General features: G+C 38.3%; 2 protein-coding genes and 1 long non-coding RNA gene across 3 annotated transcripts; all 3 read left to right on the top strand.

Annotated features, from left to right (window-relative positions):
• The first annotated feature begins 9760 nt into the window (after positions 1–9760).
• FABP7 (fatty acid binding protein 7) lies at positions 9761–14020 on the top strand. Its single transcript, XM_046676206.1, has 4 exons — positions 9761–10026; positions 10469–10641; positions 11295–11396; positions 13362–14020. Exons 1-4 carry the CDS (start codon positions 9954–9956, stop codon positions 13410–13412), a joined length of 399 nt encoding a protein of 132 aa, XP_046532162.1. The 5' UTR covers positions 9761–9953; the 3' UTR covers positions 13413–14020.
• Positions 14021–17004: 2984 nt separating this feature from the next.
• On the top strand, positions 17005–32799 carry SMPDL3A (sphingomyelin phosphodiesterase acid like 3A). The gene is made up of 8 exons (XM_046677059.1): positions 17005–17371; positions 22253–22466; positions 23397–23541; positions 27099–27195; positions 27978–28147; positions 28595–28775; positions 30367–30491; positions 32164–32799. The coding sequence occupies exons 1-8, from the start codon at positions 17020–17022 to the stop codon at positions 32479–32481; spliced, it is 1602 nt and encodes a 533-aa protein (XP_046533015.1). The 5' UTR covers positions 17005–17019; the 3' UTR covers positions 32482–32799.
• A 13723-nt stretch (positions 32800–46522) lies between these two features.
• Positions 46523–55055, top strand: LOC124247722 (uncharacterized). Its single transcript, XR_006890800.1, has 3 exons — positions 46523–46714; positions 50258–50366; positions 54630–55055. It is a non-coding gene; the product is annotated as an uncharacterized LOC124247722 (long non-coding RNA).
• The last annotated feature ends 17034 nt before the right edge of the window (positions 55056–72089 follow it).

Below are 72089 nucleotides of genomic sequence, written 5' to 3'. Positions count from 1 at the left end.
GTGGGTTTTGAGTATTTGTTCAAGATGATACCACCTTGTTTGTAGGAACCACACTTCCTATGGTGCAATACGCTACTTCTGTTCCTTCTTTAATTTCAAGAGGTTAGAGGGAGAAGACAGAAAGTGCAGGAAAGAGGAAGCAGAACTATAATAATCTAAAATGTAATGTTCCTGTTCACAATATCCAAGGAAAAACTTCTTGCTAGGTTTCTGGTTGACACAGACATAGCATCTCATAGCCGGGTGGCAGAGGGTGGGGTAGATCAAAGACTTTCTTGCTTTGTTTTAGGCCTTATTAAAGACCATACTGCATTAGATGGCAAAAGGCATATGGCCCACCAGCAGACTCATTCATAATAGAAATAATTAGAGAACTAGGAATTTAAGGGAAAGTGTTTACCCTGAAAAAAGATTAACTACAAAACGCTTGGAAATGACTTAATAAATAGGTGATCATTAGAAACTTTCCTTTGAAAATCAGGAATGTGACAACAATGTCCTATGTGACAGCTTATATTTGACTTTGAATTGAAGTTTTTAGACATTACAATAATATCGTAAGAAAAATTAAATCAGAAAAGAGTAAACTAAAATATCATTAGTTGCATAGGTTATTATTTACATAGAAAAATAACCTATGGATTATTAAAAATAATAGAATAATGTAGAAAGCAGGCTAGAAATAAGATGTATACAAAACTCAGTCATATTTCTATATAACAGCAACAAAGTACTAGAAAAATATAATTAAGGAGAAGACATCGTTTTCAGTAGTCTCAAGGAACCTCAGTTATCTAAGAATAAATCTATAAAATATGTATAAAAACCCTATGGGGAATATTATAAAACATTATTACACAATATTAAAGACTATGTATGTAAATAGATACATCATTTTCATGAATAGGAAGTCAATATCATAAAGGTGTCAACTCTTTCAAATTGATCTATAAAGTAGATGCAATTCCAATTAAAAAACCCAAAATTTTTCATGATGTTAATAAAATTCTAATATATATATATATAAATAAAGGCCCATGAATAGACTTACTCTGCCAAATATTAGGACTGTTATAAAACTATAAAATTCTCATGATATATATAAAAATATAGTCCAGATAATTAAGGACTCAAAACTTTAAAATTCTTGGTAGAAAATAAAGATGATTATCTTTTGGACCTTTGGTAGGTTGTTTCCTTAAACAAGATAAAAGATATTGACCACAAAATAAAATACTAACAAATTTGGCCATATTTGAAGTAAGAACTTTTGAGCATCAAAAGCTACTTTAAAGAAAGTGAAAGTTACAAACTGGCAGAAGTTATTCATGACACCCACACTCTAAAATTGTTAGGATCAAGAATAAGAATAAGAAAACAAACAACCTGTATGAAATTGGGTAGAAGATAAACAGATATATTTCACAGAGGAAGAAACTTCATAGACCAATAAACACATGAAAAGATGTTCACCTCAACCATGATTAGGAAAATGCAAATCAAGACATAATTGTCATTTTATATGCATCTAATTGGCCAACATTAAAAAGCCTGTCAATACTAAGTGTTGGGGAAGATTTGAATGTACTTGTGGGAGCCTAAACTGGTGAATCCACTTTGGAAAACACTTTGGCATTTTCTTCTAAAGTTGAAGGTTAACCTATGACCCAGGAATTCCAATTCAAGCAATGTAGCCAAAAGAAACTATTGCAGATGTAAAAGTTAATTCCTAGAATATTATATTTTATAAAGATAAAAATACTACACTAATATATATGTTTTAGGAAAATATATAGATGCACTAAAACTAAATAAGGCAAAGAAATGATGAACATGAGACTCAGGAAGATGGGTATTTTGGGTGGGAGGAAGCAGGAAAATGAATTCAGGAAAACCGTATGGCTGTTGTCAAAGTCCTAGGCTTTGTTTTGGGTAGAAGGCTCACATGTGTTTGTTTATTACATTAACGAAAATAATTAATTATGAAACTAACCAAGTAAATGAAAATTGGCCCTGTATGGACAAATGATAAGGTTATGACATTAACCAAGGAGTATGATTAAACAAATTTCACACTTCAGATAACAGCCAGATTACAACAGAATTCTTTCGTAGGGAAGGAGTAGTCTTTTGTTGGGAAAAACCTCAATAATCAATACTGTAGTCATGGATAAACAAGTGCCAAGGAAGTAAAAGATGTGGTTAGAGTACTCTGGATTATAAATGAATAGGAATTTGGTTGTAGGAAAAAATGGAGAAAGGAGTGAGGATGTTAGAGCATTCAAAAAAAGGGTTTTTTGGGGTGGGGGCCGGCCCCGTGGCTGAGTGATTGGGTTCGCACCCTCCGCTGTGGTGGCCCAGGGTTTCGCAGGTTCGGATCCTGGGCATGGACATGGCAGCGCACATCAGGCCACGTTGAGGTGGCATCCCATATGCCACAACTAGAAGGACCTGCAACTAAGATATACAACTATGGACCAGGGCGGATTTGGGAAGATAAAGTAGAAAAAAAAAAAAAAAGATTGGCCACAGTTGTTAGCTCAGGTACCAATCTTTAAGAAAAAAATCCCCAAAGATTGGCCACAGTTGTTAGCTCAGGTGCCAATCTTTAAAAAAAAAAAAAAAAAAAGATTGATATCCATATTTGAAAAAAAAAAACAAAAACAGATTTTTTGCTTTTTGCAGTGCATTCTCAAGTCTTCCCAAGACTTTTGGAAAATATGCCAAATTCACAAATGTCTCCTGCCAGTTGGTTTCTCTGTGGAAATGAAGGCAAGAGACAAGAGTTCTGCAACTGTCTGACACGGTGCAAAACAGGCTAAGCCCATCAAAATTGCAAGGCAAATCATACTCCAAAATTTTCCATTGATGGAGTGGCAAGAATCTGGAAGTCACTCATGAAAACTCACCTCACGAAATTTAAAGATATTCTAAGGGGACATGAACTTCCATAGGGCATGGAAAGGCTTTCCAAATAATGTCATCTATGCACCTTCAATTTTGTTTTAAATATTACAGATTAGACTAGGGATAAAAGCAGCATATACCCTCTAAGATTAAATAATCTTCCAAAATTGTGGCTTATTTACAATTTATAAATTATATTTATAAAAAAACTATAATTATAATTTAGGTAATTATATTCCTTTGTAAGCCCCATTTGTGGAAACATAAACATACAAAATGCATTATTACTTATGTTTTACATTTTACTTTCTTCAAAGATTAGTACTTCTTGTATGTATCTGAATGGCAGAATAAAATACATTCAGCAAATGTATTTGAGTTCCAGAAGCACCTTAACTTACTACAATTGCTCCACAAAATCCTTCATATTTACTTACGTCTATAATTGTTATTTTCAGGATACTGAATATTTCCAAAAGGATGGTAAATTAATATGAGAGCAGAAAATTGACAAAATTCTGGCATTTTCTTAACAATATCTAGTGGAGGCTCACCTTCACCAAATTGATGGGCACTAATATTTGTAAAATTATTCCTATGCATTTAAAACAAAAATAATGTAATCATAATAATGATTTCAATTGATCGTTTCAGTTTCACAAGCTGCTTTGGAAATAAAAAAATACATAAATTAATGCCCCAATTTTATTTTAATTTTATATCACTAGCATTCAAAGATCTGCTTATAACACTATACTTTCCAATAGGGTATTGGGTGAAAAATACCACAAATCTCAATGGCCCATTTATGATTTATAATGATGTTGCTGATCAAACTATATCAAGAGCTACTCCAATAAATTGTCTCGAAAATTATGTGTTGCAAAGACTTAAAATGTAGATGGAAAATATTTATTTAATGATTCTGTTTCTCCCAGAAAATGAGTATGAAAATATTTTATTCATCTGAAGGCCTAGGAGACCAGATGCTCTCTTGGGGCAAGACTTCTCAATGTTCTCAGAAGTGTGCCCATATAAATTAAAAAAGAGCTGATTAGACTTCATGAATCCTAGAAATTCGTATTATGATTGATGATACTCTCCATTGCAACATAGAACTTTACGTGTTAGCATTGATTTAATATATTTCATCCTTAGGATTGTTGGGTTATGTTTCTTCCTTGCTGAGTATCACATGACACATTATTTTTAACGTGGAAGCACCCTTGGTATAAGTCACATACTATTTCTGGAACGGTAGGCTCAAAGAACTAATAGCATTGCTGTTCTCCTAGTCTTGCTTTGTATTTATCATTGAAGAAATATTAGAATCCAAATTTATTAATATGATTTAGACAAACAGGAATATACTATTTATTTTATAAACCACAAGGCGTTAAATGTATTAGCATACCTAGAATTTCAACCTAAGATTTTGGTTTTCAGTAGAAAGTTCAGCCTTGCCAAGACCACCCATATCAAAATCTCTCTGGGTAACCTTGGAATTGTGTTATTATAAATCTTGCCAGGTGATTCCAATGATAATTCTGCTTTAGGAACCACTACCCCAGAATATTTCCAGGCATACAATATCTCTATCTTTTCTTTATTCTCCCTTCTTAACGAACACATTTAAAACATATCCCATTAGCTCTGAGTTGTGGATGGGGTGTGGTAGATTGGCTCACCTGACCTCTGTTCCCACTGCCTTCTGTGGTCACCTCTGCCCCACAAAGGGAGCAGAGGGTAAAATGACATTTCCCAAATTCCCATACACTCACACTTGATTTAAGCCCTGCCTATCATACGTACTTGTGTAAGATGTGAATTCAAAACTCAATTAAGAGAAAATGCACCCAAGACATCCATTTTGCTGTTGAGATATGGCCCATGTGGCATGCCTCTGGAACCAGTATTTCTGGGTGAAGCTCTCTCATTGCTGGATGACAGCTAAGGCAGGATATTCCTGGAGCCCGCAGGTGAGAAAGCAGCTCCCTGATTCTCCAGCTTTCTGATTATAGTAGAGACAAATGTTCCTTAGCAGGCCAGTTTCTGTGACGGGTATTCTGAGAGTTTCCTGAAAGCTCACCTCAGGCTAAAACCTATTCCTTCGATCCTTCTAAGAGTTTGTCAGTGTCTAATTCCCTATATTTCATCCTGTTTCTGTTACAAATAGCTAGAGTGGTTTATTTAATCTTCAACTGATCCCAGATTAATACCTTCCTTTTATAGCTACCTGTCTGGTAATCATTACTCAAAGCTTACTTTGGCATTTCATGTGCAGAGTAAACAACAGAAATACTCAAGGATTACAAAACCGGAAAAAAAAACTCTTCTAAATTTTTTATCTAAAAACGATAATAATCCATACTAAGCAGATCAGAGGATCCATCAAAAGGACAATTTTCATGCATTCTCAATTCTAATTGGCACCAGGTTTCCATATATGATGTGGCATGAAACACTCCTACTCTTGCACTTGATAAATACATCATGCATTTGGAAGTTCTCTCAGACTATTGTATGTGTTTTTACATCAAAGAAAGCAAGTTAAAAACAATGAGCCTTAATTTCCTCCTAAACAGTAACATGATAGAAGTGAGAAAGAGGTTTAGGTATTCTTCCTTGGGGATTATACAGGTTGCAAAAAGAAGAAAAGTTCCCGACTATAGAGATATTCCATTAATATTTTTGTGTAATTTGGTAACAAAAAGAACCTCAAGCAAGTACTTTGAATGTTATTTGTCTCTCTTGGTGCAGGTCCCTGGATATTTCACAAGAAATAGTGTCATGACCTTGATTGGCTTACTTTGCTCAAGAAGAGTGTTTAAAATGTATTAATACCCTTTGTTTTCTTAAGAAGGAAAAATTGCCATAAAGTTGGTGCCAGGAAATTCAGCCCCATGTGGAGATTTTGCCAAGATCTCCCAAAGCAACTTCTCTTTCTTTGTTCCTTTTAGTTCACTACTAAAAATAATCTTTGTAATGGATTCTCTAGATCCTTATTGCCATTAGTTAATACATAAAAGTAACAGCCCTGAGAGAGGGTCAATCTGTCACAATCTTTCCTTTTATAAGCCTTTTATAAGCCTGTGGATGCATTTGCGATAACAAAACCATAAATTGCTCCCACTTTAGGAAAATTGGAAAAAATATCTATTAGTTGAATTCTCCTTAGCACAACAGTCTCTTCTTTATTCTTTCACTTTCTTTTCTATTCAAATCCTCAAGAATCAGTGCGAATAACCAGTATTTGAAAGCAACCATTGTTAGGCATAACTCTATTATATCCTGAATGATTAAAAATACTAAGGTTAACTATGTCAGTTTACAGAATTACAAAACAGTCAAGTGGTTTTTCCTAAAGTTTCTACTAGAAATATCTGTATAGCAATATTCTCTTCTGCTTATTACTAAATTAATATACAACCTAAAAAAGCTGTCTCTAAATTGCTGGACTTTTGTGCTTTACGTAAAGTATACAAGAATCAGAATTACAAGAATATATGCTTTGTTAGAATAAATATATCATCAGCGCATATTCCTTTTCTAAAGAGTAGAAGATTTCAATGAGAATGGACAAGTTTTTCAGTACTGTGATCCATAAGGAGTTAAGATGAAGACGTCTAACGCATGGACCCTGCTCTCTACAATCTTACACTTTTGGACTATGAAAAAGAAATGATTTATTATATTTTAGAATAATGCTTAAATATTTTACCAGTTTAAACATGTTTTATTAAATGGAACATATAAGAATATTTTCATGTAACAAAATAAATTGGTCTGAGAACCTCTACCATACAGGATGGTTTGCATAAAGGGATTAATTAGTCGTCTAGATTTAGCAAAGGAGAGAAGTTATGAAAAGTTCATAGATGGGGCTAGCTTCAGGGACTTGGTTCAAAGGCTCAAATGATGTCCTAGGGTGTCTGACTATATAAGCTTTGTTTCATCTGGGTTGGTTTCATGTCAGGCTTTTCATGGTGGCCTCTGGCATCTTCAGGCTCACGTCAGCGCAGCACCAAATCCAAGGTAGTTCCCATCCCAGGTTTAGGGGATTCCAGTCACTGACTGGAAACCTTGGGTTCCAGATCAGCTTCTGCCTGCCTTGCCCCCCAGATCTATACTAACACTCAGGCCTGCAGGCAGCGCAGGGTGGTTGGCCTGTGGGGAAAGGGAGGGAGGAGAGCATTTGAGTCCTGGCTGGAACGCTGGGCCATCGTTTGATCTTCAACTTTTATTGCTTGGATATGTGGCAATAAAGCCTCCATTTGGATTTTCACTCGAAGTCCTTCAAAGATTAGGAGGAGGCCTGGTTATAGGCAATGTTAGGAATTTTGGTCTTTAACTGAGAGCAGGAGAAAGCCATTTGGAGTTTAAGCAGGAAAGTGGCAAGATAAAATTTAGTTTTTTAAAAATAGCTTTACTATGATATAATTGACAAAACTAGTTTCAAATATTTAATGTGTACACCTGATATATTTTGACACACCATTGAAATCATTATCACAAAAAAGAAAATGAAAACAAAATTTTTGAAGAAGACATGCTCAACAACTGATTTTTATCTAGAATACATAAAGGATGCTTACAATTCAGTAAAGAGATAAACAACCCAATTAAATAAATAGACAAAAGATTTGAACAGTCACTTCAAAGAAGATCCGCAAATGACAGAAAAGCACATGAAAAGGTACTCAACACCATTAGTCACTAGGAAGATGAAGATTTGTATTTTAAAAAGGTCACCCAGGCTGCAGTGTAGTGAAAGAATTGGAGGTCAGGAGTGGCTGCAGGAAGAACAGTTAAGAGGCTATTGCTTGAATTAAGTTAAGTGGTTGCTTGAATTAAGATGGTGCTTGTGCAGACAGGAGGTGAATGGAAAACAAGAGAAATATTCAGAAAGCAAAACAGACAGGCCTTGACACTGGCTTTGATTTTAGAGGGTAAAGTGTTAGAAATGATTCCAAGTTTTCTGGCTTGTGCAGTTGGGTGGATGATGGTGCCATTCACAAGCACAGTGAAAACTGGAGAAAGAGCAGGTGTGGGGAAAGACTGAGCTGATGTTAAATGAGTACCTTTGAGGTACCTCTGAGACACCAAAGTAGAATCGTGGAGCTGGCAGTTGGAGTAAGATGGGTTCTGAGCCTTGTCTCTGGTATTTGGTGTGGACAGAAGCTGAAAGGTGGTGGGCTGAGGTTTATATGGGAGGTGAGAAAGAAGAGCAGGGATTGACAAATCAGATTCCCTTGTTCTGTCCCCAAGAAAGGGAGGTGACCTGCTTTTCTTTGATGGTCTACACTAGTAGAGCAGGAAAAATCTCTGGGTGAATGGGGGGTCAGAGACCTTTAAATACTCAGAATCCTTGCAATATTTTGCCAGGATTAGGGTATCCTGAGCCAGGACAACCTGAAGCAAAACATCTTCTGATTCCACCCGCTCCTTCAATTCCTGCCCCCCCATTGCTAACTCCCAACCTGTACATAGATCGTATTTATGTAGCTGTGACCTCAGGAAATCAAAAGGTCTTATAGTGCTGATAAACAAAGTGCAAGCAATAGGACATAGTGGAGTATATGAGGAAGCCATTTGGTGTAAAACTAATTCGGCCTGACCTTGTTTTTCCAAAATGGCCTGATGTGGCCGTTGAGCATGAATTGTACATCTGCTCTAAGTATTTACTATGTCCTAAAGATAGGAACAAACACCCTTAAGATAAAGGTAAAACTTCCCCCACACTGGCATTTCCTTAAGGATAAGCATCTCTCCCTAGACTAGGAATTGATTGCTGTGCTCACCTGTGACCACCCAACTCCAGACAGTAGACCCGCTACCTGCTGTGTGAATAGCTGTGCTGTGCTGGCTAGGCAATCTCATGACTATTGTAAAAGGGACATTCCTATCATATGTGATGTACGCTGTTTGTTCCAAGTGGCATATAACCACTCTGTACACCCCACTTCTTTGGCACCCTTCCCGCCTTGGAGAAAGAAGGCCCCAGGCTAGTCCTCAGATCTGGCGCATAACAAACTGACCCCAATTTTGATTTCTAGATTGGTTATGGATTATTTGCATTGACAGTGCAATTATTTACAATCTTACTAAATAATCTTCTGTCCAGTTTTTCCACATGGATTCTATAATCTGTTGAAGGAAGAAAAAAACCCAGAGCATTCTTTTCTTTATTTTTGTACCTCATTAATGAATCCTAACCATACTTTTCCTTGGGTCCCATTTGCATCTCAGTCTGGCTCTCACATTCTTAGAAAAGACAACAGGATCTTTAAATTCACTCAGTTTGTGTTGGGAAGAGGCCAAACTTAGTTAGTGTCCCATTGGTACTCAGCTGGAGTAGCTTTCCAGAACAATCTAGGCAAGGCATTTACACCTCCTCCCCCTCCTCTTTTCCCAGTTTGGCATATTCCAGCTTGTGTTTTACTCTCCCTGTAAATATGAGAGAAAATAAAAGACACTATTCAGCCTCTTTCCTCTGAAAAGTCTGGCTTTTCAGTGGTTTTCTTTAAGGGGGGTGGTCCTCATTTGTAACCAGCTTTGCCATTAACGGAAATCAATCTGAATGTCCTATTGTGCATCTTTTTTCTTTCCTCACAGTCTGAAATTGCCTTTGCCAAGTTTTCAAGCTGAATCTGAAAGACCCTCTCTCATTTTCCAGTTCCCTCTCTCCAGCCCCATTGAATCCTTGTAAAGCTTTCTCAGGCAGAAGGGCTGCAGTGTGAGGACTGGGAGGAACTCGACCTACTCTGCTAACCCAGTGGCATGAGCCAATCACAAAGAGGATTGGAACCTCTCAGCCCCGCTTCCTATCCCCTGCCCCTGCAACAGCCTCCTGGAAAGAGAGACTCTGGAGGGGTGGGGCATGTTTGCAATTCAAATCCTTGCCTTTCTTTGCGACTCTTCAAATAAGAAGGCAGGAGCTGCAGCTAGGTGCTAAGGGTCTTCTGAATTGCAGTGGCAATAAGATCCGCGAAGATCCTCACTCCTGTCTCCTGTCTGTTTTTGAAGCCAACAGGGAAAGGGCAAGGATGGTGGAGGCTTTCTGTGCTACCTGGAAGCTGACGGACAGCCAGAACTTCGATGAGTACATGAAGGCTCTAGGTGAGAAAAACTAAGATGTGTTCTCTTCCTAATCTGCAGCTTCAGATACTTGTAGATTCCTTTTTTCACCTATTAGACTGGCAAGTGACAAAGACAGTCACGTTGTGGTAATCGGAAGTTAGGCTTACGAATTTCCCACGGAATGGATTTTTAATGTGGCATTCGCCTGCTTTCTTGCCCAAGGCCAAATAACTGAGCATTTGGTATTCTGCGGAGGATGTGAGGCTTCTGTGTCTTTTTCGTTTTCTCTTCATCATTCACTTATTATTTGTGCATCCACTTATTACAGCTCAGTAGTCGTATTGCATGATTAATGGGCTAAACATGCTCTAATGAAACTTACACTTTAGGACCTGGATTCCAGAAAAGGAAAGCAGATTCCTGCTTTGTGATCTCTTTTGGAAGTTGTGGCTGACTGCATTGCTTCCCTTTGCTACTTTAGGTGTGGGCTTTGCCACTAGGCAGGTGGGAAATGTGACTAAACCAACAGTGATCATCAGTCAGGAGGGGGACAAAGTGGTGATCAGGACTCAGAGCACGTTCAAGAACACAGAGATTAGTTTCCACCTGGGAGAAGAGTTTGATGAAACCACTGCAGATGACCGAAACTGTAAGGTAAGAACTGCTTCTTCCCTGGGGTGGGGATGGGGAGGAGGAACTCAAAGACAGAGATTCTTGATGTTTCTTCTTTTTAGACAGTGGAAGTTGGAGAATGGTCTTGGTATTTCAATTTAGACAGAAGGGCACCAGGGTTAATTTTGCAATCTAGTGCTCACATGTTATGTTCTGAACCAGTAGGTACTTGCTATAACTCAAATCTTAAATCTATTTGTCTCTTACCATATGTTTTTCACATTTTATATCAAATCTGTATCTCAGAAAGCATTTAGCAGTGTTCCTTTGAAAGAAAGATTGCATTTTGTTTAATCTCTCTGACTTCCTCAACTTGACTAAATAGACAGCTTGCCTCTTTCAAGGCTTTGTGTAAAGGAGAAGGGTGACCAGTCAGAAAGCATTTGTTCAGGACTTTTATTTCTAGTATTTGAAGTTTTTGTATCTAAATGTATACATTTCAATCAAATTACGAATTATTAGAGTTTACATAATAATGACTCTAAAGCAACATAGGATATGGTACTAACATGATAATTAGTTGATCATGATTTATTCAGTTATATGACTTTTACAAAAATCACTTCATTTGACTTTCATATCCGAAAACTGATCTGTACCTGTTGTCATGTTCTGCGTTTCGTCATTGGTCTCAGTCTGTTGTTAGCCTGGATGGAGACAAACTCGTGCATGTACAGAAATGGGATGGCAAAGAAACAAATTTTGTAAGAGAAATTAAAGATGGGAAAATGGTTATGGTAAGTAGGAGCAATTCTCCCTTCTTCTGTGCTTTTCAACCCCCACTCTCCCCCCACCTCCCGTATTGTTCCTTCCTCCCCCTGCCCCTTCCTCTCTTCCCTTTTCTCTCTTCCTTCCCTCTTTCTTCCCTTCCTCCCTCCCTTCCTTCTTCAATACCATTAGGTCATTAGCAAGGTTCTTTAACCATGTGTAAAACAAGAGAAATAAAAAGATCCTAGCTAATTGCTTCCTCAGCTCTGTTTCTTTAATTACAGAAAAGGAGAAAAATTCTACTTCATGTCGTTTTAAAAAGTTGTGATTGATTTAACTAAAATTGTGTGTCAAAAAGATTTTTTTGTAGGATTACTGTGAAAGTCTAATCCTCACATGAAATCTAAATGTAAAACCAATAATCATGAAAATATATAAAGATGACTGATATTACAATAAAAATATCAAGCTTACTGGATCTCAGAAAAATTACTTTATAGCTCCTATAATAAATGAGATCTTCAAACACTTAATATTTTAATTTATAAAGGTTATACAAGTTCAGTGCAGATCATTTAGAATATAACAGAAAAGTATAACAAAAATATAAAAATCCTAATTTCCCTTGAGAGAGAACCATTTTGATGTTACTGCCTCCCAGTCTTTCTTTTTAATGCATAAAATGCCTTTTAAACATGCCTGTTAAATAGTGGGCAGTCATGTAAAAATTATAAAATAGAGAATAATTTAAAAATAACTTCTGAATGATGGAGTGGCATTATAAACTGGGAAAATGTTATGCCTTAACCCTGCATCTCAGACACATTTTGGGGAACTGAGTGACATTGAAATAGTCAATGTATCATTTTGGGTTTTTCTGAGGTGGGGGTGCTTTACGTATTCCTTCTAAGACAATAGCAGGAAGGGTTTTTTGTTTTTGTTATTTAAGAAAACTGGCTGTTGTTTCCATTTACTCCCTTGACATCTTCAATCAGAGCTGTTCTAGAGTGAGATATAGGACTTACAGAGTCATAAATCTTTCCATGAGCAGAAGGGAGGGTGGGGAGCAGAGTAGCAGTTTCCCTCTCACGTTAATGGATATTTGCCCACATTCTTTTGCAATGATCATCAAGAGACAGGATTCATTTTTAAAAGATTCAGTCTGAAGTTCTTCTTTATGCTTTGTTTCCATTTGTTTCCTGGATACAGAAAAGTGGATAGCTCAGCTTTGGCATGTATGACTGTGATGGGGCAAGACTGAGTTCAAAGAAGGAGATTAAAGCAATGAATGACAAAGGCACACTATACTCCTGAAAAGCACATGAAAATAAAAAACTTTAAAAATCCCCAAATTTTGTAAAGAGGTTTTATAGCAGTTCTTCAAGTTGGATTTGACATAAGAGCCTATGTTCCACATTATACCCACGTAACCATCAAGGTTCACATAGATTAAAGCGTGACAGCCAAAGCAATGTATGTTTACCTTTTCCAAATGTATGTTTACTTTTTCCAAAGCATTTGTATGTTTACCTTTTCCTGCTGATTTTGGAACAAGTCATTCCAAATACCATTTGCCCAAACCATTTGGATTTTCTAAAAACTCTTCAAAATTTATTTAGGTTATGAATTGAAAACAGTTATGAAAACCTTCTATGAACTTCATTCACTTTCAAAGCAGATAGTTAATTTGCTCCCATTGCCCCAATGATAATTTAAGGCCAAAGGAATTCTTTTGACCTGAACCTAGATCGTCAGTCTCAGTTTTTGCTTCATTTTCCTTTTAGAGACATGAACTATGTATATGTTATTCACTCAATAAACGTGAGTTTCTTTTCTTTTTGTTTTAAGAAATGAAGAATTTATGCAGCATTTAAAGTTTGCAAACACCATTATTCTTTTGCATAATAGTTAAATCATATATATGAGAAACTTTAAAACTTTCAGCTACTGATGTTCTTGTCTAAAAAGACTTGACTGTCTTTTGAATCTTTCAGACTCTTACTGTTGGTGATGTGGTTGCTGTTCGACACTATGAGAAGGCATAGAAAGGTTCCTGGCCTGGGGCTGCAGAAGCTCTCTGATTTTTCTGTTTACTCAAGTCTCAGTGCTTTCCTGCAATTACAGCAGTGCTGACCACTAATTAGAAGGTTATTGTCAGCATGGAGATGGAAAATGGTGATTTAAAAACCTGTTTTAAAAACTTATTACTCCAAGCAACTAGCCCAATTTTGATCTGCCAATTTATAGTTTTACAATTCACATTAAAATTTTAAGCCACATTTTTAAAATAAATAAGTGAATACATTTTATAATTTCCATTGGCATGCAAATATATTTGGAATAAAAATCTTAGACCCATGAGAAATTTTGTTGTTGTTTTCAATATCACTAATCTGGGTGGGAATTTTATATTAGAGAGTTTTATACAAAAGAGCCTTTCTTATGACATAAAGTAAGGCGGGAAAAATTAGCACTTCATTTAAAACACTAATTTAAAAAATAAGCAGAAGGCCAAGGAAACGTGGAAATGCCACAGTTTTGGTTGATACTTCCATAGAGAATTCGCGATGATTAAATTCGTTTGGCCAGAATCCAAAGGAGCCTCATTATGGTGGGTTGGGCTGTGCAATGATCTCTTGCTATTAGAAACAGGTATTCTGGAGAAGCGAAATGATATCCATGAAAATGTCTTATTAAAAGGTAAATAGAATCAAAATATCATACAATCAAAATGTCATATAATTTAAATTCCTTATTGGAAGGTAAATAAGAAAAGGGAGTGAATTTTATCTTGGACTATAAAGATGTGTCTCCAGACAGATACAGTGAGCTGAACCAAGTCAGTAAGAGGCTAAAATGGAGTGTGCAAAGAGTGTGCTTAAAGGCATGCGAACTCCTTTTTTGAGTGCCTGTATGGGAACTTTTGGACTGAGTTGACCAACCAAAAGTAAATATTTGCTTGTAACCGGCTAGGGCTTGCCTTTGTAAAGTATAAACAAATGTTATTTTGTATTTCATTGTTTCAAAATGCTTTTTATACATTTTCTCAGACTCACAATGTGAAGCAGCTAAGGCAGATAGTATCTTCTTACTTTGCTGATGAGGAAATTGAAGATCAGATTTACAAGTCCAACATCCCGACTAGTGAAAAATACCAAGAACTGCAAACCTTGCAATTTTCCCCTTTATTTCCTCCTAAAAATTAATATTTCAGCTAAATTTTCCTTTGAAACAATAAAGCAAGATTTCATTTTCCCTGATGATTCCTTAGCAAATCTTCCCTGGGTTAGCCTTTTGGGAGGATGGCAGGAGGTGGGGGAAAGGTCAATACTTTTTAGGACAAGTATGCAATATTCATTTTTAATCAACCCAGTGTTTTCAGTAAGTTTCTATAAGTTAATTCAAGTTCCAATTAGCTTATAGATATAAGCATGAGAAAACTTCCTTTAACTTATACAATTCACCACAATGATACTATGACCTGACTAGTGTATTACTTTAACTACTATAATGAGAAGTAGAAAAATCTAAAGTGTGGTTATAGGATTTAACATGTGAATGTTCAATTATTACTTAATGTCAAGATAAGATTGTCTGGCTAAGGTCACCCTTTCTAAAGCCACAGAGTCTACCTTTGCCTTTAAGAGCATGAAACAGGACACTGAGAGGGTGTTTGCTCCGAGTGCCTTGACAGCCTTCATTTCTGCTTCCTGTGGACTTGGTGACTTCAGCCTATGCTTTAGAGAAGCACGGATTCTGGTCTCTATTCTTAAAGATACAAGGGCAAGGATGGGGATGCTTTTTCAGCTCACTATAAATTGGCCAAATAACATCATGCTGGCATTAATTTCCATAACAACTGTCTCATGGAATGAAGAATGGAAAGGTTTTAGGGTGGCCTAATTGGGAAACAAAGTTACACTGGGCTAAAAGATCAAGGGTGGCAGTGGGAAACCAAATGCATTTTTTCTGAGATCTCTGACACATATTTTTGCTTCCTAAATGTTTACAGGATAACTGCAAATCATGTTTCTTCAAGCCAAGTTCTATCTCATCCAGTAATCTGTCAATGTACTAACTTTTCTAGTTTGCCCTTTTTGTTTTGTTTTTTAACATAGTTAACAGAAAAGGAAATATTATCAAGCCTAATCACCAAAAGCAATTTGATCAACCAAGAACATTCCTGAAATTCCAAGATCTCAAAGACACAAACTATGCTGAAGGTTGTCTTGTGAAATTCAGTTGTGGACTCCTGACAATCAGCAAGGAGCAGTTTCCACACTACCCCGGGTGCTCTCTCTCCCAGATACATACCCTCACAGCAAATTACACCTACACTCGAATATGTGGACCTACAAATACATGCCCAGGGTTGAGGTGCACACTGAGAGGTGTTGAGGCACTGTAGCTTTGTGCATCTTAGAGAGTGTGCATAAAGGAAAACAAAAGAAAGCAGAGGAAGCAGAAGGGAGAATGGTGTTTCTACCCCTTAATTTCAATCTGTTGTCTTTTTAGGATTGCAAGCATTTCTTAGGTTTCAAAATGTATATGCCATATTTCATGCTTACCGCCTGAAGAATTATTTCACAACCACTTTACTTCCTGTAAAGCTTACTAGAAATTGGAGGGGAAAAAAGAGTGAAAATGGCTATTTTTACAATTTTGTAAATCCTTTTCCTATCCTTCAGAATGTTTGGGCTAGAAACACACAAGTTATTTTGCTGTCCTTAAAGCTGCTCTCTCTTATTTGCCATTTTCTTTTCCTGCTCCATTTTTCCCCCTACTCTTGAGGCTGTGGACTGAGGAACCCCAAGGACCATTTTCCTCACTGGAAAGCACTTTGGCTCCCCAAAGGCCTCTGAATCATCCTAACCCTGAGGCAGTGCTGGAGCCACCATGGCAGGACATGAAACAGCAAATGGAGGCGCCTCCGTTCCCATTTCAAAGCCACTTTCATGAGACATTTTCCCATTAAATTACACAGGATACAACAGAAGGTTTTCTGTGATGGGAAACAAATTCACTTTACAACATCCCTTATAAGGTAATTCTGGAGGGTATTTCCTTCTCCAAAGGAATTCTACGCCCCACAAATTTAAACTATGTGCTTCTTTATCTTAAAGAGGTCAGCATCCTCATAAACGGTAGTAGAAGGAACACAGAACCCAAGGAAGTTTGGGGATCTTGACTCCTTTGTCAAACTAAGTATTTTCAAAAATTCTTCGGAAGGGCGAAATCAACCTGTTCTATGTATGCTTTCCATGCATCTCTGGAATGTATAAAGCACACTTCTGAGACATTGTTCTAATACAGTTGGAAAAAAAAAAAAAAAACAAAAAACTAAAACCGAGTGTCTTTGAGCAGTGGTTCTCAAACTTCACCATCACTTTTGCATAACTTGGAGGGTTTGTAAAAACACAAATTATTCGGCTTCCCTCGCAGAGTTTGCGATTCAGCAGGCCTGAGAATCTTCTTTTCTAACTAGACTTTCCAGGTAGTGCTGAGGCTGCTGGCTCAGGGACCACACTTTGAGATCCACTCTGCCTTCCGAAACTTCGGCTGACCTCGTCGAAATCAAGATACTTCAGGGTTCTCTGCATCACTGCTGCGGAGGAGCCCCATTCGTTCAGGGCCAGGTGGTATTTAGGGAAGATGATACACTTGGGGTTGGCCCCAAGCACATTCCTTTCCAAGCCAGTCCCTGACGCTAAGAAACAAAGGGCAGACAGACAGCTGCTGAAGGTCAGACGAACCCGGAGTTTGCTGTCGCACGTGACCGCTGGGTGTTTACACCCACCTCTGTCTTATGCCTCCTTCCTACCCAGGGGCCTGACGGTCCGAGTGCAACCGCAGGCCAGCCCCAGTCTCCCAGGCCCGTGGCTGCCGCCCGCGATGGCGCTGCTGGGCGCGCTCGTCTGCTGCCTGCTGGCCGCCTGGCACGGCTGCCCCGCCCTCGGGCTGCCCCTGGCTCCCGCGGGCGGCCCGAGACCCGCTCCGGCGGTGGGTGAGTCGCCCGCGACCCTTTCCCTCCCGGGAGCTGCCCGAGAGCGCCGGGCGGAGGCGCCCGCGCAGAGGCAGGCAAAGCGCGCGGGGACGCGGGGCGCCCCGACTCCGGCTGCTCCGCGCGGGGGGCGGGGACGGCGCGGGGACGCGAGCGCCAAGTCCCCGGCCGGGCCGCGAGGTCGGGGCTCCCCTGCAGGCAGTCCCCGCGCCGTGGGGGCGCTCCGCGGGGCGCAGCAGCCCGATTCCCGATTCAGTGGTTCACACTGTGTGTCTCCGAGTGCTTTACTCCTGGGAGAGGAAGGACAAGCTGCGTGTTTCTAGGAGAAAAGAAGCTGGGAGTGGGACGTCCCGCACTCCCAGGGACCCGAATCTGCTGAGAGTAACTCGGCTAGCGCCAGACTTGCCGCTTCCCCTCAGGGTGTAAGTTTCCGTGGGACTCAGAATCTATCTTCTGTCCTGCTCACTGAACTTGGTGGCCTTTTCTTCCTGCTTCCTCTGCGAGCATAGTCACAATCTCGGTGCTACCCCGCCCTTTAGCCTACGTTAGAACTCAAGGAGCCTTCGTTTCACTTTACCAGGATGCTACTGGGCTCCCTGCGGGCAGGACCAGTTTTTATTCTTTCTCAACATTTAATACAGTGACTGTTAAGAGTATGGTTCTCAAAGTGTGGTTTGGGGCTAGTGTCATCAGCATCACCTAAACTTGTTCGAAATATAGGTTTTCAGCCCCAGCCCAGACCTACGGAATCAAACTTGGAGAATTGGGGTCCAAGAAGCTGTTTTGACAAATCCTCCAGGTGATTCTGATAGATGCTAGAGTTTGAGAACCATTGGTCCAGAAGAGAGAAATGTTAGATGGGATTTTACTCTGCCCTCTGAGCTTTCAGTTTCAAAGACCAAGGTTCCCCCACGTCCCCGACTCTCTTTTAAAATAATTGCTCTTTATTTAGAGGGGGAAAAATTGGTGGAGGTCCATTTTGTGTTTTGTGCATTGCTGTCTCAAACTGGGGGCAGTGCTTGATGCTGAAACCTTCTCTCTGTCGCTCTTGCTCTCTCACACAACTTCGGAAATGCTCTGGGAAAAACGCCTCGTCTTTGTCTCAGAGCCAAGTCCTCGTGACTCAGCAGTCAGGCAGTTGAAAGGCAGAACTGTAAATCTGGTTTCCCAACTGATGGTCACAACAACAAATTGTCCCCAAATACTTACACTGGTGGTTTCTGCTTTTATTAAAGCTGAAGTTGCATTTCTTTCATCATGTGGCTGTTTAGGATTTTGAGATAAAATGTCCCAGGTTGCACGATACCAGCCAATGGCAAATTCACCTTTTAGTTTTAGGAATCTGATTGCTGAAGGCCTCAGTGACAAGTTTCTGGTGTCTAGTGAAGCCTGGCTTCACACCTCCCTGTTTTGGTAGGAAGCTCCAAGGTTGTGTCACCTAGGGAAGAGGAAGGGACGGGGTAATCCGGGTTCAAAAATCTGCTGAAGCGTTGACTCAACAGTTTCACATGGATATATTATTTTATGTGTTTTCTACTTGATGTGACCTTCCTTCTCCCCGTGACTGCCACCCCAAAGGGCTTGGACTTCCTTTACAACACCCATGACTGGCTTCTGATTACTTGCTTTGTGTGTGTGTGTGCGCGCGCGTGCAGATTCCCAGTCTCCGCTTCCTGTTCTGTCAAGTCCTAGTGGTCAGAGGACAACAATCCAGGGAGACTTCACCTGGGTGTGGCCACGACTCTTCAGATTTAGTAGGTCAGGACCTGCTAGAGCCTGTGGTGAGTGGTGATATTATAAACAAATAGACAAAAAAAATAAATAAACACCACCATATGTCCAAACATCTGAATTATGATTTACCGGGTTTGTTAAGATAAATTATAAGATTTTGGGGGGTATAATATTGAGCATTTATCTAGATATATTGACAGCACACAAACACACATTTGTGGAAATATTTTTAAAGATTATCTGCAGCACAGGAAAGTAATTGTGGGGTAGTGAAAAGAACTTTGAACTTCAAACCAGAGAATCTGGATTGAGGTGTGGGCTCTGTCCTAGACGTGGTCCATGGCCTTGGAGACACCTCTCCCCCCCGCCCCCCACCGCCGAGAGGCACACAGCATTTTGTATACAATTTCATTAGAGGCGGGAGGTGAGACCTCCAGAGGTTCATAATTTATGAATTCCAGGTTAAGAACCTGTCAGAGCTCGGTCCTTGTCTTCTATGTAAAGACATCTTTTGATGCATCTGAATAATTACCCCTCACTTACCTGTCGGCAGTGCAGTGTAGTGGAGAGAGCGGTAGGCTGTAAGTCTGGAGCGAGTGGTTTCAGCTCAGCTTTCATTACTGCGTTCCCGTGTTCTCTTGGGGAAATCCTGAAACCTGCCTGTGCATAATTAAAGAATGTTTGCTTTGGGCCCACTATAGGTCAGAAGCATTCTACGTGCTTGGGTACATAAATCGAGGTAGTAGATTACCTTAGAGGGAGTGTCTTTAATGTGTTTGCAGTTTGGGTTTACAAAAATTTAATATATTTACAGTCTCATTGTCCCTTAATTGTCACCGTATCTCATATAGGTGTTGTCAATATTTGTTTTACGTGAGGCAAGGGAGACGGAAGGCCATTTGAATGTGAGCACACCCAGAGAGGCCGTGTGTGCAGTGGTTAAGGACGGCATGAACTCTGGGGTCGCATTTCCTGAGTCCCTTTCTTGGCTCTGTTGAGTCTGACGTCTGTGACGTGGACTTAAGGTCCGAGTGCAGCAGCTCCTTGTCTGTCAAAGGGAAGTAATGATGAGTTAACAGCTGTAAAGCATAAAGAACAGTACTAAACATACATTGTATAGTAAACTTATAAATTCGAGAAGTTTTAACTCTTACTTGGAAATGAGGAAGTTCAATCTCAAATTCAAGCTTGGGGTTACAAAATAGTAACAGCACAATTAACATTGAGCTTACTAGATGCCGGGCACCTCCTAAGGGCTTTACTTCCACGAAGCCACTTAACCCTCATACAATGGGCACTAATATTATTCTGGTTTTGCAGATGAAACAAGCCGAACTCGCACAGCTAGATTAGCAAGTGGAGTTTGGATTGGAAGTCTGGCCATCTGACTCTGGAGTCCCTGCTCTTAAGCATAACACTCTGTGGTTCAGTGGGCAGTTTACTATGCCTTAACATTCTACAAATAATAAAATACATGTTTACATAAAAACGAGATGTAGTATATATTTCTACCCCAAGGAAGGGCAGTCTCCAGGATGATTCTGAGCCATTTGGCAACTCCACTTTATGTGCTGAATAGTTTGTTTAAGCTGGAAAGAAAAGTTGGAGTATTTTCTACATTATGGAATAAAATAAATTACTCTTGGCAAATGTTTTCAAAGAAGGACTGAATACCAAGTAATTGATCATAAAGACTATTTCATGTCTACTTTCTTCTGGATCTTTTGTCTACCACTTCTTAGCTGTGAACTGAAAGGTGTTATAAAATCATAACCACCACCCAAATCTAACTTACCTTTTCTACTATAGCAAATTAACTGTTTTCAATTTTTCACTTTATTATCCCGCTTTGGGTTTCATTCAGGTTTTGCTCACATATATACTTAGTTTTTATTAGCTTTCTATAGATAAAAGTTTGCATTCCACTTGTTTGATGCATGCTTCTGGTGTCGTTCATGCTGCTGTGTCACTTTCTGGTGTGTTTCTGATGTGGACTCGTCATAATCAGAGTGGACTCAAAATTCAAAATGCGAAAAAACCTCAATATTAACAGAATTTATTAACTGCATATGAGAAGGCAGCAAAATCATTTAAGATATATGTAAATTATATATAAGCAATGATGGTCTTTCAAAATAGGATTCAGATTTTGACTCTGTTGTTTATTAGCATGTATACAAGAGCAAATTTCCTAATTGATCCAGCATTAATTTCTCAACTCTAGAGAACAATGATTCCTACTTCAAGAGAGTGGTTTTGAGAAGGAAATGACATAATGTATTTAAATTGCTTGTCACAATGCCCGGCACCAAGTACACGTTTAATAAAGAGAGATGCTACTATGATTATTAGTTCTAGTATTTCTTTCAATGAAAGAATCTTTCTCAAGATGATTTACAAGCAGGGATGCTACCAAATGGGTTCTGGGCTTCTTCCTGAAAACCCAGTGGAAGCATCCTCTTTAACAAATGCTTCCCTTCGTATTATTAACATTTTATACAAGCGTATGGTAGAAGATGTTCCTCTATTAAATGGCTTTTAAGAACCTCTGGCAATTCCTATCTTTAGTATTGAAGATTTGTATTCTTTTTCCATTAATGTTGAGAGGTAAGGTTTTATAAGAAATCAGGAGTAAGATTTAGTTTCTGGTTCTGCAATCTATTCATTGTGCAACCCCACCAAACCACATCATATTTCTACATCAATTTCTCTACAAGAAGAATATAAATAAATTTTAAAACCTTAAATTTTGCAAGGAGGGAGACATGCTATTATTCACGTCCCGGAAGGATGTCTCCATATATTTCATTGTGCAACTTATGTTTGTTATACAGTCTTTGTTGGGTAGTCATGATATCATTGAGCTCATCAATTCCGTTTACTATATTACAGTAATTTACATCAGACACATATACACATGTATAGTATTTACATCAGACGCATGTAAATAGTAAGTTCTTCCTGCTGTCTTCGGAATCCTTGTCTTCTCACAGGGAAGGGCTGTATTTAACTTCAGGGCATATGAATATTTAACTTACTAGGGCTTTCCTCCATCACAGGCAGGAGCAGGTGCCTCCAGTCAGTGTAAATACTTGTATGGGAATTCCAAAAGAGAAGTAGATTGAACACCATTTCTTTTCTGATCAACAGGACAGTTTTGGCATGTGACTGACTTACACTTAGACCCTACTTACCACATCACAGATGACCACACGAAAGTGTGCGCTTCCTCCAAAGGCGCAAATGCCTCCAATCCTGGCCCTTTTGGAGATGTTCTGTGTGATTCCCCATATCACCTCATCTTGTCAGCATTTGATTTTATTAAAAATTCAGGACAAGAAGCATCTTTCATGATATGGACAGGGTAAGTGGTTGTGTAAATACCATTAGTTATTCAGTATTTATCTACAGTGTCCTAAGCTTCATGAGAATACTGAATTCCATGAGAAGATTAATTATGTTTTAAGAATTATTTGGGTTTAAAAAATACTAGGTCGAATTAATCAACATTATCAGATATAATAAAAAATTTTAGAAGTCCTGGTATTGATATATTTTCTTTTTAGAATACAGGTTTTAGAGATATGTCGATGTTAACTAAGAAATGAATCCACAAACAGTACATCTGTATCAGTGTCTTGAGATGTTTATTAGTGTGATACTAGGCCTTGATTAAATAATCGAAAACAAAAGGCAACAGTGGGAGTTAACCTGTGATAGCAATTTTGTAAATGTCATCTTCTGGTGGTATAATTGACTAATTCCATCCATCATGACTGAGAAAGAGGCCTGTATTTCCTGTACCTGCAATCATGACCATGGCACTACTTTAATTAATTTACACATTGTAACTCATTTAATCTTAACAATAGATATTAGTAGTAGTAGTAGTAGTATTCTCATTTCACAGGTGAGGAAATGGAGGCATGAGAATCTAACCAGTTTGCCCAAGTGCACACAGCTAGGAAGTCTCAAACCTAGGATTTAAATCCAGGCACTTCAGCTCTGGAATTTATGCTTTCAATTACTAAAATTTTTCGCCTCTCATGAATCTTCTGTCAGGCAGTGAAACAGGCTGAGATGTTCAGTTTATCATCTGTATTACACGTTTTCTTTTTTACGGGATACTCTGTGGGAGAAAGGTAAATGAGATTTTATCAACTCTAATTTTTACTATCATCTGTTGTTTTATGGTGGAAGTCTGCAATGATAGTACAGCAAGGCATCACACATAAGTCTAGTGATTTTTTCCTACAAACTGACTTTGTTCCCCACGATTCTGTCTCCCTTCCAGGGATAGCCCACCTCATGTTCCTGTGCATGAACTCTCAACAGACACAGTCATAAATGTGATTGCTAATATGACAACCACCATGCAGAGTCTCTTTCCAAATCTTCAGGTTTTCCCTGCACTGGGTAATCATGACTATTGGCCACAGGTAAGTTTGACCTCTACTCCCAGAAGTGCTTAAAGGAATTTTCCCATCAGTAGAGTCAAAATTATGACAATAGCTAGCAGATGGTAGGGCGTGGGAGTGGGGCTTATTGAGATAGAGTGTGTTCTTAGTGCTAATCATCGAGAAAGACAAAACAAGTACTTTGGGGACCTTTAAGTAACTCTTAAGAATTCATAAAATTTATATCCATAGCGAGTTTTCAGAAGAAAATTACCTAGTTTGTGGATTATTAATTCTTGTTTTTCTATATAATCTTCCTCAATTTCTCCTTCCTTTTGAATAATTTTGTTATTCATTTGCATTTCCAGTATAAGGTTAGCACAAAGATTAATGCTGACAAGTATTTACATTTTTCAGAATTTCTGTTAGATATACAAAGCTCTCCACGTGATGCTCTAAGCTAGATTGTGATTAAAACCAAAAACATAGCTAATTATTCTAAGAACCAAAGAGGGAAGTCCCTGTTCAAGTCCAGTTTATCTAATTAAGATGAGATTCAAGGCAGAGACTGTGTGCAGAATATTTCATGCCTGGTACAGCCCAGACTTCAGCCTATCAGGGCAGCCATTGTTAAGCAGCCTGTGCATAATAGCTGGAGACCAGCCCTGGTTACAGGGTCCTGTTATAGTAGTGTAGAATCTTAGATTTGTACAGATTCAAGAGATCTCAGAGATTGTTGTTTAGTCCAGGGCTTGGCAAACTATAGCCTGTGGTCCAAATTTGGCCTGCCACTTGTTTTTGTAAATAAAGCTTTATTGGAACACCGTCATGACTATTCTTTTTGTATTGCCTGTGGCTGCTTTTGCACTGTAACAGCAGAATAGAATAGTTGTGACAGAGACCATATGGCTTTTAAGCCTAAAAGATTTATTATTTGACCCTTTATAGAAAAAATGTGTTAACCCCTGGTTTAGATCAACTCTTTATTTTATAGACGAGAAAACTGAGGCCCAGAAATGTTAAGTTGCTGGTTCTAGTGCTCATAATCACTTAGTGGCAGAGCTCACGTCCTGGATCTTTTGTGTTCAAGTAGACCAACACACTTCACACCTCCTTTGCTCTTGCCAGACTAATATACTCAATATTTCCTGAGCAAGATATTTACTTTCATGGCTCTCTTTGTCTACATTTTTCTTTTTGCTTTGAATTTATTTGTTAAGCTAACCTGAAGTCAAAATACATGATTTTGAAAAGTTCTACTCTAGGATGAGCTCAAGTTTCAAGTGACCTCTAGTCTGGGGATGAACATTATGTGAGTCTTTGTAAGTTGGGCTCTCAACCAGTGGTCAACTTTTGTTTCTGTTGAGATGTTAGACCACACAGTGCAGAGGCTTGGAGACAAACAATGTCTAGGAGCTGGAGGTTACACACACTGTTTTTATGTGCTTTAGGTGACAGGCAGACTGGTTTGGTGGAAAACGTGTGGCATTTAGAGTCATATCCACTAGAATTTAAAACCCTATTCTGCCCTGATTCTAATAGCTTGACCAACTTGGATAATTCACCTGGGGTGCTTGATCCATAGGTCACTTATTAAAACCTACCTTGCAAAGTTTTTGTAAGAATTAGTGATACTACATGAAAAGGGATAGCTTCTCACCTGGCACATAATGAGCCCTCACTGAGCGGAGTGGTGGTTATTATTGCATTAAGCAGTGACGTGGGATCCATTTTTCCTAACTCCTTTGAGTTATTTCATTTCACTTTTATCTCTGTCTTCTTTTTGTGAAGTCAAATCTTATAATAATTCAAAGACATGGATACTATCTAATCTAAAATTTCCTTTTATAAGCAGAGCTGGGGTGAATTGGGCAGGCTGTATACCTTAAACAGTCAATTTTTTCTCTTTCTAGCTTATTACTTGATATCCGAACACCTTTTTCCTATTGTTCTACTGCTATCTGTCCACTCCAGTTTCAGGAATGTCAAATGTAACGTGAAAGCCACACACCAAATTCTCCTAGAGGCTGGTATCTGAGGTTGAAATCTGGTCAGCGTTAGTGACACATAAGTTTGATAAGTGTTATTTCTCTATTAAAACCCATAAAAATGTACCTAAATTTAGCTACATAAACACACATGTATAGCTGCATGTCCCCATCCATTACATCAGAAGTAGATATTAGTGTGGCAGACCAGGAATTCCTTCCAGTTGCCACCCAAGGAAGCTGTTTGGTCCAGGGTCCTCATGTCCTCCTCCACTGGCAAGGCTGCTGCCACCAAACTTATGGGTGGGTCACTTCCCATTATACCTCATTTCTTGGCAGTGGAAAGACCTGTAATTTATACCCAGTTCTGGTAAGACTTTAGGTTTTTTGATGATGATGATGATGATGATATTGATGATGATTACAATTTTTAACCAGAATTTAGGTTGGCCTAAGCTGTTGTGTAATTTTCAGACAGATGACTATGATCTCTGACACAAACTGAAAATATACTTTGGATAATTAGTTCCAGTTTAAACAAGTCATTTGATTACTTGCCCTGAATGTATTTATACTTTTATCATATATTAGGCATATGTATTAGGAACTAGCGTGACTTTCATCTTGAAAAATAACCAAGCATTTTAATTAACGCTTCCAGGGAAACTCCTTTAAGATCTCTATCACCAATATACAGGAGGAAACGAGGAGAGTGAAGGAAATGGATTCAGTTCTTACATATAATTTTTTAAAACAAAAAATAGAAATAATTACTCAATTTCACAAATGATTTCTTGGATTTTTATTCAGTATATCTACTTTCTAAAGTTTTGCTCTTTTATCTTCCCTAGCATATGTCATCATAGTTTATTATAATATGATATACTAGGATGATAAAAAGATAATTTATGGTAAAAATAATGTTTTATATATCTAATATATTAAAAAATGGAAACAAGGTGATATAATTTAGGCTGACATAAAGAGACTTCTTCATATCAAAAGCATGTGGTTGTCAATCTTCATTCAAGAAATCAAGAAGCTTTATACTAGTGTTAACATTTCAGAGGACTTGGTTTAATTCCAAAATCATGAAATTTTCTCCATTCCGTGGACATGCTACACTGGGCCCTGGATGTTCAGGCTCAAACTGCCTTCAGTGTCTCTTTAATGAGCACATTCCATATCCATCCTAGACCCCGGCCACACTGAAACAAGTGCTTTTCTCTGTATATGACACTGTGCTGGTGTCTGGGCCATTGTTTTTGCATTGTTGCTCTTTCTTGTCAAGTTGATGAAATCATTATTCAATGTCTGGTTCAAGTGCTGTCTTTGCTCTCTCCGCTGACTCATTGGGCCAGACTCAATTGTTCTTGCTTCTGCACTCCCAGAACCTCTGTGGTAGCACCTAGTACTTTGGCTTATAGGGGATTGATTACATTTTGTCCTCCGCCTCCCCAAGTTATAAATTCCTTGAAGATTGAGTCTATCTAGTATTCCTCCTTGCATCTTCAGATACTTAACGTAGTAGTAAGCACTCAAGTAATGTTTAACTTAATTAATCCATGTATCTTTAGAGTTTCAATGGTGGATTATATTGTTTGTGGCCAGGATCAACTACCTATAGTCACCAGCAAGGTGTACGATGCAGTAGCAAACCTCTGGAAGCCATGGCTGGATGAAGAAGCTATTCACACTTTAAGGAAAGGTAAGTGAAAGTTTTTCTCATCCCTATTTTGTGACTGTCCTTATTCATGTTGTTTAGACTTAGATCTTTACTGTTTACTTGAGTGTGCCAATTCCAGACAGCCACTCTACCTGGTTTTTCTGGAGACCATAAGTCACATTTGAAAACTAAGGAGAGGCATGGATGGTGAATGGGTCCGGAGCAAGGAGAGCTGGGCCAAGATCCCAGTGGCCAGCTCTGAAAGGACCATTGCAGCAGACCCTTTGCTGAACATTCTGACACTACTGGTTCAGAGGTGTGAGTGGAGTTATGCCTTTAAGCCTTGTCTTTATTGAGATTGTGGCAGCTCTGGTTTATCCGCCGTTTCTTCCTCAGTAGTCTCTGGCAAGATCTATATGTATTCCTATTCTGTGGACTTTATGTTTCATCATATCTGTCATCTTAACTCCCCAAATATGCAAAAGTAGGAGTTGACATATTAGTCTTTCTTTTACAAAATTTGGTACCTCGTTATGCCTAGTGCCAAAACATTTAATTATCTTTTCATCTGAATTTTGGATACAATTGTTGTTACCTCAATATGTGGAAGTGCCAGCATTGTACCTGGCACACAGTAGGTTTTCAATAAGTGTTTGTTAAATCTGATTCTCATCTAATGACAGCTTATGTATGGGCAAACTAAACAATGAGAAATGTGTCAACTTCCTGACGGGCTTGTAAGCCTTAATTAAGACTTTACTTTCAAGTGCCCGCATATCTGTGTGTGTGTTTTTCTAGAATGTGTTTTAAATTTGTTTTTATAGGTGGCTTTTATTCACAGAAGGTTTCAACTAATCTGAACCTTAGGATCATCAGTCTAAACACAAACTTGTACTATGGCCCAAATATCGTGACCTTGAATAAGACCGACCCAGCAAATCAGTTCGAATGGCTAGAAAACACACTGAACATCTCTCAGCAAAATAAGGAGAAGGTAGATCCCATAGACCAAAATCATCAGGGGATAAACAGAGGGCGAAATCTGTGTATTTATTAAATATGAGGAGGGTCAGTTATTAATAAATGTATTAAAATTTGAAGATGTCACATGAAATACCTTATGATTTATCTCTGTTTTTGTTATTTTATTTTGCTTTTAATGCTTTGAGGATTGATTGGTGTCTGTTGATAGAAAAAAATTCTGACCACGGTCACAGGTGCTTATATCCTCAACAGTGTAGTTTAAATGAGTCAAGTACAAATATAGTGGTATTAATAGTTTCGTAATTCCATCGTTTTTTGACGATAAATAGGACAGATGGTATATTGGCTTTCTAAATTTTAATTAATGTACTTTCGATCTTGGGTATCTAAATGTCATTTGTTCATGATAAATGTGCACAAAGATTCTCATCAGTCCTCCTTGTGTTTCCTTCTCCAGGTGTACATCATTGCGCATATTCCAGTGGGGTATCTGCCCTATACGGTGGGCACCACGGCAATGAGAGAATATTATAATGAGAAATTGATAGATATTTTTAGAAAATACAGCAATGTCATTGCAGGACAATTTTATGGACACACACACAGAGATAGCATCATGGTTCTTTCAGATAAAAAAGGTAATCTGATGTTGTGTTTGCATTTCCTCAATCCAAGACTTTGCTAGAGCAAAGCATATCCAATAATACCCAGTGATTTTTACTGATCTGGTAAATTAAAAGTTTCATTAAATCAACCTGCCAGCACCAGCTTTTTCTGAATTACCTCCTGTGATTGTATGGCAAGTGTGCAAAGCATATTTAGGCCTGCAGTTGAGTTTCTTCCTGTTAGCTCCACAGGACCACCATCATTTGATTGCTGTCAACACAAAAGCCTCTGAAATTTGCTTTTAGATCCTCAAGTTTAAGGGAATATTACTGTTTGTTGTTTACCTGCTAGACTCAAGTTTCTTTTTTTTTTGAGGAAGATTAGCCCTGAGCTAACATCTGCTGCCAATCCTCCTCTTTTTGCTGAGGAAGACTGGCCCTGAGCTAACATCCGTGCCCATCTTCCTCTACTTTACCTGTGGGATGCCTACCACAGCATGGCTTGCCAAGCGGTGCCATGTCCTCACCTGGGATCCTAACCCACAAACCCCGGGCCACCGAAGCGGAACATGTGCACTTAACCACTGCGATGCCCTGCTGGCCCCTCAAGTTTCTTTTGATATGACTTGTTTCAGTCTTCAGAATTTAAAGAGCAAAGCACAATTTATCATTGGTTTAAAATAAAATGTATTAAGCTCTTACTTTAAGTGCTTATTGATATTGTCACCTATTCAGCATTAAAAGAAAAAAATAGAAGAAGCTCTAGCATCAAATAAAACAGTCATTATCTATTTTTAAAGACTGTGTCTACATGAGAGCAGAAAACAGAGTTAACAAAATAAGACTTTTGATTTCATAGTAGTCAGTCAGGAGAAAAATCAATATGTATTTTTTTCAGCAATTGGGGCACATTTTTGCAATGCTTCACCTCTTTCATCTAGAATGAGTGGGCTTGATAAAAATGACCATTATTCAGCATTTGATAGCTTTTTTACTCAGAAAGAAATTTAGTCCTATAATAGATATGGATAAAATATGGCGACACTTTAACCAAATTCTTATTATGTAGTTATTGAAATATTGTTTTCGGTAGAGGTACAGAACAAACTTGTTTTGTACTTTGGTGTGTGTGTATTTGTAATAACTTGAATTGTTTTATTATTAAAAATTTAAAATATATATAAGAGCAGAGATAATGATAAAACAAATCCCTATGTACCATCATTTATATTCAACATCTACCGAGATTTTGCCACATTTGCTTTTTCTATTCATTTTTTATTCTTTTCTTTTCTGAAGTATTTGAAAGTGAATCTCAAGCATCAGATGTATTTCAGTCCTACATGCTTCTGTATGCACTGCTAAAATATAAATTTACATGATTACAATACCACTAACTTACCTAACAAAATTAACCATAATTCTTTGGTATAATCTAATACCAATCCATAATAAAAATTCCCCTATTTTCAAGTTTCATGTTTTGAGTCCGAATCCATCAAGGATCACCTGTAACTTGCCTGTTATGTTTGTTAATCTCTTATTTTTGGACTTATTCACATTTGTAATATAGTTAAACTCTATTTTTAAAAAGTGGATGTTTATGTTTATATGTTTTGTCCAGGAAGTCCAATAAATTCTTTGTTTGTGGCTCCTGCTGTTACCCCAGTGAAGAATGTTTTACAAAAACAGACCAACAATCCTGGTATCAGACTATTTCAGTATGACCCTCATGATTATAAGTTATCGGTAAGTTAGCACAGATTTAGAATTGACCCTATATTAATGCATGTCTTTGTAGTTTTCATTGTTTAGTTGGACATTTTCAGCGCAGCTCTGTGGCTTGTCATTTATGTTGAACTCTCACCATGTCTTTCTTCTTTTTATATTTGGAATGTCAGCACTTTCTAAGTGTGGGCTTATGAAGTCAGTGTTTGGGAGGCCATTCCTGTCCTTCTAAGGACTTCATATTTATTTAGATGAGGGTTCCATTGGGAAGTGCCTTATTTGTGGACTTGCATACATATTGAAATTTTTCCCTAAGCTGTGTTTGTTATTAACCGCTCTTCTCCAGAACACAGCTGTGAAGGAGGGTGTGGGCCCTGAAACCATACGCTCTCATGAGCTGTATTACCTGACTTCTCTGTCCTAGGCTACTGCTCTGTAAGACAGCGATTAAAATATTGCTGACCTCACTTCATTGCTGTGAGGTTTATGTGAACAAATACACGTAAAGCACTTAGAAGAATGCTTGGCTCATAGTAAGCGCTCTATAAATGTTGGCAAAAAAAGTTTTGTAAAGAAAATACATTAAGTTGGACATTTACCTTTGAGACCACAATGCTCTGCAGCTTGTACGTGACTCTGTGCTTTGGATCAAGTTAGCATCGAAAGGCTGGGCATTTAGCTTATGGGTACTGCCCCTTTCAACAAAAATAATTTGAAAAAGAATTTCTCAGTTAAGGTCTCTACTTATGTAACTGCAAGTTTTTCCTAGGTAAATTTAGTAGGAGTTAACTCTGTTATTCCCTAGAGCATGTTTTTACAAAGGAAGTAGGGCAGGGGAAATCTGATTTAATCCGTAAGTATTAGATTAAATGAGGAAATAAAATCATTAACTATGAACTAGTCCAACAGAATTCTTTTACAACTATTAGTTGACTATTTTGGGATCTGAACCTCACATACACACATGTATATATATGTATATGTATGTGTGTATGTATGTATATGTACTGACATGGAAAGATGTCCCTTTATAGCACTAAATAATTTTTAAAAATGCAAAACAGTTTGTATAGCAAGACTTCATTTTTTGAAAAAGCCAAAAAGATAGTAAGTATATATATATGTATATATATAGTCTAAATATTTGTATTTGTTTTGTGCATAAAATCTAAAACAATACACGTACACTGAAGTGCTGGTAAATGTTTAACTGATTCACTGGGGGAAAAAGTGCTTTGATTTGTAATGTTTGCTACTTTCCATGATATAAATACTCCCATCATGGCCAATTTCAAGCTGCCAAAGTGATATCAACCAACTTGCAAGATTCCTGAAAATTTGACAGTCTGTTCTTGTGAGCTGGTGCAGGCCACCTCCAGCACACCACTGATTTATACACGACTGTTAGCAGTGGTTACTTCTGAGGTGTGTTAATCGAAAGCTTTTCATTTTGTACATGTCTCTGTATAGTTTAGATTATTTTCTATTCTGTTCTTTCGGTATTTTTAAAATGAAAAAAATAATATAGATTTTCTATCGGAACTCTTTTCTCTAAAACCAGTTCTCACTTTTTTTTTAATGACTACAACTTTAAATTAAGATTGTCATATAAATCCTAATAAAGACTCTCTTGCTGTGCAGTACTTTATACGCCAAAAAATAAACCAGATTTTATTACTATTTTTAACTATAGGATATGTTGCAGTATTATTTGAACCTGACAGATGCTAATCTAAAGGGAGAATCCAACTGGAAGCTGGAATATATCCTGACCCAGACCTATGATGTTGAAGATTTGCAGCCGAAAAGTTTGTATGGATTAGCTAAACAATTTGCAGTTCTAGACAGTAAGCAGTTTATAAAATACTACAATTACTTCTTTGTGAGTTATGACAGCGGTGTAATTTGCGATGGGAAATGTAAGTCCTCTCAAATTTGTGCAATTATGAATCTTGATCATGTTTCCTATGTAGATTGCCTCAAACAATATTATATAAAGCAGAATCTGTAGTATTTCACAGTTTGTATTCAGAGAAAATGTCACATTGCTCTGTTTCTGAGATCAGTTTATGGGAATTGTTACATAAATCTTGTGAGTTACTGATTGGGCAAGCAGAATTCTTACTGTCTTTGCTTTCTTTTTTATGATACCCAAATGTATATATTTTTAACATTCAAAATTTTTATTGTATTGACTATATTTAAACTGCCAATTACTAGAGTGATGTTTGGATGTAAATATCCTATCTTCCAGTTTTTATAATTATGTCTAATATATACTCTTGTTGAAATTGTCATTTATACAATAAAACAAATGATTCTTCCCTAAGCATGATGAGTTATTCTTTTATTTTTCTGCTGAGGAAGATTCACCCTGAGCTAACATCTGTTGTCAATCTTCCTCTTTTTGCATCAGGAAGATTTGCCCTGAGCTAACATCCTTGCCAGTCTTCCTCTATTTTGTTTGTGGGACACCACCACAGCATGGCAGCTGATGTGTGGTGTAGTTCCATGCTGGGGAACCGAACCCAGGCTGCTGAAGCACAGCATGTTGAACTTAACCACTAGGCCATGGGATTGGTCCCCTGAATTACTCTTAATATGATAATTTTGTATTTTAATTCACTTTTGTTAAAACCTCATGAGTAAACGGAGGTTCGAACTGTTTAAATCTCATGTGTAAACTGAAATTAACACTATTTACATGCACTCTTTCTGGAAAACACCAAGATCTCATCAGGGTCATCTCTGAGCCTATGAACCATCACGGGACGTGTATTGCCTAGGTCTTCACTCTGTGAGTGAAGGGGAGTCCCCTTTAGTACTTTTAACTTTTAAGGAAGAGAATGTCACGAGTAGTAGTTTGTAACTACAGTATACTAGCACAAGGCTGAGGTCCTATTCCAGTGCATGGCACTTAGTAAATAATTGTTGAAATGAATTGAAAGATAAATATTTCTCAAAGAAATATGCTGGGATGCAGTGGCGGCATTTTCTTTGTCACAATGTTCCAAGAGAGGATAAAAATGAGCTTTTATTTCATGGGATTGTCTCTAGGATTCTCCCAGGATTGCTTCCTTCTCAATAGCCTCTATCAAGCTGTTGTTTGCTTCCAGGCTCTGTGAGAGAATTAAAGTAGAAAAGAAAAGGAGGAGGCTGAGAAATTTAGGAGAAAAGAAGATTGTACACCCCAGTACTTTGGCTTGCAGGAGAGGACATACAAACAGCAACCTTAGGTCAGTCGACGAGGAGAGTGGACTCATTATCCTTGGGACTGGTTTGTCTTCATGTCAAAAAATGACTTGCGGATGTAAGATCTCATCATAATAAACCCAAATTATCCTGATTTCCAGAGGGCTGAGAATGTGAACTTACAAAATAAAAGTGTTATACCTAAGAAGCTATCAATATTAATTAGGTAAACATTTTTTTTAACTTGTAGGTTTAAAAAATAAATTAGTATATATCAGAACTGAGAATATCAGAAGAAAGCAAAAATTCATTGTTATAAAATAATCACATCATTTAGAAATCATCCTTCTGGCAATTATATTTAAAGCTGGTGTTGTCAAATGACTACATCATGTATTTATATGTTCTTATACTTGTGGACAGTTTTAAGAAAACAGGATTGCACCATATAAGGAAAAATTTTAAAATGGTGAAAATCAAAGATGGCATGAGATCACTCAGACAATGAGTCCTAACTGGAAGTGAACAAGCTGGGGTTTGCAGGATTACTGTGGAAGAAATTCCTGCATCTGAAGGGGATTTGGGCCAGTGAACATTTAGAGTCCTTCCCACGTTATTCTATAGTTTAAAAATTCTAATGCTACATTTTTGTATTCAGTTTACCTTTCCCTTAAAATAGAAATAAATGATCTTAAAGTTCCAGTAACAGCTAGAGACGTTATCAGTAGTTAATTTTTCCATTCTAAAATCAGAGTATGTTATAATAATTTATTGCAGTTTATCAGATTATGTTCAAATGTATAATAATTTTGTTATGGCCACAGAAAAATTTGTCTTGAATTGCCTGTTTATTGATAGTGCTTTGGCAAATTCGTAAACTACAACCAGTTTAGATTTTTAAAATTGCTACTTTGAGACCCATTTTATTTCAACATTTAGCCACACATTGATAGAAAAGAAGGGGAGTAAAGGTGAGGGGAATGAGAGCAAGTCCTTGTAAAAGCCACTGATTTAGGTGGGTAGAGAGATTTAGGCATGAAACAAACCTACTTATATATACTAGGAAATATCTGAGTGAGTTTTTTTCCATTTATCATAGTTAGTGCAAATAGTCAATAATCATTCTATTATAAAAGAAAAAAGGAGAGAGAGTTTTATTTGAACCAAACTCAGGATTATAGCCCGGGAACTGCAGGCTTTGCAAGGAAGAAGGCTCTCCAGAGAAGAGTGATTTTAAGCACAATCATATACCGTTTCCAAAGAGACATACACCGAGCATGACAGGGGTACATTTTTTCAAGGGTTCAAGGAGATATTTTGTTACACATTAGCCCGTATAGTGGGCCAACATGCCTCTGGAGTTGTGGGAAGGGAGATTTATCTACAAAGAACGCTAGCGTCCTGGGAAAGGAGGCATCAATTCTTGTCTTCAAAGAGTACATTCTTTACTTAGGATAATGATCAAAGCAGATGGGCAATGTATGTTTGACAAGCTGCAAGTCAGGCCTTTGGCTCAAATAAAATTTCAAGTTTAAACCAGAATGGTTTCTCCATATACCTCAGTATATAAAATTTTCTTATATGGTAGTAACACTCACATATTATGAGTGGGTTGGCTAAAGTGAATAAGCATCTCCCATCTTGTGTGAATGCAGCAGAAGAACACGCTTAGTGGATTCAGCAGCCCTTCTAGTGGTGCCTGGTCCTAGGACACCATCTAAGTTTGTGTCCAGATTTTTGAGGGAATTCTAGACTCTTGGGAGGTGAGCTGAATCTTGCATCTCAGATATTGCCACGTCTGCCTTGAGTGACACTTATGAAATGAGCTTTATGCTAAAAGAGAAAAGCTGGAACTTCATTGGGCTATAAGTGTAGTTAATATGACTGTTTCTGGATTTGCTTGATAAATAAAGTCCATGAGACTTGCTTTCATTGTCCATATAATTGTCCATATCTGTTATCATCAGGTAACAAAGTTGTAGGGTAAGAAGGCTATAGTCTTCACCTCCCTCCGACTAGTGGAGCTACTTTTATCTTCCAAAAGAACTGAATCCCTGCAAATAACTACATTGAGTCAGTTCCACAATATAAAGTTGAAGATGAAATTCTTCATTGCTTAACAATTTAGTCCTAAGAGTATACTTAAGAGTAAACTCTCAAAAATATACAGTAAGAGTACAAAAATATCTAATGCAGCATCATTTTTAATAACATTAACAAACCACTATATCAATAAGAGAATGGATAAATGAAATATGTTTATTCAGAGTGTGGAATATTACACAGAAGTGAAAAATCAACATGCATAAATGTCACAAGCGTAGTAATGAGTGAAAAACAAGTTGCCAAAGGATAAATACAATATAATACCATTTACATCAAACTTTAAAAATGCAGAAATAGTATATATTGCTTAGAGATACATGCAGTAGACCAGAAAGGTGTGTTGGCAAAATAAACATCAAATATGGGAGTATTGGAGGTTGGTGAATGGCAAAGATGATTGGGGAGAGATAAATAAGGGGATTTAAATGTGTTGGTAAAGTTTTATTTCCTAATGCAGTCAGTGGCTATATTGATGTTTGCTCTATTTTTCTTTATACTTTTTTTTATGTATTAAATACTATATATTCATTTTTTGTAAAGGGATATAGTAACCCCACCTTTAAAGTTATTTTGGCTCTTGTAGGGAGAATGATTTAGAGCAAAAGCAAGGAGATATTGGGAGGGTTTGAAGTAGTCTGAGTAAAGGGATTGTAGATGCACTGAGGTGGTGGCAGGGGAGAGAAGTAGCCCATTTTGTGATATATTTTGGAAGGAGAAAGCAGTATTTGTTGATGGCATGGATGTAAGTGATGGAGTACAGATAGAAATAAAGGCTGTCTCCCAGAGTTTTGGCTGGAGAAACTGGTCAATGGCGCTGTCCAGAGGGAGTTGAGATGACTACAGGAGGAGAGGGCTGGTGGGGGGTGTGTGTGAGGGTGCAGAGCAACAGATTAAGTGTTGTTATGTTTTACAGCTGATAGGGGCTACCCAAGAATTCCTCTCATTCATTAAATATTTTCCTATTCTGAAGGACTTTAGGGTTTCTTTTAAAAAATAAATTAGTATCCTAAGAAAGAAGCCAAACCAACTCAGACTCTACTACTGTGATGGTTTCTACAATATTTAAAATTTGTTAGGAATAAATATAGACTTATAGAAATTTATCATCTGCCAGCCTCCATACTGCCACTGCCTAAACCTTTCTAGACAGATTTTGAGGACACTTAAGGAAAGGAAAAATAGTTTTAATTCAACTATTGATGAGCTAGCTATTCTTTTGGTAGAGAATGGTTTACTTAATGCTACAGAATCCCCTATTTGAGTTTCGTCTCCTTGGAGCAATTATGTATGTAAGCATAATGTAGGCAACAACTCCATGGAACACTGAAAGAAATAATGAAAAATAAGGATCATATCTATTTTATAACTTTGACTTTTCAAGACATACCTGAAGTTCCTGTTTTATGAAATTATCCTCATTAAACTTTAGCATGATTCATCCTTATTTTTCAATTAAATGAATTTCTTTCTATAATATGTATCTGTTCATTAAAAAATTAAATCAGTATAAAACTTCTTTCTCCTTTACTTTAAAAATTCAGGTCTTTCGGGGCCAACCCCATGGCCGAGTGGTTAAGTTCGTGCACCCCGCTTCCCACGGCCCAGGGTTTTGCTGGTTTGGAACCCCGGGTGTGGACGTGGCACCACTCGTCAGGCCACATTGAGGCGGCATCCCATATGCTACAGCTGGAAGAACCTACAACAAAACTATACAACTATGTGCTGGGGGGATGTGGGGAGAAAAAAAGCAGAAAAAAAAGGAAGTTTAGCTCAGGTGCCAACCTTTAAAAAAAAATCAGTTCTTTGCATTCTATTCTATACATAATACATTTCCTTTTGAAAGTTCTGTGTCCCCAAATTGGTGATTTAGAAAGATGGCCATGGATGTCCTCTGAGCATTGCCTGGAGGGCCTGGAGGACTGCTTTTCATACAGGGCTAGGGACCTATGTGGTTTCTATAGCCTTTGTCCCTGCCTCATTGCAGACTCTCACACCTCCCACCAGCACTCTGTATTCCAATTAAAATAGGCTGTCAGTGTCTTTTCCCAGTCTAAGCTCCTTCATTTCTTTCTCTCTTCAATACTATCTTGTCTAAAGATCCGGTATAAAAATGTCTTTGTTGTCAAAACTTGTTGAATGTATGAAGTTATATCTGCTATTGGAGACATTTTTCTCAATTTCTTGCTAACGCCTGAATTCCTTAATGAATGTGTAAAACTTATCTTTGAGCAGCAGAGATTAAATGTTTAAGATGGAAATATTTGGCTTAGGAAAACTATTGACTGACACTTATTTACCCTAAAGGGTAATGAGTTGCTAGTCAGCCATCGTGCATGACCAAGAGCATCCTCATTCCAGTTGAGACAGAGAGGAAGGGTTCTGGCATTGGCAGATTGGGAAAAGGGAACTGAGAGGGAGGTTGGGATTTTGGGACCTCCAAGAAAAGTGGTAGCCTGTCCTCTCACACTGTAGTAGTGAGGAGGGCTTAGTGAGTAAGAGGTCACTGGGAAGTGATATGATAGGGTGATGAGGTCAGGGCTTCCAGTTAGAGACGTTTGACATCTGATCCCAGCTCCTCCACTCATTTTGAGTGCAGTCAAGGCATTTTCCTCTCTGTAACTCAATTCGTCTCATCTATTAAATGGGAGTTAAAACATCACTTGGTTTATAACCGTGTTGTGGGAATTAAATGAGGATGTAAACTGCACAGTTGAGTTTCTGGACGTGGTAAACATGGTGCAAAAGTTATAAATATTAAAAGTATTTTTAACTTTCTCACATGCCCAAAAGGAACAGAGTGGATTTGACAGGGACATGGAAAGTACAGAAAATGGGGGATGAAGTCAAGGAAAAAGAACCTCACATTTTTCAATGCTGTTCCAGGGATCATTCAATTCATACACAAGTCAAGCCATAATCATTGTGTTTTGTATGCCACTGTCAACCTACAAGAACAGAAACTGGTTTAAGAGGCAAAGTGTTCATTTGGGATTGAAGAATTGCAATTCAGGGAGCACAGATTCAGGTAGAAACACAAATAATGTTCTGATTGCAGAAGAGAGGCTTAGGTTTTTATGGGGGAAGGGGAAGATGAGGTGAGTCGTTTTAAATAAGAGTTCAGTTGTGCTAGGTGAGGTAAGGCTAGGTTTGTACTTCATAGATTGGCCTGAGGTTCAATTGTCAGGTAAAAGGCTAGACTTGTACTTCCTTGATTGGTTAGCAATCTGGTCATCAGCAAAGCCCAGTTCCATCAGTCCATACAGACAGGATATTCTTCTCCTTTCTGACTTCTTGGAATGTTGGTAATTGGGTCCAGTTTGGAAGATAAAGGAAACAAGACATGCAAGGAAATTCATCTCAAGTGGCTGCTCCGGCTCTATTTTAATATGGCTCCACTCATGTCATCTTTCACAGTGTGCAATTCTCTCCACACGTATGTATGGGGTTCCTTGAAGGTTCCAGGCACTGTTTTAGGTGCTAGGGATACAGCAGTGAACCAAACGGACAAAGATCCCTGCCCTTGTGGAGCTCATTCCAGCACACACAGTAGTGTGATGTGTGTGTGTGTGTATGTGCAGCTTAGTGAGGTCACTGATTGCCTTTGAAACACATCGCATATAATTAAAACTGACTTAACAATTAAAATATTTTTAACAGGATCACCTTCATTACAATGGACTTAATTCCCAGCGAACTAATTAGTAAGGGCTGTCACTGTCAGGTCACAAAACAGAAGTGTCAGAAATACTGACAACTATATTACAAAGATGTCCACTTAAGTCTTCAATATTTGGGAAGAATGATAAAAAGCTACTAAAATGATTTCTTTGTCTAAAATCGTGTAATTGCATAAACATGGGAATGGTTATCACAATATAGAAGAAAAACTCATTTTCTGATTACTCTTTCAGGCAGATTTTATTATTTCGCTGATCAATATTGAGGTGCCTGTCAGATACTTACAAAAGCCCTCTTTCTGTATGTGTCTTAAAAGCATTTATTCTCAGATCACTCAGAGAGCAATGGAATTGTGCTTGGAACAATGACTAGAGCTACACAGAGAATTTTACTACAGTGTTCATTTGTCTTCTTTCCTGTTAAGTCTGCAAATTGCTGCCAAGTGGTGTCGAAGGACCACAGCAGCAGCCCAGGTAGTTTCTACTCACCTGAAAATTCATTAATTACCCTTTCCCTTAAAAATCTAGCTGAACTCTTTGGCTGAAATATGTACACCTTCTTATAATCCTTTATTTGGGAAGAGTTCATAGCACTGATTTTAGGGTATGTGTATATGGATATTAAAATCCTTTGAAAATTAAAAAAAGTCGCTTAAAAAATTCAAAATATCATCTACTCATCATTATATTTCAATGGAAATGTTTGCTACACCAGAAAGAAACAAAATCTTTTATTGGAAATCTTTAAAAGCAAAACAGAATCTTTTCAGTAAGAGTACATTTCACATGCTATACATCTTCTTCAGTTGAACGATAAGCTACAGAATATTAAATTGTGGGCTCCTTTGTTTAGAGGTCACAATGTGTTTATTTAAGTTACTCATATGTTCAACAATTATTTTATGGAAAACAGAGGAGTGGATTCATACATTTATTCATCAAACATTCTCTTAATGTCTATTATGTGTGGGGCGTGTGCTAGGTAGGTATAGGGGTCCAAAGGTAATTGAAACATGAAGCAAAAGGGAAGATACACCCATAAGTGGAAGATTAAACATTATTATACTCTCCACAAAAAAGAAATGGTAATTATGTGATGTGATGGAGGTGTAGCTAACTCTAAGGTGGGAATCATATTGCATGCATATGCTATCAAATTAATAAGCCGCACAACTTACACTTATCCAATGTTACATGTCAGTTATATCTCAATAAAGCTGAGGAAAAGAAGAGCTATCAGGCTAAGAGAACTTAAACACAGAAATTGCACCCATCCTCAGAATTCATATCATGAACTCTAAGAAAGGACAGAATTAAATGACAATCTTTAGAGACGTTTTTCTGAACCACAGATATGTTTGGGCCAACCAGTGCTGCAATTGAGTTTTAAGTGGACTTGAACCAAGAGGGAGCAGAAGAATTTGTAACAAAATCCTCTTAAAGAGGATTTACATTGAACTTAATAATAAAACTTTCTCCCCTCCCAAAAAATACTATAGTAGAGAAGTTTTAATGATTTGCTGTCACCTTTTGTCTGATTCTTTGTAGTTATGAGTTCCTGGTTTTTGCATTCTATTGGGGATTTTAACGATTTTTCTAAATTTATGTTATGGCTCTTGTGATGAATTATTTTAGAAATAGCTTATCCCTCTGAGTCTTAACTCTCAGTGTTTTCTTTCTCTTCACTGTGTTAGTTTTGTATAATATCCACGGACATTTTTTCTCAGGCAATTTCAGATGAGGTAAACCTAACTCTGGATTTTACCAAGAGAAAGAAGAGAATTTTCTCCTCAGTAAAACAGAGATGCTAACAGTACTTCACATAGAAGGTTGCTGTGAGTCAATTTTTGTAAAGCATGTACAATAATGCATGGCACAGAGTAAGTGCTGCAAAAATGTAGTTAAGTAAAATTAAATATACATCACCCTTGATCCCATTCATTGTCTCCTTGAGTTTTGTGGGCTGACATAAGTCAACTTACTCCTGGCTTCTTTTTGGCAAATAATGGTAGCCATCCTGAAATTCTTGGGTGTCAGGTTAAAATAAAAGCAGGTCTGAGTTAAATTACACCACACATAGAGACATTTGCCAACTGAATATATATTAGTAAGATAACATATAAAACAATAAAAAACAAAACCAATATTTCACACTACTCATTTTATGGTCTCTAGAACAGCCAGTTCTCCAACCACTGAAGTGCTTTGAGTACTACCTTGAGTGAAAGTTCTGTTTAAGCCAAATGCCGAAAATTCTAGAAAACAAGATGTCTCAGTCTTGTAGCATCCTCAGAGGCTCAGAATCAGAGCAGTGAGGCACTAGCCTCTGGTGAAAAATTTGAGAAGCTGCCAAAAAACTTAGTAATCAAGAGAAATAATTTTTAAGGCAATACTTTAAAAAATCAAAATGAACACAGAATAATTTATCATGAACCAAATATCAAAATTTTAAATAAAGACAGTTTGTTTTATGTCCCTGCATGACTTGTTGCTTGTTTGTTTTATGTTCCTGCATTACTATGCAGCAACAAAAGTCGTTTCCAAGTAGCTGATGGTCACTGGCCTGCCCTAACAGTTTTTGAAGATTAATGATGGCATTCAATCCCATTGGACAACACCGTGATCAAGGCAAGCCTTTATATATGACTGTGTTTTTGATTATAGAGATTTTATTAACTTTTTTTATTTGGTTCAAAATATAGAAGAACATTTTAGTAAATGTATAAAAGCACACACTTTTTTTTCTGTGCTGAGCTCCAGCTCCAATATGGCTGGACACGGCACTGCTCAAAACTCTCGGGAGTTCACCTCTGGCGGTAGAGGGACTAGGGATTTAATCTTAGACATCACGCCTAAATGTAAGGCTGCTGGCCTTTCTGGGCTCTTCTTTCTTGCTTATGCATGTTAGGAAGAGTGAGTATCTCTTAAAAAAATAGATGCATGTATGTCTGTGTCTGTCTATCTGTCTGCTGTCTATCTGTCTATTCATCCATGCCACTTTAGCTAATCTACGTACTTACCATATCTTTAATTTCACCTTATGAGTCCTTTTCTAACACTCATCATGCCAGTCTACAGGCGATTATTTCCACCAATAAGAAGCTGTTTTTGAGATCGTGTGTTAATTAGCAAAGAGTAACAGCTTCCTGATTAGAACTCACACTGACCACTCCTGGGCCTTGCATTCTTGACAGAAAGTTAGTTGACCACTTTGGCAGGTGAACTTTTGATTACAGCAATGGACTGCTCTTGCTGCTGAAACTTAAACTAACTTGCATATATATAATAAAGTATCTCTGATGGGATTGTAGGGGAGGAAGACATTTCCTCTACCCGCTGTGGGTTCTTCTGGCTGGAGAACAAATTAAATTCACATGAGACAGAATAAAAGGAGAAAATTAAACAAAGCTTTATAAGATGTATACATGGGAGAGGCTCAGGCAGCCTGAGCAACTAGCCAAAATGGCAAAGCCACCAACTTAAATATCATCTTCAGCTAAAGACAAAGTAGGATGTTGGGGGTGGGGGGAGTCAGTTACAGGAGGTTACCAGACAAGTACAATAAGCAAGATGCAGATTTAAGTCCTTGCCTTTGGCACTGATTAAGAGTTTCTAGAGATAAGGTCATCCCCCTCCTTCCTGGTACAGAGAGGGAGACACCTTTACAGATGGAGATTTCCTTTACAATGTAAATGTTTTTTAATAAAGGGTAAGTAAACTCTGCTTTTCAGAGTTGCTTTCCTGTCTGTAGTTTTTTTTTTTTTAAAGTAACCAGCCCCAAATAATCCTCATGCCAAAGAGACATACCTTGGGGTGGCCAATTCCAGTCCCCCACAGGATATTTTAAAGAAAATCACAGACAGTGCAACACTGAGTTTTAGTCAGTATGTTCTTAGATCTAAAATTAGATGGCATATTGCTGCTTACCTTCTAGACTAATTTAAGAATGTGCTAGACATATAGTGAATGAGGCTTTGCCTGAATTCAGCTGACACCTTCTTTCGTCTCTACTGTTTGGTTGTCTGAGATGCTAAAACATCAGATTATGGGAAAACTCATAACTTTCCACATGGAGTAGTATTTGGGTTCATCTTGCTTCTATCCATACATATAATTTTATTTATGAGAACTACATCTCTCAGAGTTCTACAAACATTTCACCTCCCTGTTTCTTGCCTACTTATTTTCTGGGGGTTTTAGTCTCGTTTTTTATAGAGAGGGATAGACTGACTGAGAATGGAGGGAATCGATGCTCAGGTTTCTGCACTCTGGCTGGAGAGAGGTTTATTCCTTGATTTCTGGTTGGTAAGTGCTTTGCGCTTCGGGGCCGGTGGCACACAGTGGGGTAAGGACAAAGGTTTCTCTTCTTTCAAGCCAGCAGGAAACAACGTTCCTATCTTTATGGAGCTTAAATTATTGCTGTGCTTTTTTTATCTTATTCTGTGAATTCATGGAGTGGGAGTATGACGAACTGCCAGACAGAAGTCGTTTGACACTGAAGTCCAACCTAAAACACTTTAGACATGTTTAGTGAACTTCAATTTTTAGTTATCAGTTCAATTTATTCTAATATCCATAAATTACCCATTAAGAAAGTTAAAATTGTTAAATAAAACTATATAGCATTTGCATGTATTTCCTACATGGACTTTCAAAATAATAATTCCTTTAGTTCTTTAATACTTCAAAGGACTTTTAGCTTATCTATCACATTATTTATGGGCAAAGTGGACTCTGAAAGATTAAGTAACCTGCTCAAGGGATATACATAATTAAATAAAGAAGCTGAAACTCAAACTCAAGCCTTCTGACTTCAAGTTCAGTACTGTTTCCATTACACTAGTCAAGTCTGCAGTTTCCAGCACTTTCCACATTGATGGATAATTCATTAGGTTCATAGGACAACAGATAATAAACTCTTCTACTAAAAGAATATTAGTTATGCGTTTCACAATTGAGCTCAACAATAGATTTTTTCCAAGATTGCCTGTGTTTCAAAATGTTGTGTTTATTCAGTAAGCCTCTTTGTCCTTTTAGAATATGCTCCTTCTGAGAGCTCAGAATCAACACTTTTCTGATGCTACGTGCCTCCTCATGAGGAAACACTCACCGATTGTTACTGATGAGTTGAAAACACAGCCAACACTAAGGCTACATGATGTTGTTTTGCCCTGCTTATATTAAATTAAAACCTCTGTCTCATATTTTGGTTTCCTTTTTCTCCTGGGCAAAACATAATTTAAGAATCAAGCAAGAGTTTATCTTTTTTCTATTACTTCAGGGTAGCTAAAACGTCATTTTTCAAATATAAGAGAATTTTTTTCTGTATTGATTTTTACATATTAAATGCATCATTACTTTCAATGTTGCTAGAAAGCTTTTTTTATCTTTTATGTTTAACAAATCATTATATATTCAATGGAGCTCATTCAATTATCTATTTAACATGGCCTATTGAGCATCCATTTTACACAAGGTACAAAATTAATTTCTATATACCTGATTACTCCAGTTTATGGAATGGGTTTCAAGTTTCTGCACGTGCTCTGGGCCCTTAGACCATCTGATATTAAAAGAGGATCCATCTGTTGGACATCCATCTACCAATCCTTTTGTTCAAAAGGGGAAAAATTCTACAACTGCATGAAAGAAAACAAGGATTGTGTTGGAAAAAACACACCAGTATATAGTATATATTATGCCACAAAACTTTTCTTAGGAAGCAATAAATATTAAGAACTGCTGCATATACGTGCACTTACACACACACATTAAGGTTCCCTCATGAGAGGAAAGGCTTTTCACTCAAACATAATGTGAGTGAGAAAGAAATACTTACATAAGTCTTATGAAATCAATTAAATTGATCAAATTGCACAGGTATCTTTGCATACATCTAAAGACATAAAAAATGAGAAATGATAAAATCCAAATCTCTTCTTTTGGGTATCTACTAATGTAATTTTTTTCAAAAGATATTGAAGTGATTTCTCAACCATCACGTAATTATTTCAACCAAGTATCGTCAATGGATACTAAAGCTATTGGGTGAAAGTTGACGAGGAACAGCATATTGTATTCTCTCAAAGTATCTCCCTACAGATTACAAATTAATTACAAAAATTGAAATGGTAACTCTAGAGTAGAGAAACCTGGCAGACACTGCCTTAGCCAAGTATTCATAGTTAATGTCACTAACAAACAGCTGAGCTTCTCGTGAGGTGCTAATGATAACACTGCTTCTGCCTAAAATGTGTAAAACGCACATACACTTGAGGAAACATCAGACAAATCCACACTGAGGGAAGCAACAAACTGGCCAGTCATCTTCAAAAAGCTTAATGTTATGAAAGGAAAGGAAAGGAAATGCTCAGGAATTATTTCAGATCAAAGGAGACTAAAAACCTGACAAGTAAATGCAATGCAAAGTCCTGGATTGGGACAAAAATCTCTATAAAGGACATTATTGGGATAATTGGTGAATATTGAAAATAACCTGTAGATTGTATAATATTGCATTAATGAAAAGCCTCCTGAATTTGATAATTGTGTGTGGTTATGTAAGAAAATGTCCTTGGTCTTAGAATACATGCTGAAGTATTTAGGGGTAGAGGGATGATGCTGCGACTGACTGTCAAATAGTTCAAAAGAAAAAATAGCACACACATGTATATATATACATTTACATATATGCATGTATATAAACATATATGCATAAAATAAAATAAAATGGGAAGAAGTTAATTCAAGAAAAACTTCCAAGCCAAAAATGGAAACAAAACAAAAGTGAAAGTTTTTGAAACAACAATGGTTGTATTTCTTGCAGTCTGTGGCTTGGGAATTAATGGAATATTTTAACCAAGTGATAAAGATTAGGGACAAAATTGTGAGGTTTGTTTTATTTACATTATTCTTACCCTCTAAAAGGTCCGTTTTTTTTTTTTTTTTTTTGCTTTAGTAACATAAACTATTTCTTAATTGTTTTAGGTAGCTTATGAAATTTTACATAGACTGGAACTTAATTATGGTTCCTTGAACTTTTTTCCTTCTCTTGCTCTACTCCCCATTTAGGCAAACTGTTTTGTTGGTATAAAACAAGGACCCCTTGGATTTCATGCAGCACCATCCCGATGCCTTTATGTAATCGTCATTCAGACTCTGCATGTTTGGCATTGCCTGTAAGGAGGCTGCCGGAACCATGGTAACCCCTTGCAACTCAGCAAACAATGAAAAGTAGACGGATCATTCTTTCCAGCGGCATGTTGTGAGGTAATCAGCTTTCATTACAGGCTTTCTTGTGGAGGCGATGGGGATTAGATGCTGTAAGCACAAGGGAGAATATATCTGTTCTCCCAAAAGGCCAAGTTCACAATCCATATGAATCATTTTTCCTTCTTTCCCACAGCCATTTTCAGTTTCTGTCTGAGCCTTTAAAATGGATAACCATTTCTTAGTATGGCTTCTGTTTTTGACATCTCTTTAAGGCATTCTCATCCCTCTATATAAATGGTCCTGAAGAAAATATTTCTTTCTTTCATATATTAATTCAGCATTGAGCAGCCAGAAGCTGAACGACTTTAAGGACATTTTCCTGGGGAAAGAGGATTGCTTCTCTCATGCTTTCCTTTGAAGCTTAGAGGAGAAGCTTAAACAAAAATGAAAAGAAAACATAAAGCTTTCTTTTGTGAATGTGGTTGTGATTACCTAACGTCTCATACAAAATCAAATACACTGATTTATATTTTCAAAAATTTTAAAGTTTTTACTGATTAAAACTGACAGGTTATAACGAAGGAATTTACTCAGCAGTACTGCAAACAGTGCTTTCATATCAGTGGCCTGGGATTTTCATAATTTCATGGTGTGTCTTGCTGCTATGAAGTCATTTTCACTGAAAGAAATGTGCTGTTTAGCAACACGGGATTTTTGTCACTCCTGCTTTCCGATGCAGAGTTTTAAGGCTGACTTAATTAGCCCTACTGTGTTTCTCTGACTATCAAAGTTACTACAAGCGCGTTTCCCTTTGATTGTATTTCTCTTTGAAGCATCTTGAATTTATAATTAAATAGTGGTTTGCACTATTTCATTCGGAGGAGAGGTTTGAAAATCTGGATTTGCTTGCAAATGAAGAAGCGCTATGGCATGGAGGAAATCACAAAAAGAATTCTTTTGTGATTTGTAATACGAAATTGGAGCATTGCCCAAGAAATAGTTTGATTTCTTTTTGCATGTCTAGCATTACTTTTGTTTGTCTGAATAAAGATGGAAGGACTTGATGAAGTTCCTGATGTTTATTCTATCTCTAGAAATATGTGATCATAACTTTAAAGCTTGAAGACAGTATAATTACATGCCCAAACAGTGCTGACAAGATTTTCCAGAGGCAGTCTTTCTAAAATTTATCTGCCTAAGGAAACACCTATGATAAAAGCACCAAGCCAGTTCTTTTCCACTGCCCCATTCATAACCGCCTTTCTCCCACTTTATAAAGAAAGGCCTTCTTCTCACCCATCCAGGATCTTTCAATGGTTCATGGCTCTACCATGTAAAAACTCCCAAATATAAAATAAAGGGAGACTTAGAAATATTACAATGTTGGAAAAATGAATACCTCTAATGACTGGATAACAAATCCTTTTGCAAGTCAAATGGTTTCTAATTCTTTGCTTTCAGTATACTGATAGATTATTAAAAATAATTTTTGATGACAGTACATTGCGGGATTTTCATAATTAATTTGGAAGGAATTCAAAGAATGGATGACATTTCTATACCAAAATTACTTCCCTCCTCTTGCTATTTATGTAAATAATGTTTCTCAGTACTTACATCCACAGAAAAGGGTATAAAATAAATGTTAACATTTGTCGTATTCCAGCAATAAACATATGTACAATATACAAGTTAATTTGAAAGAAAAAAACCCAGCACCATCTATATTCTTAACAGATGCCATGGAAAACTAAATTATTGGCCTCAATTCTTTATTCTTTCCTCTTTTTGCCTTGAAACTTTGCAGTTCTTTTCACAAAAGTAGTATATCCCCTGACCCTTGTCTCTGGTTTGATCTTGTGACTTGGTTTGGCCAATAGAATCGGTGATAGACATAGTGGTTCTGAGTATAGGACTCAACAGACCTTACGTGTTTCTGCTTGTTCTCTTAGGTTCCTACTGTAGCCGTGGGAAAGCAATGGCCAGGCTAAGCAGCTTGTTCACAGTCGGGATGAGAGGCCTGTGGAGCAGAATTATCCCTGATAACCTGCCCCAGCCACTATCAATGGAGAACAAAGTAAACTCCCAGCTAACCCACAGACACAGGAGCTAGAAAAAGGAATTGTCGACTTAGTCTACTGAGTTTTGGGGTGCCAGCAGCAATTGCTAACCAAAATAAATATTTAGTAATTAACAATGTAGTTTTGTAATGTGGATCAATTGCTTAGTCTTAGTAATGGAATAAGAATAAAATCCCTAAGATGTGTTTTAATATGGCCAGCATTATGGCCACAGGAAATTAAAAAAAATTAATTTATGTGACTATTTTAGTTGAAGAGGAGTATGATCGAATGATCAATATTTGAGTGAGATGTAAAAGTATTACATTTGAGTTAAAATGGAAAGGAAATGTGAATTCAAGAATAAAATGAATGAAGTAGCATTGTTCAAGAAGAGGCGGACCATGTATTTTTTAAATGTATAGTGATGCGTATCAAATCACTATGATGTTTTGTGTATTAGGGTTCAATCAGAACAATTGGAGGAATCTATCTACCTATATACATACATATATATATATATATCTCAATTTATCTATCTTTGTAAAATAAGAGATTTGCTTCAAGATTTGATCTACTGTAATTTGCGGAGCTGACAACAGGCTCCCTATAGTGGCTGCCTTTGCATCTGGCGCTGGAGCTTGAAGTCAGTGAGGCAGACAGTTGAAAATGGGAATGAATGTCAAGTTGGGAAGAGCAAGAACAAGCAGGATCCCTTTAGCAAGAGCTCAAGCAAGGATGGACTGGAATCTATGTCAGTTCTCACTGCCTCCAATTTTAATGATGAGAGTGTCCTGTAGGAGAAGCTGGCACCCTTCATCACAGGGCTAAACACACACTTGCCCCAGGACCTAGAGAGGCTGACGGGGCTGGTTGAACTGTTTCAAATAGGGCTGTTAATTCACACCAACAAGGTGTGCCTGCAGGGAAGCGATGACGCCTGTGCGCTACAAATAGCTGCTGCTTCACTTCCATCTTCCAAATCTCCCACAAGCCTCTTTCCTGTGGGGCACCCTTACCAGAAACATACAAGAAAGAGAATTCTGGGAGAAATAGTTCAGCCTAGCCTAGTCGGTGCACTGTGGAGCCATAACACTTTGAATCCTTTTCAAATAGTTTTCAACAGATTTATTTTAAAATGTCAAATTTGGAATCCTCCAGAATTTATATTCCTTGCAATTATTTGAACTTAGGATGAGAAGTTTTTCATGTCAACTTAAAAATGCATGCGAGGGTACACAGTTTTAAAAAATTCTTTTGGAAAGTATGTAAGTAAAAATATTTGAAGATTGCTAAGGTCGAGTTTGTTTCCAGAAGTTTTTAAGGAAGGAGAAACAAGTTGGAGTCTGATGGAATCCATTCCCTAAGGTGGGATGCTGGCTATGGATGCAGGTGCAGGTGCTGGAGCTTTCTGACCAGCCAACAAAGCCAGCCCAAGGAAGCAGACCTCCTTGTCTGAGAGGTCGTTCTCCAGATACAAGCACGATGCTACTAACTCGTGACCACTTCTCCCTAATCTTTCTGCCTCTATCTTCTGCAGACCCCTAAAGCTGGACAGTTCCTGCCTGTGAACTCAGACTCTGACGAAACAGAACTCCTAGCAGTTGCTTTGAATCCCTCTGGACTCCGCCTCATTCCTCAGCTCTTTGGTGAGGGTTTTCCCCAGGCAGACCAGTTTCCCGGAAAGCGCCCCCCCTGTTGTGTCTGCCTCTGGAATAGGCAAATACTGCATGGATTCCTAATGACAAGCTATTGGGTCCCGAGGTACCAACAACTTTCAGATTCAGGACTGAGAAATGTCCTACCTTGCTCCTTCCTGAAGAGTATGGAAGAGGGGAGGGCAGCTGAGAGGTTAGAATTGGAACCAGGTTTTGCAGCACGACATTTTGAGGAGAGAAATGCAAATCTGAGTCACTGTGGGAAACTGGAGAGGGAAGTGACTAGAGAGCAGCTTGAGACACAGCCTTGGGGAGGAAGCCAGATCACAAAGCTGAGTCCAGCCCAGTCAACATGGAGCTGAGGGAGTATAACTGGCACAATCTCTTGAGGGAGTTTGGTAGTGAGTGTCCTCTAAAGCATAGCGAATCAGTGACCCAATGGTTAAAATGAATACTATAACCAATAATGTAACCATTCACTTAATATTAGAACTCTAAGGTATTTCCAGTGCTTTCCCTTTACAATAATGCTGTGAGGGATATTATTATACATCAATCTGCAAGCAGATTTTTAAATTTTGTTCCTAGCATTAATTTCCAGAAAAGGAATTACTGGGTCAAATAACGTGAGAAATTTTAAGGCTGTTGATACCAATTTTCTCCCTATGAGGTCATATATTCCAATTTATACTCTTATTAGGAAAGCAGAGAGTACACATTTTACAAAACAATGATTATTATCTTTTTTAAAGACTTTCAACCATGTGAGCGGTGTTGTCTTATGCATTTCTTTGAATGAATCACTTTTGATATCGAGTAGTAACTTTGAACAAACAAATTAAGAGGCAGTTCCACTGCTGGATTGAACTAGAGTGTGTTTTGCAAAGTGTCTCTTCATCTTAATTTCATACAGAAACTGGAAAACTGGCTGCACCTGGTGACTATATTAGATTATGTGAAAGAAGGGTTTTAGATTTAGAGTCCTGAGCCACCCTTTTCCCCTACCCTCCAGGCCTCAAATGAACAGATGTCTTAACTCACTTGTTACATATTCAGTCCAACTGCAGTGTTGTAGGCAGAAATCTCTGGAAGAGAGTTGATCATTGTCTAGATTCAATTTCTGCTTCTCAGGAGTAACATCATTATGATTGTTGTGTTTTTATGAGGGGGTGGGTTTCAACAATAACCACAGGCTTTTAAAATAATTTAACTTAGTCAATTAAAACATAATCAATTTTGAAATTATTATTATACTTTCATAGCAGTTAAAATTCTAGTCCATCTTGCTTGAAGTTGTACTCTGGTATGTTCTTAATTTGTTTGCCCATGAGATCCTCTTCATTAACCCTCTAGACCTGAACATATATCCTGCCTTCGTTAGTTGTGTCATGGCCTCCAAATGAAAACGTGATGCATAGAAGTTTGCTTATCTTGAAAAAGGCTAGTGTATGAAATATCCCTATCCCAAATTGGAGGATAATTTTGATTCTTCAAGGCCAGCTCATAGAAAGGCTCTTGACTCAGATCAGCACCAGGCTTGGTTCCACCTTTGGTGGTGATGGATGCTTCAGGATGTTGGGAGCTGACGCTGTTCTACGTTTGAATCACACAGTGTTATAGACTGAATGTTTGTGTCCCCTCAAAACTGAGGTGTTGACATCCTAACCCCCTAATGTGATAGTATTAGGAGGTGGGGCCTTTGGGAGGTAATTAGGTCATGAAGGTGGAGCCCTCATGGATGGGATTAATGCCCTTATAAGAAGAGACAGGAGAGTTTGCTCCCTCTGTTCTCTACTATGTGAGGATACAACGAGAAGAAGCCCATCTGAAAACCAGGAAGAGTGCTCGCACCAGATGCTGGATCTGCCAGCACCTTGATCTTGGATCCAGCCTTCAGAACTGTGAGAAATAAATGTCTGCCGTCTAAGCCACCCAGTCCGTGGTATTTTTGTTATAACAGCCCAAACGGACTAAGACGTGGAGCGAACTCCTTTTACTCTAATCCCCTCCTTATCAAGCAACCTTCTGATGTTTTGACTTCCCAGGTAGCTAGAATTGCATGCTCGCTAAGCTGATACAACAATTTGATCTGCCTAACGCTCATGTTTATTTTTGCACGTTAATAAACTGACGTTTATTTTTCATTTAAAAAATTACGTCTCAAAACTCTTTGAAAAGAGCTGATAAAAAGATCTTAAACAAGTTTTGACATGAAGGCTGTGTAGCAGAGAGGTTAAAGCTAAGCTTCTGGATCTGGACTGCTGGGGTTCAAATCTCATCTCTACTACTGATTGGCTGTATGTCCTTCTCAAGTTTCTGGGCCTCAGTGCCCTTATCTATAAAATATGATTAATAATAAAATTTATATCACAAAATTGTATGTATTAAAGGAATTCATACTTACTAAATACTTAGAATAACGTTTGGCAAAAAGTAAGCACTACATAAGTGGAAGTTAGTATTATTAAACAAATGTGGCAAATTATGCATACATGTGAACTAATCTCTTAGTTTTCTTTTTCATTCCATGTCTAATTCTAAAATCTTATATATCTCACGTTCAATTTTGTCCACATTCAATGTTTTTTTGTAGATTAAATGTTTTGATTATTCTGCTTAGCTCAATTAGAAGGAAATTGATGTTTGCGTGTTATCAACCTAGAAGTAATCAGGTTTCCATATACAGATCTCTTTGAAAGAGTCTGTCATCAAAGGAGGTGACTAGGTGTTGCTGAAGTCTTTTCAGAAGAGGAAGGTGATGACAAAGAGGCAAATACAGCCAAGCAAGATGTGAGCTGCCAGGGAGGGTTGGATGCATGAAAGTACGCACAGGTGGGGACAGGCAGACAAATGTGCAGATAATATGGGTAGATAAGTAGATGCACTATCCTGTAAGCAAAAGTGGTTCAGCTCTCACGACCAGATTAAGTGAGAGCTGGTCCGTTTCTTCCAGTACAATCCATTTCTGAGATCACCAATGATGTGATTATAAATAATTTATAGAGTAACTATACAATCTCTGCCCAGGAAGAACAGACTTATTATCCTTAAACTATATTTTAGATATCATTTGATGATCTGTGGTCAGTGTTATCGTTTTAAAGTGTTTCCAACAAAAAGCATTTGCACTTTCAAGAAATGACTCTCTTCCTCATGCTTACGTTAGAAAATAAATGACATGCAAAGTACATGCAATTCACAAAATTTCTGCTGGTGAATAATTAACTGAGTTCAGCGGAATCCCAAGATGTAACAGCCTCAGTTCTGTGTTACCACAGGGCACCGCATTTCCCTTCTCATTCTTTTTCTCCCCTTTCTTATTTATTTGTTTCTTCTCTATCTTGGCACTTTCCTCTCACTCCTGATGTCGAACATGCAGCTTTTTCCAAGTGTGAATTTCGGATGGTACTCCGTCAGTCATTCTCCCTCTACAGTCTGCACAATAGCCAAACAGAGTGGGCATTAATGTCAGAAGCCTCTCCCTTCAGCAGCCCCAGAGTCTCCTTTTCTTTTATGTTTTAGGGATGCTTTATGGGCCTTTGAACGCTGCCTCCTTGGTTTCCTTTGTGGAGACAGCTTGTGCTCAGATGCGATGTAGTTGGAAGCTGATTGTGCTCCATGTGTGAAGAGAGCATGACCAGTTCGCAGGCAGCCAGTCAGTGCGCCCCCAGCCTGTTACATCAGCATCGCATGATGGGCCACCAGGCAGCAGCAAACAGGCTCTCCTTGTTGCCTTTTAAAAAAATCTTTCAAGGAAAAGGGAAGAAAGCCTGGGAAAAGAGCGAGAGATGCCTGCTTGTCCTTGAAAATTGTTGAATGCTATTCAGTATTACAACAACAAAATATTTTTTAAAATTGAGGTCCTAAAACAGGAGGGAGGAAGTAAAGGGAGATAGAAGAGTAAGGAAAAATAATTTAGAGTTTAGTGAGACATGGGTCCAATATATCACCTTTGCCTGTTTTGGTACTTTATTGACACCCACCTCCACAACTATCTCCTTGTTTTTCTAGTGGTTATATTAATTTTTATCTAGAAATGTGTATGTGCATTAACAGAGCAAAGACAAAGAAAATGACACTTTGTTTTGGTTTTGATAAAGTCAAGTAAAGCATTTCTTTCTGTTTTCTTAATGTTCTGGATAGTCGCCGTGCAGACCTTTTATTACATGCTTTTTTATTACAGACAGCAAATTGTCTGCTTCAAGGAAAAGGTGAGCTAGTCCCCACTCCCTCATCTGTGTCATTTCTCGTCAGTGTCACACACTGGTCAGGGGAGGCGGATTTGAAAGTCGTGCAACACACTGTTGTGCCAAAGCTGTCAACTGAGGACTCTAACGTTGACGTTCCTCTTTCCCCGATACGTGGAGCAATAGCGTGCCCTCCGTCCTGTGGAAGCAATTGTAGTCCGTATTGGTGAGTCGTTTCCACAGATGGCTCTGTGGCAATCAACAGTGTCTCAACTCTGAGTTTAACCATTGGATCAAGAAAATTTTTTAAAACGTAAGGAGTTTTGTTCTGAGGTCCACTAACATCCCCATAACATGTGGACAAAAACACTTGGTCAAAAACACTTCCTGTCGCTTACCTGCAATAGGAGTGCAGACGGCTGTCTTTGATCACGTGGGGCAGCGATGGTATCCCTGCTGGGAGTACTTTCTTCATAAACTAAAGGAAGGAAGCATCTGTGTTCAAAATAATGAAGTATGCTTTCTTCTCTTCTAGGAAGAGAGATTACTGTTTCTGAGAAAACTTGGTCCAGCTATGAAGCAGAGGCACCAAATCCGGCCTCAAATCTTTCTATCACTTTTAATAAAGCTCACTTATAATATGACTTTATGGCTGTCTCCTTTTCTCTGACAAAGGAAACTCCTAACTTTAACAGCTGAAATGTTAATGAGAACATCTTTATGTATTATTTAATAAATTTTTAAAATTGGATTTCATAAGTCAAGTAAGTTTTGCACATTCTCATTGCAAAAATATTAGACAGTGCAGAGAACACAAAGGAGAAAACCATTCCATCCTTCTGCTACTTAAAGGAAACCTCTTCTGACATTTGTTGCTTTGATTGGCTGACAGATTGTTTGTGAGGGGCACCTGGGAAGGCATCCAACCATCCAAGCTGATCCTGGCACTTTTCCTTTATAGTGCTTGTCACAGCTGAAATGATCTTGTCCTTGTGTAATTTTTATCTTTTGGCTATCTCTCCCTCACTAGTATACACAAGCTCCATGAGGACAGGTGTTTTTTCTGTTTTGTTCATTGTTGTCTCCCCAGGACCAAGAATGAGGCCTGACATTGGAAAGAAGTCACTAAATATTTGCTAAACAATGCTTTAATACATGAGCGTGAATATTGCCTTATTCCTTTGAATGGCCCTTGCCTAGTTGAACTTATCCTGTCTAAGCAATTTTACATCCAGATATTTAAATTAGCATTATAAACATAATCTTCCCCTAAGCTTTTATGATTAATTCTTCATATAATGCTGCCAAACCAGGTGCTAGGGTTTGAACAGCATGGTTTGAGTGGTTAGGACAGAATTCCTTTGGGTTTGTTGTTAGACGGTTGTTCTGTTACTGTGTTCCTTGTGTCACTTTTTTCAAGCTGCTTTACCTCAGTCTCCATTGCAAAGAATGGCATGGATGGAGGGCCATGCCTTCCTTCACCAGTTCCATATGGCCTCACTGACCTTTTGAACCTGCCCAACTCCTGCACAGGGCCTTTGCACAAGCTGTTTCCTTGCCTGGGAGACTCTTCTGTGCTTTTCAGAGGATAGCACCTTCAACTCTGCGCTTGGTTGACAACTACCCAAAGCAGGTTTTCTTGACATGCTACAGAAGTCTACATACACTGATCATTGTCTGATCTTTTAATTATTTAATTATTCGTGCATAGATGTCTATTGCTTCTGTTCTCCCACCTCCTACTGGAATGTTTTCACGAGAGGATGAAATTTGGTTCCTTTTCACTATGGTATCCTGTAGAGAGAATAAATAAATTAGACAATGCTTTATCCAAGAAATATTAGATTTAGATGCTCTACCATACTACGTGCCAAATACTAAGAATTTGAAGATGACTGTGAGGCTATTCCTGTCCTTGGGGCTTGTAATCTAGACGCATTTAGTTGTTCACTCACAAACATTTACTGAGCCCCTGCTATGTGAATAGGCACTGTGCTCATCCCCGGGGATACAACTCTGAATGAGGAGAGATTCGGCGGGAGGGTGAGGGGTGGCGGGTACAGTCTAGGTGGTAAAGATAGAGAACAAAAATACAAATCAGTTTTGCTAAGTGCTACAAAGGAAAGTACTAAGTATTATGAGAACTTAGCTGGGATTTAGTTCGGATGGTTTGATTCCTTCCAGATGCCCTTACCTACCATTCTGTCATAAAATTAGAGAGAAAGTCAAATGTGTTCATTTAGAGCTTTTCAGATAAGTGACATGCATGCTTTTGTTCTCTTTGTTCCTTTAACAGCCCCAAGTATATTTACAACCAGAGACACTCACATACCTCAATGGAGTTAGGCCAAAGAAACCAAGCTGCTAGGCTGATTTTGCTTTAAAATAACAACCAGTACTAAGAAGTCCAGCCTGTGTATCTATTCACATCCTCTTTTTCAAGGAGAAAATAAAATTCTATGAGACATAAATGTGGATTAGACATTCTGAAATAAGTCAAATGTCAGGACTAAGAAAAAATGATCATAAAATAGAAATTAATGCATTTGATCCCATAAAAGGGATGGCTTTCATTAAATCACTTAAATATCCGATCATGAAAAGTCATTTCTCTTGCTTTTGGTCGTAGGCTTCATATTCACTGGTAACATGCAATTTGAGGAAATTTTTACTTGAGGTGCTATGCTAACTCGACCAAACTAATCTCCACAAACCCTTTAATGACACTTTAATTTCTTCAAATCAATAAAATGGTGAGTGAATTTTATTAGGAGGCAGTAAAACTTAAAAATAAATTAGCTTAGATTATAATTCTCTATCATGAATACTTTATTGACTAGGAGCCATACGTAACTCTTTACTGCCCTCCCCTGATCAATTTTAAAAATGCTGCTCCTTTCAGAGAAAATGAAACTCTTCCATCATTAAGAAAATAAATTTTCTTCCGATGGATAAATTTAAATGGCCTCTTTGCCAGGAAGCAATATCTTCTGTCTCTCAAATGGCTGTACATTAGCTTCTCCTGGGAAGTAATAAGGAAAGAAACCATAGCATTTAACTGACACTATTTCAGAGCCCTGGGATCTCCAGAGGGTGCTAAGTTTCTTCCCTTTCTAGAGGTATTACTCTGTTTCATTCAGAAAATAGAGGTGGGAATAGACAAATTGAGTCAGGCTCACTCCTTGATATAGTCTTTCTTCACACAAAAGAGTCTTTCTATTGAACTTGTGGGTCGTTAACTGAATGCCAATAGCTCGAATACAGCTTTATGGGAAATGCATTGCCCTAACTTCTAGCCTGAATATGAAATTTTAAAAAGTGGGCATCCTGTTTGACTTAGAATCATGAAATATTAGGGAAAGAAGTGAATCCGAGTTAAATCTGGTACGAGCCCTTGAATTAAAATATGGAGAAACTGAGGCCCAGAGAGTAAAGTGATGCTCAAAGTCACACATAGCAAAACAGAGGTCGATCCAACTACCCCTGATCTCCTCTTTTATGCAGTCTCCACTACGTGACCTGGGTTCGAAAAACCTCTCTTGGTCTCCTGTCTGTGCACCTGGGTTGCAGCGTCTCTCCAGCTTCGATCACTAAAACCTTAGTGCTCTTGTGCTGCCCTCTGGTGACAAATAGCATGTACTACAGGTGCAGAACATGGTCAAGGACACCCTTCCTTCCTTCCTTCCTTCCTTCCTTCAGCAAGTATTTACTGAGGTCTACTAAATGCCTGCCATTGCTCTAGACACTGGAGTTTCAGCAGTAAGAACAAAAGACGATATTCCTGCCCTCATGGAGCTTGTGTCCTAGTGGGGAGAGACAAGATGGTAAAAACATTATATAATATACAAGGACTCTGGGGATCCCTAAGTCAGGGGAGGGGTGGGAGTGTGTGGGTAGAAAGCTGCAACATTAAATGCCTCTTCAGGGAAGGCCTCAGTGGATTTATGACATTTGAGAAAATACTTAAGGAAGTGGGGAAATAAGCCACGTTAAGGTCTGAAGAAAAATAGCCTAGGCAGAGGAAATGCAAAGACGCCAAGGGGAGGAGTACCTCCTGTATCTGAGGACGTCAGTGCACCCCGAGCTGAGTGAGGGGGGAGAGCATAGGGGACAGGACAGACAGGTGCAAAGATGGAGAAAGAAAGGCCCTGTGGGGCTTGCTGGCTGTAGCAAGAGTTTGCCTTTCTTTGGGTGACATGGGGAGCTACTGGGGCTTTGTGAGTAGAAGTGTGACATGAAGTGTCATATGTTTTTACAGGATTACAGTGAGGGCTGCGTTGTAAATGCACTGTGGTGGTAGAAGCAGAAAGGCCAATAGAAGGCTGAGGCAAAATGATGGAGGTAAGCATCAAGGAGAAAGTCATGGAGGTGAGATCCTGGATGTGTTCTGAAGTTAGAGCTGTAAGCAGTGGCTGATGATGTGTGCAGAAAAGACAAGTCAACATTGATTACAAAATTTTCAATCTTAGGATGGAAGGATGGAGCTGCCATTACATGTGATAAGGAAAGGCTGAGCAAGAAGTAGATTTTGAGAAAAATTCAGGAGCTCGTTTGGGGCATTTTAATTTTTACATTTATCTACATATTCACCACCTACAGTGCTCTTCATTCCCTTAGGTAGAGCCAGATTAGCATCTTTCTGGTACAATTTTCCTTCTCTCAGAAGAACTTTCTTTAACATTTCTTTTAGTGCATGACTGTTGGTGATTAATCCCCTCAGCTTTTTTCGGTCTGACACAATCTCTATTTCATTTTCATTTTTGAAAGATATTTTCGCTGGAGATAGAATTCTGGGTTGACAGTCTTTGCCTTTCTTCCCAATCTATTCAGTTGCCTCATTGTCTTCTGGCTTTCACGGTTTCCGACAATTCTGTTGTCGTCCTGGTCTTTGTCCTCTGAAGTTATTATACCTATCTTTCCTAGTTGCTCTCAAATCTTTTTCTTTATCACCAGTTTTCAGCAATTTGATTTTGCTGAGTCTTGGTGTGCTTTCCTTTATGTATCTTTTGTTTGTGGTTCTTCGAGTTTCTTGGATATGTACGTTTATGTTTTTCATCAAACTTAGAACATTTTTGGTCATTATTTCTTCAAGGACTTTTTCTGTCACTTCCCCTTTCTGGGTCTCCAATTACATTATGTTAGATTGTGCGATATTTTCCCCCGGGTCACTGATGCTTTGTTTTTTTTTTAATGTCTTTCTCTCCCTGTGCTTCATTTTGGAAACTTTCTATTGCTTTAAGTTCACTTTAACACCTTTGGGTTGACCGATCTCTTTTGCAGGGTCTAATCTGTGGTTAATCCCTTCTGTTCTACTTTTTATTTCCGATATTATAGTTCTATATTATACAAATTGCACTTCATTCTTTTTTTATCTTCCACTTCTTCCTCATAATGTTCATACACTCTTCCGCCTCTCTGAGGATATGAAATATAATTATAATAGTGTTTGAAATTCATTGTCTGCTAATTTCACTATCTCCGTAAATTCTGATTCTGTTGCTACTGATTGGCATTCCTCCCGGTGATGGGTCATATATTCCTCTTCTTTGATGCCTGCTTTTTTGTTTGAAGATAGATGTTATGGATTTCATGTTTTTGGGTGCTAGATTTTGTCATATTCCTTTAAATAGTGCTGGACATTGTTCTGACTTGCAGTTAAGTAACTTCAGATCAATTTTATACTTTTGAGGTCTGCCTTAATCTTTGGGAAGGTGAGTCCAGTGCACCCATTAGTCTGGGTCTAATTTATCCCCAGTTTTAAGATGATACTCTTCTGAGGATTTTACCCAATGCTCCATATATTACAGGTCTTTCTCCTTTGGCTGGTGGAAATGTTAAGTAATCCCAAGCTCATGTGAGCTTTTCTATTAGAATTGTTCTGTCGGTTGCTTTGGGAAGGTTCTTTCTCCAGTCTCAGGTAATTTCCTTCCACTTATGCTCACATTAATTCTCAAAGACTCAAAATTCTCTCTGTGTGGCTCCCTCCTCTCTTGGATCTGCCTCGCAAATTCTAGCTGCCTTGGACTCTCTGAACTCAGATCTCTATCTTCTCAACTCTGTGAGACAACTGGGCTGTTCGGGTTCCTTCTCCTGGCTCTACAGCCTGGAATCTCTCTCCAGGCAGTAAGCTGGGGCAAGTGTAGGGCTTACCTTGTTCCTTTCCCTTTTCTCGGGGATCACTGTCCACACTCCTTGTTGTCCAATGTCTAAAACCTATTGTTTCATACGTTTGGTTTGGTTTGCTAGTTCTATAATGTTGGGCTGCAATCTTTGTTATTCTATCTGAGCAGGAAGCGGAAATCCCTAAGACATTTTAATTTTGAGATGTATCTGTTGAACATGCAAGTGAAGATGCTAAGTAGGCAATTATATATATGAGTTTGGAGTTCTGGAAAGAGATATACATTTATAATATAAATTTATCACCTATTGCCTTGGAAATTACCCCCTACGTTTGGCTCCAGCTCCCTTATCAGAACTAAATTATTCCACATTCTAACCTATCAGGTCTCTACTAAGGAAGAGACAGACCAAATAAAATAAGATGATATAGTGTCATTGAGTTACTCCCTCCAGGTACATATTTATATGTTAGTAAGGCCTGCATAGGGTCAACATCTTTGCCAAGGAAGCAAAAGTAGATTTTACCTGAAGTGCCAATTTTTGTCTATTAACAGTAGCCTCCTGGAGTGTTTTATACAGAAGGAATCTGAGGCCATGCCCAAGCTCAGGGGGAAAGAGTGCAATGATTGATTACTAATTTCTGTTGTGAGAGCAGGAGAGAGGATACAGTCTCTGTGCCATGTGTTTGCTCCACCTGTTTTGGTGTAAAATAATAAATGAATATACCTGAGGCAAGTGATACACAAATGACACAATATAGAGTATCAACTATTCTACTTTCATTGTGAGAGATATTAGTTAATTATTTCTGAGGAATAACTCATAAGCACATACCTCCAACCCCAAATTAGTCAAGAATGCAAATGCCTGTTCCGTTTTGTCTGGTACCATGTGGTTGGAAAATAGAACATTTTCTTATGCAAATCATAGGTTCTTTCATTTGACATAATGGAGGGTGTTGCCAATGGGCAAAGGAAATCTTTTATCTCTCCTTTCTATCTTATAGGGCTCATCACTGGACTTCACTATCTTTCCCGTATAAGGAACAATCTAGAAGGACAAATCTCATTCTCTAACCTAAAAGTTAAGAAAAGATTTATCTGTAACATCAGAGCTAAACCTTCTACAGATTATATTGAGTTGTATTTTCAAGCTTGTTTTGAATAGTGTTTGGAACACAGTGAGATCTCAATGAGTATTTCATGAATGCATTAATGTGACTTTTTCATTTTCCACCGTGAATGGATATCTCAGCCTATTTTTGAAGATTTTCCTTGGAGCAAAATGTTGACACACTGGGCTCACAAAGCATCTCAGGAAAGTAGGGATCCCCAGCCACATAAAAAACTACTAACTGGGGCAGATCATGCCTCTTCAAACAGATGAAGCTAGATATCAGAGACCAATTTGAGATGGAGGTTCCATCCTTCTACACTGGTCACCTATCATAATTCCTCTTCGGTTGGCTCAAGCAGAGTTAGTTACACAGGGAATTGTGTTTGCACTTCAGGTTTAGTTCAGTTTGACAAGCATTTAATGAAAACTTACTTAGTGGTGGGGTTTCTCAACCTTAGCACCGTTGACATTTTGAGTTGTCTAATTCTTTGTTGTACAGGGCTGTCCTGTGCACTGTGGGATGTGTAGCGGCATCCGTGGCCTCTACTCACCAGATGCCAGTGGTATTTCCCAATTCCACCGCCTTTCATCTTGATCGTCTTTACAGACATTGTAAATTCCCCAGGAGTAAAATCGCTGCTGCCTGAGAATCTTTGCTCTACAACCTCGCCTTTGTGAACAAACCCTCCTTGGATTATCCTGTTTTGAGTATGACATCTGTATCTTGTTGGAATTATGACTGATACACAGTGTGTGCAAAGCTAAATGATCTCAATATTCATTGTGCAAGGTACAAGAAGAGATAATAAGTATTTGGTCTCAGAGTATTTGGTTAACTTATAATTTAAAAAAATCACTTTGGCTAGTAGAAAGTGTGTTTGAGGAGCTAAGTCTGGAATTAGGTAGAATGCCTAGACAATGACAAAAATATTCAAGACATGATTATGCAGGCCTAAAATAAGGTTTCCTCACTGAATGAACAGGGAAGAGCCATGCAGAGAGATGGATCCCCTTATCCGTAGGGATGGTTGGAGGAGTCTGCAGGCCTGTTATTCCCAGTAACCTACAATTAGATCTGTTTACCTCTATAGCCTTTTTACATGTAAAGTATATAACAAGTACGGGAGGATGGTAAAGAGGGGTTGGATTTCCCAAATGCTGAAGAGGCAAACTTGCTTAGACCTGGTGGTTAATTAAAGTGGGGGTGAGAGACAGTGATGAGTCAAGGATGACCCATATATTTGCTTAGGTGCCTAGATATATACAATGGTGATTTTGCCAACTAAGTTTGGGAACAGAGAAGGAAGAGCATGTTTTGGAGCAATGGTTCCTAACATATGGTTCCTGAACTCGCATCTTCAGCATCACCCGGGAACTGGTTAGAGATACAAATTCCCAGGCCCCAAACCAGCCAATTGAATCAGGAACTCTGGGAGTGGGGCCCAGCATTCTGTTTTAAGAAGCCCTCCTGGTAATTCTGATGTTTGGTACAATTTGAGAGCCTCTGTTTTGGAGGGGAAGTAATAATTTCCTCCTGAGACATACTGAGTGTTCCAATAGGACCTCCAGGTGGAGATGTTCGAGTGGCAAGTCTACCATCAGCCTCATTGTGGTCAGTCAGACATACGTAGTTTTTGGAGCAAATGAAGCTGTTGGGCTTCTTTCTTCGCTCCCGAGGATGGCAGATGATAGGATCATAGGGAACATTTCCTTTAGGAAAATGACACACAAACTTGCATAAATGATGGTTATGATATTTATAGTTCAGTCCTAAGGCTACTCTTTCTTTCTTAGCCCTGGAATTCTACTGATGACCAACTGGTGGATTTACACTCATCCCTTTCTACTGCTTTCCTTTCTGTGCTTTATCAATAATTACTGAATGGCTTGAGTACTTCCTGTGCACGGTTCTCAAGTGGAAGCAGGGACATGCACAAGGACTGGAAGGGACTTTGGTGCCATCTGGACTCATCAGTGGGTGTCAGGATCAACGAAAGGGTAAAGGTGGGAAGGGAGAAGTAGAGGGCAGGCCTGCTGCGGCCTCCTCCTCCCACCAGTTTTCTCTACAGGGATTAGCAATGACCCTTGGGCCAAATCTGACCTGTGATCAGTTTTTGTGAATAAAACGTTATCGGAACCTTGCCATGGCCATTTGTTTATATATTGTCTGTGGCTGCTTTTTCACTACACAGCAGAGTTGAGTAGTTATGACAAGGCTAGTACCAACTGCAAAATCTAACACATTTCCTCTCTGGCCTTTTACAGAAAAAGTTTGCTGACCTCTGCTTGAGACCAGTGATTCTGCAAGTTCAGCTGGGGTCAGAACCCCAGGGGGCTTTTAAAACAGAGGATGCTGGGCTCAACCCTCAGGGTTTCTAATTAAGTAGGTTTGGGGTGCTGGCTGGGAATCTGCATTTCTAACAAGCTTCCAGGTGATGCTGATGCTGCTGATCTGGGGACCACACTTTGAGAACCACTGCTTTCAGTACTAAATTTAAGCCCTCAGGACACCCATGCCTGGATCAATGCAAAAACTGCCTTAGCTACAAGTTCACAGGATTTTTTCTGGTTCTGCCTCTTCCTCAGCTTGAACTTTCACTCTATGAAACTCCATTTTCACCCAAGGGGCTTTCTCTTTGTGTTCTCTCTCCGCCCAGGTCGTTAAGATAGGAAATTTATTTAAAAAATAAGCCTGACAGTCTTCTTATTGGCCTGTGGTGAAATATGTTAAAATTTTGGCATCCAGTTCTTTTTACAAATTAGCAACTATTCTAATCAATAATATCTTTTCCTTTTGCTTTACTCTTATGTTTACTTACCTTGCTCCTGTTACTATATCAGATAAATAATTGGAAGCCATAACTTTTGATTTCGTTATGCGAGTGTAGGCTTCAAAGGGGAGGGAAACTGCATGTTTTTTATCAGTCAGAGAAGTGACTACATCTGTCGGCTTGAAGTAGGATTTAGGGAGAAGTTGAGGTTGGATCTAATAGAAGCGGCGTTTACTGTTTCCATCTTACTGAGTTAGGCCTTTACAAGATTGTTTCATTATTTTGTTAGAAGTATTGAGACTTTATTATTAAAGTAACAGACAGGATCATATATAAATATAGGTGAAAGCACGTTCAATGATAAAAGCTTTTGTAATAATCACCTCTGAGAACTACCTATGTGGCTGCTCCCTTCCATTCCTACAGAAATGTAAATTTGACTGCCTATGAGTTTACCACAGAAGAGAAGCTTGGTATAAATTAATTTTGAGCTTTAAGTTCATAGGAATTAAGGCTATATTTATTTTATTAGATCATTAGCTATCAGTTGGGTACTGGATCCACCCAGTTGCTTAATAAATATAAGCAATAATATTCCTTTTCCTCTTTTTCTCATGCTATGCTTATTAAGGTCCATGGTTCATGGAAGAAACTACCAAGGTACAATGAGAGTTTATAAGTCAGTTTATTTCTCTCACTCTCTGCCTTGAAAAAAAGTAAAATTAGTAGTAGAGAAATCTGATTAACTCATCAGCCAACTTTTAAAAAACATGAAACTCAGGCTCTGATTAACTCATCATCAAACTTTTAAAAAACATACAAATTGATGGACTGTTTGAGTGAAGAGTGAGGGAAACAACTATCCAATCTATAAATTACTCCAGAATGAGGTATTACCAGCCACTCTTTAAATATGTAATGTACTAGTACTGGTTCTATCCATTTATTATAGATTTTATGCCTCAAATATATTCATAATGTATTACAATGCTGAAGTTCATTCCTCACATGTTTGTATATTTAATATTTCTCCCTCAGAAGATTTGAACATGGCTAAAGGCAAAGTTATATTTCTCCTTGATAATAATAAAATAATAAAGTTTTACACATACAGGAAGTTCACTCTGAATTTATGGCTGAAGCCATGCTGTACTTGATGCTGTATTTCAGTAATGATGCTCTTGCTCAACTGACAGAAAGACTTTGTTCAGCATCATTACTCTTCTGTCTTGGACCCTGTGATGAACAGTCATCTTTCCAAACCTGGCACTTTCAGATCTTGATAATTCAAGATGATATACTTTCCGAAAAACAGATATCCTGAAGAATACCTTAGGGAAACCAAATATCTCTAATTACTATGTCTTTGATTTAATACCGAAGGGGTAATAATACGACTAATATAAAATGGCAGAGTTGTTTCTATTTAAAAGTGCATTAACAAAGCTATTCTGTGATGTTAGAAGGTAAAATGGTTATACCAATCACACCTGGAAGGTAGTCAGTCACTTGAAAAGGGCACAGGGTCTTTTGAGGTGCTGGAAATATTCTGTTTTTCCATCTCAGTCCTCGTTTCAGGAATGTGTTCATTTTGTGAAAATCCATCGAGCTATAGACTTATGATTTGAGTCCTTGCCGTGTGTTAAACTTTAATAAAAATGTTTATTAAATAAGAAAAAAATACAATAGATTAATTAGAGTGACTCAGAAAATCAATTGTCCTTTTTTTCATGCTTGAAATTTTCACGTGTGGACGTCCTATGCACAGCTCAGTTATCTTTTAATTTAGAAAATACTCCCCCAAATTTTTTTGTATTGCCCGACCAACATGGTCCTTTGCATCTGGGCATCTCCTTCTTCTATTCATTGCCTCTTAGATTAGAATATTCCTCTTTCTGCTGAGATTCCTTTTATTGTAGCATGCCCGGCTATCAGCTGTGCATGAAAACACAGCAAGGGCTCCCCCCCCCCTTATAGAATTTATTACAATTTGAGCATTCTCAGGAATGACCCTGGAAAGATGCTGATAGTGTCTATTCCTCCAGCTTACTTCTGTTATTTGAAATAACTTTAGGAACAAAATATAACATATATATGTATATATGTTTTTACATCATAATAAGACATATATATTATATGTATATATAACATTTTCATTCCATCATAAGGCATATAGGCCTGGGAAAGATAATAAGTATTATCTATTAGCATGTCTGTGTAAGAGGTTATCAGATGCTGTCCTATGATCTGACTGCCAGCTGATGGCAGCTCACTGCAGAAGTTACACACTAGGTGGCTTGGGCTGGAGAGAGTCAAGTCCAGTTTGGGGGGGGGGTCATGGGGTATTTGGGTGGGGGCGGCATGCTTTACATTTTAACTAACCACCACAAAACCCGATACTGGTTGTCTGTGACCACACTTTGGCAATCCCTTCACAGGGGAGTTCCTACAGACACGGGGAAGGGAGATGGGCAGTGGTCTCAGGATGGATGCTGCAACTGGCTCTTGCAGGTGCTTTGTCAGCTCTGATGTATGAGTGGCATCAATGGCTCCTTTCCAAAATGCGTGGTTGGCTACTTCAGATGCTTGGTCTTCTGGATAGAAAAATGATGAAACGATTCAGCCCATAAAGTTAATGAAACCATCTGATAGTAGACTGTATCTACTACTCTAGATTGGGTTTCTACAAATGAGCATATGTGTTTGCATTGCAGGCACTTATGCATGCATTCACATCATTATGCTTATAATGCTAACACAAACATGTCCACAACTTTCAATATAAAAACCAAGTAGCCAAAGTGTACATACAAAAACATTATGTTAGCATGACGTTTCATTATTTGGCAAGACTGAAATTTCTAAATGTCACAGTTAGAGTTCATATTAGGTCCTTCTATCTCTTCCATAGTCTCCACTCTAAAAATTCTTGGATGAAAATAAACACCTGCGGGAAATTTTTATTAGCTTTCCTCAGAAAGTAATTTATTTCTTAATAGTGTGGCAGAGAATGGTTTCTCTGAAATAAACCCATAGATTACATTTTCTAAATTTCTAGAAGCTAAAGAAAATTACGAAAATAAAACCCAAGGGATCAATAAATCTTGCAGTCTGTTGCTGAATTGTGCAGAGATTGCACTGGATACTTCTTAGTGAAGAGTGCTTCTTGTTTATAATCCGCTAGTGTCTTTTGCAAATGAAAAGTAAAGCCCAGAGTATCCTAGTTTAACCTACGGAAACAATTAATAGCGTACCTGCTGGGCAAAGGAGAGAATAATGTGCTGGTGAATTTGGACCCATTCCTTGGTACTGGTTAAATTCACAGTCCTTAACCTCATTTCAAATAAAGTGAAGCCCAAGAGTTTCTATAGATGAAACGAACAAGAGTGCCTTGGTTATAGCAGGAGAAAGAAAAAGAAAGATCAGGAATCAGAATGTTTGAGTCTAGACTCTGCCCTTTACTAGTCCTCCCACTATGCCTATAGCTATTTGGAACACTAGCTCTTCCATATTGAAAATTAGCGTAAAGCTGCTCTACTGGGATAAGACGTGTAAATGCAGTACAGAATTATAAAACCCTTTAGAAGCTATAATTGTGATTGATGGAGGAAGTACCAATCTGCTATGCTTTGTGCCCATGGACAACCCCATGAAGCAGGTTAGGAGGAGGGTATTTGAGCAATTTGCCAAGTGACACAGCTTCCTTCATCTCAGAATGGATGGACTTGATACATTGTTTTTAAGGAGGCATGTACAGCAAGGCTGGGCTTATTCCGCAAGTTTCAACAAGGGGAGGGAAGGAAAGAAGGAGGCATTCTTACATCTGGTTCTGTATCTTCTTTACTAATTTGTCTCTATTAGAAAGCAGAGGATATTTTCCACTCAGTACCCCAAATGAAAAGGGAAAAGTGTAACGAGATGTCATCTGTCACTTGTCTGTTTTCCCCTGTGTTATGGTGAATCAAGTACTTCTCTTACTCCTCCAGTATAACATAGGGATTATTATGGTCTTAACTACTTTTAATCATAATTCTGTTTCTTTTCACACTGGGATATTAGGCAAGTTCCCTAATCTTTTTGACCTTCCGATTTCTTTTCATTTGTAAAAGCGGATTAATAATAACTATTTCATCGATTTGTCGTGAGGATAATGTGCTAGGAGTTCAGTAAACATTCGTTCCTTTTCACCCTTTCCCTGGAGTGATGCATTCCTGAGAACCTATGGCGACACGCTTGTTTGAGCCTTCCACGGGTCTCAGATGCAGTAGGCCTTCTATAGATACATGTTTAATTGTATTGACAGAACTTAGCCCAGGGCAAGACTCCCCATCTGTGCTTAGTAAACTTGTGTCTTACAACTCTTCATTGCTTCTGTGACAAAGTTTAATGTTAAATGATAGTGAGGATCTTTAGGAAATTAGCCCACCTGCAGCATTAACATAAGTGATGTGTGTGGAGAAAATAAATTACACCAGGTTCTCTAAGCAGCTATTTAATAAACTAAAGGGAAGTCGCCATGAATTGCATGGGGGGTATAGGGTAGAGGAGGCAGAAGAAACAGGAAGAAGCAATCAGGAGAAAAAATTTAACTGCAACTGACAAATGGATGTGTTATAAGGACTATCAGCTTGGAAGAGATTAATTTGGGATTTCAGGTGGAAGAGGTGAGCAGGGGGCATCACAGCCCTTGGATTAAAGGAGATAAATAGTAGTATCACACCACCCCCAGCCAATATGGAGTTCCCTGGTGGAGCCACCATTCTTGTAATTGCCATCACAGTGTCACTAGGCCACCTTGCAGGCAGAATCTAGGAGTGTCTTCTATGTACTACAAGCTAAACAAGAATGACTTTAACATTAGAAACTTGCTTTCAGTCCCTTGATATCCATTCAAGTTAATTAGAGTCTTAGTTCAGGCTGCTATCACAAAACTACCTTAGACTGGGTGGCTTGAACAACAGACACTTATTTCTCACAGTTCTGGAAGCCTGAAGTCCAAGATCAAAGTGCCAGCACATCTGGTGTCTGGCGAGGGTCCATTCCTGACGGGTAGAGAGTCTCCTGCTCGGTGTGTGATCATGTGGCCAAGAGAGAGATCATCTTTCTCCTGTCTTTTCTCACAGGGCCACTAATCCCATTCACGAGGGTTCCGCACTCGTGACCATTAACAACTTCCTAAGGGCCCCACCTCCAAAGAGCAGCATGCTAGGGAGCAGGCTTTAACACGGGAATTTTGGGGGGACGCATTCAGTCCGTTGCACTGAGAAGGAGCAAGCTTTTGCAGAAACTGTTGCTATCTAAATCTGTATTAGCCACATCAGTCTGTGAACCAAGGAAAAGGAGGAAATATTTTTGGGATCTCAGCATCAGAGGGTATGTTTCGTCCCACGTAAGAACTTGTCTAAGAGCCGGTGGCATTCCCCAGGGAGTCCAGCAGGGCGCACTAAGAGGCCAGGGGAAGGGAACATGATGGGAAACTGCAACCTTACGCGCACTAAGTGAGAGAACATTGAGTATTAAGTTTATTGTGACATTCAATGCAGAGTTACCCGGATTAGGGCAGGAGACTATTAGGATAGAAAAACGGTGAGAGATAACAAGCAAGTCAAACACCACAGGTTCAAGGATTTCTGGAGTATTATTACATGATACTATTTAAACGTTTAATCTTTGTACCTAGATTGAAAAATACCCTGCAAAGATTCACCGGCTTTGCCCCTAAAACAAGCTATGGTAATTTTATTCTGTATAATATGAGCCTGGCACATCCCAGGCAAGATGCTTTCCAGAGCTCTTGAACATAGCCATGGTTTAATTTTATTTCATCGTGTACATGAAAGGATGTGAGGATGGTATTTCAAAAGTGACACAATCGGTCTTTCTTCTTGGAATTGGTTATGACCAAAAGGGGCTATAATAGGGTTGTCTTTGGCAATGAATACAAATAGTCATTTTCTAAATGCAATGCAGCAGACTCAAGAGTTACTGACAGACATACCCGTGTGTTAACTGGACCTCTTTCCTCCTTCCTCCCTTCTCCTTCCCCCTCCACATTACTACTAAGTGTCACAGCTGAGAAATATATAGGCTCCTCTTGGTTTGAGGCAGATGCTCTCAGGGGATCCCTAACCCTGCTTAACTGAATGCCTGTGGCTCCAGTAAGGTGTGGCCAGTTTAAAATGCTCAGTTAACAGCTTAATCTGCCCCACAGATTAAGAAAGAAAAAGCATAGCTGTGTAAGGAAGTGTTTTCTGCTCCTGCTAGAATGTCTAAACATTCAACATACTACAAACATCTAGACCAGGGACATATATACACCTAGCTGTCTTGATGCAATGGCATGTTAGTTATGTCTAAAGCAGTTTTTTAAATTCTAAAGATAGAGTTAAAGGCAACTGTACAATACAACACAATGGAAAGAGACTTTAACAATGTGGAAATACGCAGTTTGGAGCCTTAGAGATCACAGTCCATAAGTTGAATTATACTTATAAATTATTTAGCTAGATCAATGCTCAAGAGAAGGAAAAGGTGAGGTCAATCTGAGCTCAATGTCTTCTTTTCACAGCTTTGGTTCACCAAGAGATGGGAAAAAAAATCAGAAGGGAGCTCTTGTGTCAACACCACTTATTGAATACTCCATTCTTTTCTCACTGAGGTGAAATGTGATCTTCATCGCATACTGATTACATATCCCCAAGTCTGTGTGTAGATTTCAACTTGTTTCACTGATTAATCTGCCTAGTCTTTTGCCCATACCACACTGTTTTGTTAAGTGTCCTTTGTTATTTAATTCAACTAATTTTTTATTTAATAAACACTTATATAACACCATGTGCCAAACATTATTTTTAGTGACTTATAATTCTTAAATCATTTCATCTTCAAATGAAACAATGGAGTGGGTCCCCTTATTGAATCCACTTTATAGATGAGGAAACTGAGGCACCAAGGGGTGTGACATAAATTCTAGATCCCTCAACCCATATTGAATGGAAATGTCAGTGTCCGCCTCAAGATTTCCAGGAATTCCAAAGGACTTAATTCCTCATGGTAACTTTTTGGTCCGATTTTATGTTTCTTGTGAACTCTTAACTTCAATAGTGTTTCCTTTCACAGAGCTGTTTTTTTCTCTCTGCCTTTTGCCTATCAAGCTAAGAAAAACAACTAGCTTTATTTCTTGATGACCCTAAAACACTCGTGTTCCCACAAGGCCTTTTATGTAAGTCAAACTTACAAAATGGAGAGCTATTATTGCATCTCAGCATTGACATGTCCTTCAGTTCACTATCAGGGCTACCTTCTTGTCTATTTCTCCAGTTTTCAGCCTGTTGCTTCTCTCTCTCTCTCCATATATATATATAAGTTATATATAAATTATTTTGTTCTTCTTTTTCCTTTTCCCTACTCTGTCCCCGCCACACCAGTACACGCTTAACTCTTCTTCCGTTTGTTCTGTATTCTCCCCTCGTCAAAGTCATACATGTAGATTAGCTTTTACATCCGGAGTATCCTAT

The sequence above is a fragment of the Equus quagga genome, chromosome 11 (genome assembly GCF_021613505.1).
Source record: "Equus quagga isolate Etosha38 chromosome 11, UCLA_HA_Equagga_1.0, whole genome shotgun sequence".
Classification (NCBI taxonomy): Eukaryota; Metazoa; Chordata; class Mammalia; order Perissodactyla; family Equidae; genus Equus; species Equus quagga.
The sequence above is the reverse complement of the archived record's forward strand: the minus strand, read 5'-3'. Positions and strand labels throughout refer to the sequence as shown.

Bases quoted from the DNA above. Each gene is read 5' to 3' on its own strand.
- FABP7 (XM_046676206.1), top strand. From the start codon at position 9,954: ATGGTGGAGGCTTTCTGTGCTACCTGGAAGCTGACGGACAGCCAGAAC. The intron at 10,027-10,468 runs GTGAGAAAAACT...TTGCTACTTTAG, and splicing joins TGAGTACATGAAGGCTCTAG to GTGTGGGCTTTGCCACTAGG. The intron at 11,397-13,361 runs GTAAGTAGGAGC...TGAATCTTTCAG, and splicing joins AAGATGGGAAAATGGTTATG to ACTCTTACTGTTGGTGATGT.
- SMPDL3A (XM_046677059.1), top strand. From the start codon at position 17,020: ATGATACACTTGGGGTTGGCCCCAAGCACATTCCTTTCCAAGCCAGTC. The intron at 22,467-23,396 runs GTAAGTGGTTGT...TCTCCCTTCCAG, and splicing joins TCTTTCATGATATGGACAGG to GGATAGCCCACCTCATGTTC. The intron at 27,196-27,977 runs GTAAGTGAAAGT...TTGTTTTTATAG, and splicing joins TATTCACACTTTAAGGAAAG to GTGGCTTTTATTCACAGAAG.